The sequence below is a fragment of the Medicago sativa genome, chromosome 1 (genome assembly GCF_051527215.1).
Source record: "Medicago sativa cultivar Bolivia chromosome 1, Bolivia_mono, whole genome shotgun sequence".
Lineage (NCBI taxonomy): Eukaryota > Viridiplantae > Streptophyta > Magnoliopsida > Fabales > Fabaceae > Medicago > Medicago sativa.
In genome coordinates, this window is record NC_140749.1 from 51299117 (window position 1) to 51371205 (window position 72089).

Sequence of the window (72089 nt, forward strand, 5' to 3'; positions counted from 1 at the left end):
ACTATAAGTTCGTGAAAAAGACTTGTTACCAAACACGACATATTTTGATCCAACAAGCTTATAAGCTAATTCAAGAAGCTATAAGCTAGCTTTTCGTTGTTATCAAACACAACCCAAATAACATTTTTTTTAAGAAATCAAAATGAGATACCATCTTAGATAATAACATTCTGTCAAAAAAAATCTTAGATACTAACATTTGTGTTTATATATTAGTTAAAAAATATGGGTAAATTCAAAGTAAGTAATATGAATAGTCCACATTGCAAAAATGTTATATGTATTTTAGAACATAGGGACTAACCGTTAAGAAGCGAACAACATTTAAATGTTGTTTGGGGGTATTGAAGGTATTTAGACGCTTGAGACCAATTTCAGATGATTAAAAAGCAATTTTCATGGGATGATATTGGTAGTGATTCGAATTAATACAATAGTATGTTGATATAATGAAAATCTGTTACAAAAAAAAATGAATTAATGAATAAACACTATTGTTAAGGAAAATGCATAATACATGCAAAGTCTTAAGTTCAAACCCCGGCAAAAAAAAAATAATAATAACAAACCACGACAAAATAAATATAACTATATTTATGTATTTGAATTACCAATGCAATTGGATCAACAATACTGATAAGTGTCATTTCATAGGTCTATTAATAAAAGTTTACAAATGAAATATTTTGATTGTAAGTTTTGCAAATTCAAAAAAATATGACCAACTATACTTACAAATTTGAAAACAATTTATTTTATAAAATATATTAAATTAAGAGGTGGTCTCAATCTGCATAAGGAATGCACGGACAAACACTTGTTAGGTTATAAAACCAGCACACTAGTTAGGTAACATGATTCGAACACTTATTCATTGTGCCACTTTCAGTACATTGTGGCATCATATCAGGTCTTGGATCGGAATGTCAGGTGTTGACCCTTTTAATATTGATGACCATTTATTTCAGTTTATTCACTCTACAGGTCACTCGAAGGCTCGTCAATCCTTTCTTCAACTTATATGGTTACTTTGTGTCTGGTTGGTTTGGAACGAACGTAACAACAGACTTCATAATAATATCCAAACCAACATTGAACAGCTAGTAGAAAAAGTTTAATTTCACTCCTTTTGGTGGCTTAAAGCTAATAAGGCCACTTTTATGTACGGTTCTCAAAGATTGTGGTCGGACCCTTTATTATGTTTGAGTATCGATTGACCTTTGCTTTGTCTCTTCATTGTATGACTAACTGTTTCCAGGGGTGACACTTTAGTACATCTTGTACTTAGGTGGTTCACTATTGATGTTAATATATTCTATTTTTATGTCTTAAAAAAAAAACATGATTCGAACACTAAAGTGGATTTGACCACCGGTAATGAAAATCAAAACATAAATTGTTGTGATTAGATTTCAACCATTAGAAAGAAAGAAGTTTTGTTTTACTTCATTGAGTATTTGTTGTAACAACAACAACTCTTTTTGGTGAAAAATGCGACGATTCCTTTCTTTCTAAAGGACCCAAACACCGGTCATCCAAATCAAGTAAATTGAAGGCTGAATTTTTTTCTATAACCGCCTCCTAAGCTTCCAAATTTAATTAGATGACCATATATATATGGATCCTGTATGCGGAATGAATATTTAACCATTGGTAAATGACAGGCTAAATGATACCATAAAACCCACAACCCACAAACGATGATCAATACTTTCCTCATTCTCACAACCACTCGAACAAAGAATAACATTAGATGGTATAATACCATGCATAAGTGAATCATCTTTCATTGGTATGTGGTTTCATAACAGCCGCCAAACAAATAAAGAAACCTTCAAAAGAGTCGCTTTGTTCCAAGCAATGCCATATATGTCCGAACCTTCAACCTGCTCCACAAAAGACAACATATGATAAACTCTGCTTACTTTGTAAACTTTAGCCAAATCTAAATTCCAATCTCAATTATCCTCCACTCCTTCTTGCAAAAAAATGTTAGACAACAAAACACTACACTCCTCCTCCATTTGTTCCTCCTCCCATGCTAATAACCTCATCCGCCATAAATTTTAAAAACAAATTTACCTATTTAGATTTTAAAGTCATTGAGAAAAATTATTTCCAATTTTTTATCTCCAGAGGTTATCTTGCTCGTCAAAAGTTTAGGTAGGAAGACCATGTTTCTTTCATATGATCTTGTATGATTGCTACCTTGCCATTTTTCAAACCAAACTCTATAAGCATAACACAGCCACAGGTAACACGAAAAATCAAACCTTCAGGTTTCACTCTCATCAGGTTTGTTCACGTCTCATTTCTCATTCTCATATTTTTGTGTCACCCTTTTCACCCTAAAAGCGGGCCCGAAAACGAACAAAAAATGAGGTATTTTAAAATACCTCTCTGCCGAAATTTCCCTGGAAAAGTCAAAGACTATTTAGGGTCAAACGACGTACAAATGTTGGGTCTTAGGTCAAAAATTGGGGTATGACAATCGTTATTTTAATTTTTAGGCTTAAAAATGAAAAATCAAGAAAAACATTCAAATAGTCCAAAAAAGCAAATTTCAAAAAAGAACTTTTTTTTTTTCTAAAAAAACCCTTGATTCTTTTCAAGAGATTTCCCCATTTTAATTTTGTTTTTAAAAGAAAAATCTTAATCCATTTAATCATATTTAAAACTTTTTTCACCACCAAAAAAAAATTATTTAAAACTTTTTTAAAAAGAATTTTGCATCTTTTTGATACGTTAACAGCTTAAAATTTAAAACAACCAATAGAGTCGGGACCAATCTGACAATGTTTGACAAAGACATAAACCAATTTGAGTTATTAGAGTTAGAGATCAATTTAAGAATATGGTAGAAATTAACCAATTTGGTGGTTTACTCATTTAGTCTATCAATTTGAGAATTTGGTAGACATTAACCAATTTGGTGGTTTAGACCATCTCCATTGGGAGAGTTTTAACTATTTAAGATCCGGTACCTATTAGGTACCCCCAATGTGGAGAATATTTTTCAGGGTCTTATAAGACTCGAGGTCTTACTTAAGACTCTCACTTCTAAGCGGGACTCGCACTATTTTAATATTAAAAAATTGAAATATAATGATATAAAGATATTGATAGTTGATTAGTGGGTCCCATTTAAAAACTTTGTGTGAGAACTGGATTGAAGTAATTGAGTGCTTATTAGATACTACTATAAAAAAATTATAAATGAGTTATGTGTACACGTGGGACCCATGGGTGTTCCATTGTGGATGCTCTTGCTCATTTATGGGGATGTATTGGATTAGGATTCTATGGGATTTTAAAAGACTTTTTAATTATGAAAAAGTCTTGTGGTATTCAATCAAGACTTTTTGCAACTTAAAAAAAGTCTTGTGGTATTCAATCAAGACTCTTTGTCATTTTAAAAAAGTCTTGAGGTATTCAATCAAGACTTTTCATCACTTAAAAAAAGTCTCATGGTATTCAAAATCATTCAAATTTCGAAGGATTGTTTAATAAATTGGATTTTGATGGATTTTGTGGGATTTTGTAGTGTAATTTTAACAAGAAAAAGTCTTTCATAAAAAGATGAGATTTCTTGGGATTGTTTTTCATTTAAAAGTTACTATCTCTTTCTTCTCCCTTCTCTGTCTCTCCCCTCCCCCCTCTCTCCTTTCTCTCTTCGTCTCTCTCTCTCTCTCTCTCTCTCTCCCTCCCCTCTCTTCTCTCTCTCACCTTTCTTAGAAAAACTCAAACGACTTCTCTAATTTCAAACACAAAATGAGGGCTGACACAATATTTTTTTTTTTGAAAGATTTGTAAGGGATGTCATAATTTTAAATATGTACAATTGAATTTTGTGGGAATAACATTTTTAACAAATAAAAAATGTGTATGGAGAATAATGTGTTAAGAGTGTTTTTTAGTCCCTTAAAATCTTATAAAATCCATAAAATCCTTAAAATTTTAAAATCAATAGTAAAATTTTTTTTTATTGGTTTTATTTTTCTTTATTCAAACGCTAGAATTTATTTGTTCATTATTTTTATCATTCACACTTGTAAGTTTGTTCTTTTTTCCCTAAAATTCATTGAATCCTTTAAAATTTTAAAATCCCATAAAATCCTTTGAAATCCTTAAAAGTCAGTGTGATAAATCCATTAAAATCTTGAGTGTATAAAGTCTTTTACATAAAAAGTCTTTTAAAATCTCACAGAATCAATACAATCTCACACAGTCTTTTAAAATCTTAAAGACTTTTTTTTATTAAAATAGTCTTTTAAAATCCTAATCCAAATATTTCACCACTAGACTCACTATCACCACCAGCCATCATGCCTCCAAATCAATTCGATCAATAAGCCTACGATGACTCTGTCGCCAGCGAACCTCTCCGACGATCTCATCGCCGAGGTACTTTCATTTCTCCCCGTTAGATCTCTTCTTCAATTCAGGTGTGTGAGTAAATCTTGGAAAACCCTAATTTCCGATCCAACTTTTGTGAAATTGCACCTCCAGAAATCACAATCACAAAAACTAAACTCTTCGCTCTTAACAATAATCACGAAGCGCACAATCTATAATCCGGTAAATGACGATGAACTTGAGGAAGAATTCAGCCTCGTTAGACACCTATCGATCGTTTATTCGAAAACCCTTTCTTCACCGTTTTTTACGATTCCCATTATCATCATTTGAACAACCAAGGAAGTACTGGAATAGTTGGTTCCTGTAATGGATTGCTTCGTTTGGATGTCGATTCTGAAAGTTGTCAAGATTTAGAGAACTGGCTCCGTGTTTGGAACCCAGCCACCAAGACTGCATCCAAAAAATTTGGGTATACTCGCGATCCCAATAAAAATTTTCACTTTGCCTTTGGATGTGATAATTCAACCGAAACTTATAAAGTGGTGGCGTATTGTAATCGAGAGACAACATCGGAGGTCAGAGTTCTCAACTTGGGTGGTGATGATGTTTGGAGGAATATTGAATGTTTTCCTGTTGTTCTTGGCCACAAACATGTGTATTTGAGTGGCACTATGAACTGGTTGGCTACTATTCACAACAGTGATACTGTGGAACACTCTGCTATTGTTTCACTTGATCTGGAGACGGAGGCGTACAATCAATACACTGTTCCTTGTGGTGTTGATGAAGTGCTGCCTAACTCGCCAACTATTGGTGTGCTTGGAGGCTGCCTTTGTTTTTCTTATTTGCACAGGGGAGATGATTTTGTTATATGGAAAATGAAGGAATTTGGGGTTGATGATTCTTGGACTCAATTACTTAAAGTTAGTTACCATGATCTTCTAATAGATTATGATGACTTTAGTGACACTACCTATTTTCAGTTGGTGCCATTATTTCTTTCGGAGGATGGTGATTCACTGGTACTTCATAGCAATCTAGAATCCCAAACAATTCTCTATAACAGGAGAGATAATAGAGCAAATCGAACAGAAATTATTGCAAGTAGAACTACTGCTGATAATAGAACTAGTGCTAATGCATATTGGGGCTATGAGTTGGATTATGTTGAAAGCTTAGTTCCAATTTTTTGAAAGTGAGTTTTTCTTCCATTGTTTACGTGTTTGAATTTATGTTCATTTGTATATGTTGTTTTATTTGTACATGTTTTATAATAATGTGAATTTTCTTTTTATGATTGCTTAGGTTAATCTAATTGTATAATGAGCATGTGGCTTATATTGAGAAAAATCTATATAACTATATCAGCTTGTTGGGATAGCCGTTTCCTTGTAATGTTTGCACTGTATAAAATCATTGTGGACAGAATTTGGATTATCTCTTTTTTCCCCAAGAATATGATATTTTTATTTTTAAGGATAGGAAAGCATATATTTTGTTGTGGTAGTTACGCACCATCACGATTGGAGATTTTAAGGTTTTTAGATATCCACCTCCTGTTAAGAAAGAGAGAAATGGACTAAGGAGAGGGTTTATGGTAGTGAACTGTAATTTGATTAGTTGATACCATTACCAACAACATCGGATGTTTTTTTTACAGTAGATGTAATTTGACTAATTGGACACAACTACACTATGATATACATACCATCTCAACATTTAAGTTTTGGTATAAATGTTTTTTATTCAGGGTCTTCAGGATTTTACCTTTTATTTACACATAGGATTTTAGAGCAACGTGAAAGATGTTTTAGGATTTCGCTGCATAATTTCTTATATGCATTTATGCTTCTCGCCATAAAGGCAGGGAGCCTAGAAATTGAGGATTCAGTTTAATATGAAAAGAAAATCCTAATATCTTGCTAGTTTTTTTTTTATAAGTTAAACTTTAAAGCCATGGAATTATTCAACATAGCATGTGGACACTGGTTGAAGTCTAGTTCTTTTGCATGCTATAAAGATAAATAAAGCGTGTTTAGTTATGTTCTTCAAAAGTTATGTTTTCATTGTTATTTGCCATCATTCTTGGTTCTTCTTTTGATACATCATTCTAGGTTTTCTTTTGTTGATTTCTTCTGCAATCATGTTGCCTTAGCATTTCTGTTATCGGTTCTGCCGATTGGAAGTAGCTTTCATACATCATTGTCCTTTGTTTTTTAGCATCAACAGTTTTGTATCGGATGTGCTGCTAGTGGCAGGATCAATTGTATTGGTATTGCTCTTAGTTGGTTGTCGTGGTATATATAGATAATAGATTGGCTTGCTTTTAGACTTCTGTATTTGTTTGCTTTATCATAGCCTTTACACTCTTTGCGACCCTCTTAAGAAATTTACCTTTTTTTTGACTCAACCAAATATTTGAGAACTTAAATTCTTATGCAAGATTTGTTGAGATGGAGCTTTTATAGTTTCCTGTTAAAGTAGAAGGAATTGCTCTGGCCTTGTTTATTTAACAATAATGGTTTTGAAAAATAAAATAAAAGAATCTTGTAATAATGGCTTAGAAGTTAACTTCTGCATTTCCATTTTGTCAACAACTCTGTCATCTAACTTCTTCCTAAGCATCAATAAACTAACGCTTACTTTTTTTATTATTGAAAAACCAATAACTTTGTTTGATTGAGAAGCTCATATAGGTTAGAAGTTAATTAAACTAGACCATGATAAATGAGGTTTTGATTTCTTACCTACCTTGAAAGTTGAAAGTGGTGCTACTCTACGTTCATAGGAAACAGTTTTTCTTCATAACCAGCAGTCTAGCACTAGCACAGCAAATTAACGTGGACAAACTCTTTTTTCCCCAGGTTTATGAAGAAAAAATTTGAGGAATCATATTTCCAGAATACTGCTTCGGATAGCGTAGACATAGTCTTTAAGATCTATAGGACTACTGCTCTTGATCATAAGGTTGTGAAGAAGGCATTCAAGCTTTGTTGACGAGACTGAGACGGAGGAATCTCTCTGAGGCTGGCTTCTTATAACCAATGAGTAGACCATATATGTTATATAAGAGGGATAAAATATTTTTACAATGGAAGAGGCGAGATCAGATTTTGGGTACTAGAAGTAAGGTATACTAAACATTAAATCGATTTGTTGATTTTATTTCTTGTATAAATCTTGTTGGAGTGAGTCGATGGAGAAAGGTCTTTCTATATAGTGATCTCCACATTCATCTTTAAAGGGAAGATTTGTTGCTATGAAGTTTCAAGATTTGATATCATGATTTGTGATTATGTTTTTATAGATTGAAAATCAGCGATGATGTGAAGTATTTCATATTTATTTGTGATTATTAGTAGTAAATTAGTAATGCTACTTTGCGCATGAGTGAGCTCTTATGTGGTAAATTTACATTTCTCGTGAATTAGAGATAATCTTCTTCGAGAAGCATGTTCACCACCACATTGTGGACATTGGATTAATTCGTAAACATTTAAAAGCCAAACATTCAAAGCAGGACATGATTGAATAGTATTTTTTTTTATTTTTTTTATAACTATTCTCTATATATTTGATTGTATTAATTTCAATGTATTTAGAATTGGGAAAACAACAAATATGTTGATAACTTTTTAATGTAATAGTCTAATAGAAGTAGATGCTAAAGAGCAACAATATCAGTAATGGAGGGTGTTTGGTGACAATGGTAGAGTCAAGAGTGTAAGAGTGCATGTTTGGATCCATAGTTAGTTGAAATAATCAAGGTGAGCTATAATGGTTTCACAAATACTACACTTTAAGCTTCAACTTCAGTAAAATCACAATAAACATGCATATAATGTAATAGAAGAAGTAGATGGCTTCGAGAAGGAATAGTGATGGTGGAGGGTGCCAGACTATTATGTATAAAGCAACAATAACAATGATATATGATATTTTTGAAGTAATGATATTTTGACATCTATTTGATGACAATTTTGTTGACAACCTTGTTTTTCTCACTTCTTATTGGTCAAAAACAATGGAGAGAGAAAAAGGAAGAGAGAGAATAACAACATCATGTGAGTATGAGAGAGAAAGTTGTCCAAAAGTTGTCAAAAAGTGGTTGTCAAAATATCATTTCTCATATTTTTGTGTCAGAATGACACAAAAATGTGATAGAGTACTGATGCTTTATAACAACACTGCTCATGATGTCAACGAGCTGTTCAATTTATTTCTAGGTGAAAAAATATGAGTGGCAACTTGAACCAACCTTCTAGTGCAGCAAGAGTTATGACATCTAATTTTTCCCCAACATCTCTATGTAGGTCCTTGAAAAGGAGAAAGTGGGCTCTGTCTATGGTGGGAGACTTGAATAGGTCTCCTACCATAGGAAACATGGTGTTTTTTTTTTATTCCTTTTAAAATGAATATGAACCATTGGATAAGAGTTTGATCAAAATGCTTACTATACACTTCCAACACTCAATTGCTTTTTTATTTTATTTTAAAGGCTTAAATGCAATAATAAACATTAATTCCATTAATCCTTAATCATCATCAATTTCTTCTTCATTCTTTCCTGTTACACAGTTCCAGGTTTAAACAGCCACCACCATCAATTAATTTGTGTCATTATTTTCATAGATTCATATGATCATATCTACCATATTCAAAGGAGGTTCACTTCACCCTTTGAACCCTCCCTTGTCAAACACCTTTCTGATCTCTCTTTTCAAATCCAACTCAATCTCTTCTACGGTTTCACTTCCCCTAAAAAAAATTCACCCTTTACCGTCAAACTCATGTCGATTCAAAATCTATAACACCCTTTTTTAGATTTGGTTTTGATTTAAAGAGTAAACGAAATCCGGATTTGGGATTTGTGTTTTTGCTGGATTTGAGTGCTTTTTCAGATTTGATTCCTACCCATAAGAAGAAGAACAAAGAGAAGAAGAAAAAAAATAAGATGAAGGAGAAGGATGAGGCTTATGGGAAGGAAAACAATTTTTTCTGGTGTTGATGATGAACATGAGTATCGAATATGATGCTGATGACATCAATTTTTTTTAAGGAATAGATAAATAAAATAAATAATCAAAATAATGAGTAATTTAAGGATTTTCTGGTGTTAGGGAAGATGATTATGGATTAATGGAATTAATGTTTATTATTGCATTTAAGCCTTTAAATTAAAAGAAAGCAATTGAGCGTTGGAGGTGTATAATAAGCATTTTGATCAAACTCTTATCCAATGGTTCATATTCATTTTAAAAGAAAAAAAAAAAAAACACTATGTTACCTACGGTAGGAGACCTATTCAAGTCTCCCACCATAGATGGAGCCGAGAAAGTGGTAGACCAAACCCAATCTGATACTCATTCCTCTATTTCACTCTATGCCAAACCCACCATTTCCTTCACTTCTTGCGTGAAATAGCCAAACCATATCTAAAACAAATTTGCCGATTCAAAAAAAAAATATCTAAAACAAATTGAATCCGTAGGGGGAAAATGATGAAAGCAATTGAATTGACATGCATAGATGGGAGGGAACGAGAATCAATAATGACTTTGGAGGCTCTAGAGGGAAAATTTAGGATATGAAATCAATTTGGCTTTCTTTGATAGATGATGATTCAGAAATCAATTTTCGATTGGGGAAATTTTGGGTGGAGTGAGTTTGGGTCTCAAAGGAATTGGGTCTCTGAGCACTTCTTTTGAAATTATCAGTTGGAGAATTTTGTTTGAAAAGAAATGATAAAAATTGATTGTAATTATGAACATGTTGAAAAACAATTGTGAAGATGCTTGAATAACTTGATGTGAATCAATTTTGGGTTTTTCTCATGAGTTTTTTTTTTTTTTTTATGAAGGTAGCATGAAAATGAAAGGTAAAGTTTTATTTGATGAGTTTTGTTGTTTAAGTTTTTTTTTCTCTGGGTTTGTATGAAGGTGAATGAAGGTTTTATGAAGATTTGTTGAAGAAGATGAAGGTGAGGAGGAAGAAGATGAATATAAATTCCAACCAATGCGAAAATGACACGTGTGTTTGAGTTAACGTTTTTTTTAATAAAATTAACGGAAGGGACCAATTTATGTAACGGAGACATATTTAAAGGACTCAAACGGACTTTTTATTAATTATGGGACCAAAATGATACCAAAAAATTAGTTAGCAATTAAGCCACACCTTTTTGTAGAAGAAAGTTACAGATTGTAGAAGAAAATTATAGATCATACTGTATCACAAATTACTAATGTAAATCCTCTAATTCAAGATAGGTAGTTATGAGTTTTATGTGATGTGTAGGTCAAATTGAGGATCAAATCGATGAAAGTTGGGGTTTTATGAACCAAAATGTTTTTTATTAATTTTTTATTTTTGTGACAAATTGATCCTTAAACCTTTCAAAAATATTAATGTAAGTTAATTTATGCGGATTTAGATTTAAAAGGAATAATATTAATGTAAGTTAATTTATGCTGATTTAGATTTAAAAGGAATAAAATTAATGTAAGTTAATCTATGTCCTATTTGAGTTACTTTAGTCTTTATTCTTAGGTTATACTAGTATCAGTTTTTTTTAAATAAATTTATTCAAAAGTTATATATTTAACTCTTAACATGTGCAAATTTGCACATGATTGAAAAATTTTTAAAAAAATCTTATTTAATTAAAAAAACAAGACTTCATATTAGAAATAAAAATTTTAGATCCGTCACATCGGTTTACTTGTAAATAATTTATTTTTTATAACTATTCTTATCATATATATTTAGAGTAGATTACACATATTCTCAGTGTCCTTTTCAAGTAGGTAGTCTCCATAAATTAAAGAAAATTGTTGTTGACACATTAGCTTTGGCTAGGACACACATGTAAAAGACGTTTTTACCCCTTCAGTAGTTAACTGCCGAATTATGAAACTGGCTGCAGTTAACTACCGAGGAAAACTTCGGCAGTTAACTGCTGAGGAAATCTGAAAACTTCGGCAGTTAACTGCTGAGGAAACCTCAAACCTGTTTTTTTTTGTTGACAAAAACCATTAATTCTTTTTATTCTTTAGACCTAAATTTTCCTTAATTAAATTTAATTCTTTAATCCTTTTAAGGAATTAAACATAATTCTTTTTATGATTTCATTCATGTGATTTTGTTGCCATGAATGAAGAAATACGAGAGATAAATAATATCTGCAATCAGTAGTTAATGGACCTAAAATGATGATTCAATAAAAAAAATGCAACAACAAAAACGTTACAAATGATAGAATAATTATATTTGTAATTATTAGTAATTAATTATAATATTTCAGATTTTTTTTGTTGTTGACAAATTATAATATTTCAAATATTATTCATCTCTCTTTCAAATAATTATATTTGTAATTATTCTATCAATAATACCTTTTTTTTTGTACAAATAAAACCACTTTTCTATTCTTAAAAAAAAAACCCTCTTTTTAATTAAGAAACGTGATTGAATATGTAGTAATTATAGGATCTCATATTTTTTTATTTATGGCAACAAAATTATATGAAAGAAATCAACAACTTTATAAAAAGAATCGTGTATTTAATGGCAACAAAATCCATATTTCTTCATTATGGCAACAAAATCACATTAATGAAATCATAAAAAGAATTATGTTTAATTCCATAAAATAATTAAAGAAATAAATTTAATTAAGGAAAATTTAGGTTTAAAGAATTAATGGTTTTTGTCAAAAAAAAAAAAAAAACAAGTTTGAGCCAAAGCTAATGTGTCAACATCAATTTTCTAAATTAAATTGTACAACTATGGTAATTGGTACCTATATTTCATCTATGATTTCAATTTTATAGTTTATATATATTTTTTTTGGTAAAAAAAGAGGTCAGAGCCCATTTTTATTGTTTATATTTAAAATTGAACAATTTTGATCCACAACTTAATCTTAAAAGTTTAATTGTATCTCAACGTATTAAAAAGTTCAATTTGGGGTTTGGTATCATCCACGCAACTTGTAGCAGTATGATCAAACTTGTAGCAACTTGTAGTGCATATTTTCATACAATATCTGATTTTATTTTTAAAAAGGAAATTGTTACGGATATCACTGAATTGTTTATTGCATTGATGCAACAATTTTAAGAACCATAAATTTGAGTTGGATCTAACATTAGTATCGGTTGTAAATGATGACCACACAAAAAGCAACGTTTATAATCTTCGACATCATCATCAAAGAAATACGGAAACGAAATTATTAAAGATAAGATAAGAAATTCATAAAGACATCTCAAATTAATACTTGGTGGAATCTACAGAATTGTAATTGAGACATTACTTTCAAGATTAACTGAATTGAAAACGGATTAAATTTTTAGAAGCCTCAGTACCACAGCCAAGATATTTACATCAAAGAATAAACTATTCAGACGGTAATTCCAGTTCAAGTTTCGTCATCATCGGCTTCACTATAACAATAACAAAAAAAAAATTAAATAAAAACTGGAAAAAATTATAAAAATTCATAGAAAAATTTATAGAAATGTAATCGCACAAATCGGCTCTGCAAAATCATAGAATATAAGATCAGCAGATTCCTATCAAAACTTTTTTCTCGACTATCATCACCCAAGTCTGATGAATTTTGCGTAGCTAATTGTCAGTTCATGACTGGAAACTGGAAACTTTCATCATGAGTGTGCAGATATACTATACTCAAGATCTGGTTTTCATCATGGTCTGGACCCAAATGTGGAGATTGTACCCAAGTGAGTAGATATTTTATTAATCTGGCTAGTAAGTCGTTTTCTGCTGCCTTTGTTCATCTAGATTTTGTAATTGATTCTTGTCTTGTCTTATGTTTGTTAGGGGTTCCCTCAGCTGGGGCAGTAAATCACCATCTTCGGCATTAAATGCATGGGGTTCTTCTGTATCTCCAAGTGCCAGTGGTGGGACTAGTTCACCAAGTCAACTAAGTGCCCGTCCATCATCTGGTGGAAGTGGAACCCGGCCTTCAACTTCTGGTAGTGATAGAGCCTCTGAGCTAACTAGTAAAGCATGGGGGTCAAATTAACTCTCGGCCTTCATCATCATCTAGTGTACCAACATCAAGTCAGACTTCTCAGGCACCACTGCGTCCTCGCAGTGCTGAAACAAGACCTGGTAATTCAGAATTATCTCGATTTGCTGAACACGTGACTGAAAATTCAGTGGCTCGGAATGTTGCTAGAGCTACAGAAAAACTGGTAGGCTTCTGTTCTTTTTTGCAGTTGAGGCTTATGATACTATCATTGGTCACTTTATACAATGCTTTTGTTGTGATATATGGTATTAATAGATTTTTTTGATTGATTTAACCAATGTTTTAGATGTTGCATGGACAATGACAACAATTGACGTGGAAGTTTATTCTTCTGTAGCCAATAATTTTCTATTTTATAGAATCTACCTTACTATGGTTTAGGAACAATACATAGCTTGTCACTGGGCATAGTTTCTAGGGTAAGATTAATGGAAGTATTAGAATATCAAGGTTTGATTGATGGAGATGGAATTAATGGTGGGTTTGTGATGGATTTGAATGCATCAAGGGACGCGAAAGCTTTCTTCTGTCGCGAAAGCGTCCCTGGTTCTGTACTACCATTTTCTGAATTTTGTTTAGTGCACCAGATGTCTGTTCTGATCATTTTAATATGTTCCCTTGATTTATTAAGAATTGTTTATGAGGTAGAAATTATATATGGAAGTAGAATGATGTGAACTCTTGAATAAAATGCATTCTAATATGCTAGATTGATTCCTTTTTGTCGTTGACGTTGTTGTATCATCTGATGTCGAAGTTGGGGAGTGTGTCATAATTGTTTAGGCACATATGTTGTTGTTGTAGTCGTTGTTGAAGTTGTATGTTGATATACACAAGTTGAGTCCATTTGCATACTCACATCTGTTGGGGGCTTATGCCCTGGAATGTTCATCATTCACCCCTGGAATGTTCATCATTCACCCGTTGGGGGGCTCATGCCCTGGAATGTTTATCATTCACTTGTTGGGGGCTTATGCCCTGGGATGCTTTAACCATCCAATTTGTTGGGGGCTTATGCCCTGGAATGCTTAGCATTCAACGCGCGTAGATTGGTACCACCTGCATGATGCATTAGTTGTTGTTGTCGTAGCATTGTTGAGTTGTTGTTGTCGTTGTAGCATTGTCGAGTTGTTGTCGTTGTCGCATTGTCGAGTTGTCGGTGTCGTTGTGGATAACGTTGTTTTGTTGCTGTACCTTGTTGCTGAAAATAATTATGTTGTTGCTTATGTATTCATTTATATACATTATTAATGATGTCTGTTGTGATATGCTTTGTTGTTTTCATTAATTTGATGAATTATATATTATTATTATTGGATAAGTTTCTCACCCCTTCTGCTTGAAAACGTTGCCCTTCGTATGGGTAACTTGCAGGTAATGATGGCTTGTAGGTTTGGTCGGCTCAAGTGTCTAGGGCTCTGATACATATTAGGATGGGGATTCGTCGCGACTGTTTTTGTTTTCTTCATTTCTTTTATGTATCATATTTTTGGTAAAAGACTTAATAATGGAGTTTATCGTTGTCGAAAATAATGTTGACTATGTTGAGGCCTTTGTGCCAAGATTTTCATTGACGTTGGATTTGGTTGAAATTGTATTTTCTAAAGAATTATTCCGCTGCATGTTTTGGAGATATTTTAAATATTGGTTTAAATAAATAGCTATTTTCTATTTATGAAATTTTGAAAAGAAGTGTGACACTCCGTTGTGTGATTACTCTGATTTTATTTATTAATATTACGTCGTTGGGAGAACGGGGTGTTACAGTCAACACAAGCTAAAGAGGGAGAAGAGAGAAAAATTATTTGACAACTCAAGAGAACTTTTTGTGTGAGTAGAAGTGTTTGCCAAAGCCTCTATTTATAGTGCAAAAAGGAGTGACGATTTTTTTTTTAAAAGGAAAACCAGTTTAATGGAAATTGATGGTGATTTATGGTGATTTGAATTGGCTTCTAAAGTGGGAGAGTTGACATGTGAAAATGACATGATTGATGGCACAGTTGAGATGAAAATTATTTTGGACCTTGGACATTTTCTTTTTGGACTTATTCTAAGTAATAAATAAAAAAGAAAATAAAATAACCTAAATAAAAAAAACAAAATAAAATAAAAATAAAAGTAAAATAAAAGATGGAAATAAAAAAATAAAAAAGAATAAAAATAAAACATAAAAAATACTAATAATAAAAATAAAATAGGGCCTTGATGGCCCAATAAGCTTTATGTTCTAGCTCGACTGGAAGATGACATGCCTTCCCATAGACTAATTGATAGGGTGAGAACCCAAGATGAGTCTTAAAGGCTGTCCTATATGCCCACAATGCGTCATCTAATTTCTTAGACCAATCTTTCCTATTTGACGCAACTGTCTTCTCTAGTATCTGTTTCAGCTGTCGGTTTGAAACCTCTACTTGACCACTACCCTGATCCAGCGCGTGAATGACCATGCTATAAATGTGCACCCTCAGATCCAGGCCGTCTGATCTTAAATCAGACGACCATCATCACATCACTCCGTGATCAGATTAGGGCCGTTGATCAAATCAACGGCCCATATTCAATCTCTGTGGCCCAAACACTTGGTCCTTCTGTCTTTTCTTACTTTCTGCACCCCCACTTTTTAACTGTTTGCACCCCCTGTCTTTTTTATTATTTGTTTTACTTTCATAATTTATTTTTTATTGTTATTTATGTTTATTGTTATTTATTTAAAGCATTTAATTTTTTTCAATTATTATTTGGATTTAGATTGTATTTTAGGAAGTTGTAATGTAAAAAAAAAATCAAAGAAAATATGCATGTCTTTACTTTATTTATTAATGCTTTTATATATTAAAAATGAAAAAATATTAGGTTTAGTTTCCGTTATTATCCAAGGGAAAAGGACTCGTTTTGACCTAGCGTCACTACGGATTTCTCACACGTTTTAATCGTCGTTGTCGCGTTATTATTCGGAGGTCAAGCTATTTAGTTAGCATAGACTCGCTAATTTTATTTCACGACTGAACTTTTAATTTTTCAAAAGAAAGGGAAAAAGTTCTAAATTACCACATTTTTAAAGGATTTAGGGTTCGGGGGTTAGTTATATTTAGGGAAGGTGTTAGCACCCTAAATATCCATAGTATTCAATGGGACCTCTTGATTTTATTCATTTTTGCGCTATAACTTACTTGCTTAGAGAATGGAATTAAAGTGGTGATTAAAAGAAAAAAGAAAATTATTTTTTACATTTTTTATTTGATTTGGAAGGACTAGGTCATTTGCCTACGTATCCGTGGGGGATCAAAACCTCGTAGTTTCGGGGTAAAAACACCGTTTGATTTGTTTTATGTTTTTTATTAGTTTTGAAAAAAAGTTTTAAAGTAAAAAGCCAAAGTGGCAAAAAGATTTCGTTTGTATTTTTTTATATTAAAAGAAAAATGACTCAAAGCATAATTAAATTGATTGAAATTTGATTACGAAAATAAAATAAAAATGGGAGTCACTTGATTGAAAATCAAGATTTATTATGAAAATGATTTTTTGTGATTTTTGGTTATTTGCATGTTTTTTGTTCTTTTTATGATAAAAATAAACGCGAGGAGGTTTTCGTAAACACGTTGGATCAATACAAAAACCCTTTTCTAACCTAATATTTTTTGCATTTTTCAATATATAAAAGCGGAATAAATAAAGGACACATGCATGATTTTCTCATTTATAATTACATAGGTCCTAAGTACATTCTAAATCCACAAATAAATAAATGACAAAATTAAAATGCTCATGATGATAATAAATATAAATAAAATGCAATGTAAAAATGCTAAAAGGAAATAAAATGCAAGAAAATAAAAGACATGGACAACCGAAGGGACAAAAGTACCGAAGGGACTTTTCCGAAGGTCTACAAAAAGGGGCAGGACACTTTCGCGAGCGAAGCACGCTTTCGCGTCCAAAATGTCGTAACTCAGGATGAGGACGCTTTCTGCACGCTAATGGGACGCTTTAGCGTCCTCAGCAAATGGGTAGGACGCTTTCGCGTCCTGCTTCAGGTTTCAGAAAAATTGCGATTTCAACATAGTTTCACCCCAAAAATCCTAGCTTTGATCCCTTAATCACCCAAATTGGTTTACAAACATGTTTGCAGGTTTAATAGACAACATAGGGGATAAAACAACATACAATCATGCAGTTCAACAACAAGTTTCATCATAATTCATCATCTAACATAACTTCTCAAACGAACAAAAAATGAACAAAAAATGTGAATGTTTTCTAGATTAGCCTGATAGAAAATCGGTGGCCTGACAAATCGGGGGACGATTTTTGCAGAACTAGAACTGGAAATTCAGATCAGAAATTGGTGGCCGATTTTGACAATTCGGTGGTCGATTTTTGGCTTCTTAGCAGTTAATAAATCAGTTTAACAATGCATTTTTCGCTTAAGAATCACTCTTAAATCCCAATTTTCATCAACCCAAATTTCAAAATTGATAGAAAACTCTACATATGATTATACTATGAACTGAACACCAACTGGACATGAATTTGATAGACTCTTATTCAACTAACAACCTATAACGACTTCAAACCCCAATTCTCAAATTCTCACAAACTCAACCTACAACATGTTAAATCTAATTATCAGAATTACAGACTTAATAATACTGAATGTTAGTCACACCCTTACCTTAGAATTACCGATTGGCAGCCTCCTCTCTTGGTTCTTCTCTCCTCTTGTTCTCTTCTCTCTAAACCTTGTTTTCTCCAAATCCTTGTCTTTGCATCTGTTCCTCTTTCAACCTAATATCTCCTCTATTTATAATACTAACTTATCTTCTTAAATCTAATTAGGCCCAATAACTCTCTCCTTTCTATTTCAACCCCCAAATCTACTTATTCTAATAAATACAATTCTCAACTAAATATAGTCTAATAAATAATAAAACCACCCAATAAAATACCAGCATAATTAAATAAATCATATAATTCGCATCACTCATATAATTAAATACCCACACTGAAACGCGCTAGATCAGGGATGTCAGTTAGAATAGAAAGAAGAATAAGTTGTTGGGCCTAAATAGATTTGGGAAGAATATTTTAGTATTATAAATAGAGAAGCTTAGGTTAGAAAGAGTTTACCAAAAACCGCTTTTTGGAAAAGAGGAGAACAAGAAAGAAGAGAAGAGAAGAGAAAAGTCAAGAGAAGAGGAGAAGACCTTAGGAAAGAAGAACGCTGCTGCTGATTCAGGAATTAATCTAAGGTGAGGATGAGACTATCTTACATTAATATTAAGTTGTTAAATCATTAGATTATATCTAACAAGTTGGGGAGAGTTTGTGAGAATTTGAGAATTAGGGTTTTGAGAGAGATTTGATGATTTGATGATGAAAACTTGTTGAATTGATGTAGAAATTGTGTACAGACCTTAGATAATCCATAGGATGATTATTGGAAGTAGTTTTGAGGTTAACAACATGAGATTAGGTGAAACTTGAAGAAAATCTGCATTCTGCCAATTTTGATATTAAAACTGGTATTGATCGGTGCGGAATTGGTCTTAGGTGTAAACACGAAAGTTGTAGGTATGGATGTTAGCTTTCTAATGCCGTTGGTCTCACATCAAAACGATTTATAGAACTTGAGTTATGGTGAAATTACTGCACGTAGGTCACAGTGAATTTTTATGGACTTTCAGCACAACTTTTTCGAATTTAAAATGAAAACTGGTATTGATTGGTACATAATTGGTCTTAGGCGTAAACATGAAAGTTTTAGATAATTTTGTTAGCTTTCTAGTGGATTTGGTTTGACGTGAAAATGATGTTTGGTCTTTGAGTTATGATGAAAATACTACAGGGAGGTCTTAGCGAAATTGTACGGTGACAACATTCTCTGTTTCATGTTTTTGTGTTTTGTTCATATGTTTCTGTTTTGAATTGATTCTTGTTGTAAACATGAAAGTTGTTGATATTTATGATATTTTTCCAGTAGATTTGGTTTGACATGAAAATATGTTGTGGATAATTTATTATGTTTTTACAAAGATACATAGTGAATTATTGTTGATGTTTAAATACGATGTTATATGAAGTTGTTTATGATTGATGAATATGATGTTTTAAGATGCTGTTTATTATCATTTGATATTGTTATATTATGATATGACATGAATTATTTATGTGATCCATATGTTGTCAAGATGCTAAGATGTTAAGATGTTAAGACGTTAAGATGATAAGAGTTGTTAAGTCGTCGAGTCGTTATGAAGGCATCAAGTTGTTAAGATGTTATGTTGTCAAGATGTCAAGATGTTAGGATGTCATAGATGTTCATGAAGTTGTCTAAGTTGTACGAAAGTTATGTCGTTGCATTAGAGTTGTGTCATTGCATAGTCAGAGATAGGGGCTTAATGCCCGATAGGTCCTTTATGACCTTAGAGATGGGGGCTCAATGCCCGACAGGTCCTTTATGACCTTAGAGATGGGGGCTTAATGCCCGACAGGTCCTTTATGACCTTATAGAAGAGGGCCTAATGCCCTGGTGGTACCACATGCATAATGAAGATGTCTAAGATGATTTGAGAAGTAGAAGTTGCATAGTCGAGTCGAAGTTGTTAAGATGTTGAGATGTCAAGTTGTTAAGATGTCAAGTTGATAAGTTATTAATGAAGTGCTATGATGAATGAAGACGAATGATTTATGATAAGATGTTACGTGAGTTATAATTATGTTGATATATGAAGTTGATTACAAATTTGATTATGAAGTTGTTTTCGGTAATGCTATGTTTTGATAATAATACTTATGTGAAATTACATGATGATGCTTATGATTATATTTGATATTAGGTGTTGATGCTTATAAATAATGTTTGATGAAATGTGGTGACGTTTGTGATTAATATTGTTGTTATGTGATGATTGTTGAAGACTATTATTTGATGTTATATGATGATGTTAAGATTAGTAATTGATAATATATGAAGATGTTTATAATTAGTATTAAGATAGTTTTACGACCAATATAAGAAGATTAATGACACTAGTTAAGGAAGTTTAAGTTGTTAGATATGATTAATGAATTATAAGATGTTTAAGTTGTTGAATGTACTTTATATGATTTATATGCTTAATATTATTGTTTGAGAAATCTCACCCCTCTGCTTGGAAATGTTGCTCTTCGTATGGGTAACTTGCAGGTAACCAGGATTAGTTGCGGTCGTGTGTGGACTCCTCACAAATGTGTCTTAGGTGCTCTGATACGTAACGGGATGAGATTATGTCTTCTATTTCTATTCCTTACGTATTACTTATGGATTTTTATGAATAAATGTTGAACAAGACTTGAGATTTTTAGGATGGGGCCTGCGTGCCAAAGACTTTTTATGTTGAATGAACTAATTCCGCTGCGAAGTTTTGAATTACTTATGTTAAATGATTTTGAAGAATAAATTGCTATTTATTCAGTTTATGAATTTTTAAGAAGTGTAGCATTCCGTTAAAGTTGAATTACTCTGATTTTTAATTATGAAATTTTTACATTGGGAAAACGGGGTGTTACAAGATTTCACAAACAACAATATTAAGCATATAATTCATCAATTACATTTAACAACATATACATCATCAATTCATCATAGCAATAAATATTCGTAAGTACTTCAATGATATCTCATGGATAACAACACATCAACTTACCGACTCAACAACTTAATAACTTAACAACTTAACAACTTAACTCGACTATGCAACTTCAACTTCTTAATCATCTCGACAATGCAAATGCATGTGGTACCAATCCAGGGCATCAAGCCCTCAACATATTTTAGCGTAAAAAGGCTCCCAGGGCATCAAGCCCTCAAAATAATTGAGCAAAAGCTCCAGGGCATCAAGCCCCCAACGTGTTGAGCAATGGCTCCAGGGCATCAAGCCCTCAACTTAAATGAGTATGCATGGACTCAACATCTTACAACTTGAAACATCATGAACATCACATATGACTCCAATAATTTGGACAACATCTTACAACTTTACGACTTAGACCGACATTTACAACCTTATGATATTAATAGTTAACAACAGCAGAACAGCAACATAAGATAGCATATAAAAAGTCCTTATATATCATATCAGCATTAAAGAGTGAACCACATCAACATAAACATCGTAAGTAATACATATAGTGCATATATAACAATATCACATTACTAATAATATTAATCATCTTAATTTAGGCTCTCTGGACAGCTTATAATATCATAAATAACTTTCATTCCTCCCCCAAGGACCAACTCAAGGCTACTCGTGCGAAAGGATCACAAGGAAACAATTCTAGGCAACTAACAACACTTACTCGCGAGGCGAGTTCAATTGCTCGTGAGGGCGAGCAAAACATGCTCTCTGGACCTCTCAAAAATGCTTGCTCGCGGTGGCGAGCGACTTTGCTCGCGGTGGCGAGCAACCTGGACTTGCTCGCTGTGGCGAGCGATGTGCTCGCAAGGCGAGCGATGAATGTCAGCTCGGACAGAATGCAGATTTTTCCAAAAATTCACCTAGTCTAATGGTTCTAACCTCAAAACTGTTTCTAATTATCACCCTATGGATTATCTAAGGTCTGTACACAATTTGTACATCTATCTAACAACTTTTCATCATCTAACCATCAATTCTCACTCCAAACCCTAATTCTCAAATTCTCACAAACTAATCCTACAACATGTTAGATGCAAATTCAGAATTACAGACTTAAGGTTACTGAATGTTAGTCTCACCCTTACCTTAATAGATAGAAATCGACAGCCTCTTGATCTTTTCCTCTTCTCTTGACTTTTCTCCCTTTTTCTCCAAAACTGATTGTACGTTCTAAAATTTCTAAACCTAACTTCTCCTATTTATATCACCTCATCTATTTTATCTTATTTCGTCTTTCTACCACTAAACTCTCTAAATTCACAAAACAGCCCCTCATCTCATTATTTATTTTATTTTCAAATCTTATTTTATTAAACAATAAAATAAGCCACTTAATATATCCACAACACATCATATAATCTCTAAAATCACATAAATATTATTAATATATTCTAAACTCAACAAATTAATCAAATAAACAAAACGGGCGTTACAGATTAACCTCTGCAGATCAGCCCGCAAACACACCTCTAAAAATGCGTATTAAAGAGAAATGACTAAATTTTAAACATAAAAAAGTGCATGAATTTTGCTCTTCATCCAGCACTTTTTGCTCGCTCCCAGCAGCCGTTCCAAATTTACCCTTGCGCAAGTTAACTAACGCAAGTGTAAAACTATGCGTTAGTTAAGTAACGCTGCGTCAATTAAAATGCGCAAGTGTAAAACTTTGCGTGAGTTAACTCACGCATACACACGCATAGTGTAAAACACTGCGTGAGTTAACTCACGCATAGTGTTAACACTAGCGCAAGTTAACTCACGCACTACTGATATATCAGTACAGCATTAAATGTTGTACTGATATGCATTGAATGCAATATGTGTCATCAAAGACCCGTAACCTTAAGATGCTCGTAATTGAACCTACTTACGCCAGTTTAACAATATTATTGGATAATACGACACAATCGATCAAAATTACACTAAAACATCGTTTTTTTCACAATCACATATTCACACATAACAATCCAAACGGTCCAGATTACACAAATTCGCCGGTGATGACCCGTAATCATTTAAACACACTTAATGACACGTAAACGATCCAAATTACACAAATTTGTCCATAAATTTATAAAATTACATAATCTCTCATAAACGGTCAAACATTACACTATTACACTTAAATAATGATTACACTTCAACGGATCGGACAAAAAGATACAAAGTATTATTCTCAACCATTACCCTAAACATGAAATCAACGTCGCTATCATCTTTGAGAAGTTGTGGATAATACACGGTCTTCCAGAAGTCCTCTTCCTTATCCTCCCCCAAGTCTAGGCCTGGAACATTTACTATCACATCACATGTTCTATGATTTGAACCAATTTGGATAAAGAAGGTGTCAAGCTTTGCCTTCAACTCGTCCAACTTGTCGGTGGGGTTTACAGTGAACCAAGCCCTCTTTTTCACATCCACATAACGAACTTCAAGTTTAACCGGATCTTGTGCATCTTCAGACATGTTTCACTTCACAAAAATATAATGAAAAACAAATATGAGTGAAATGATATAAAATAAGTAGTTGAATAATTATTGACAAAGTAAGTAATGCGAGTAATAATTGGTGTGACATAACCGGCAACCAAAAAAATATTTCATTTCACTTAAGTCACGCAGCCAATACCACTTGCGCAAGTTAACATGGGCACCTAGCCCTATTGCCTACGAAAACCAGACGAACCTAGCACAAAAACCAGCAAAATGAGATGAGTTTTGATGATACAATACCTGATATTTGGTGCTTGATGAGCGTAGAAACTTGCTTCCTGATGATTTGCAATGACTTGGGATGAGGATTTAGACCCAAAAAATGGCACTTTTTGGGTTTTTGAAGGTGGAGGGAAAGAAAATGGTGCTTGGAGTTTGGACTGATGAGTTTTGTACGAAACAGGAAAACTGCGTTACTTAACATGCGCGGCGTGAGTTAACTTGCGCAGTGTGCGTTAACGTGCGCGGCGTTAGTTAAGGTGCGCAAGGGTAAATATGAAAGGGTTGCAGAGCGCGAGCAAAATGTGTAGGGTGAAGAGCAAATTTCAAACTGCATAGCAAGCATCAAGTATCCAATTGTCATTTTGCAAAGAACCAACTTATAATGAGTGTTTAAACTGGAAGCACATATCAAATCAGAAGAATTTTACTTGTGTTTAACCACAAAATCAAATTTATTTGGACACACAAAAATGTAAAAATTAAAAGAGGAATAACTTAGTCACATCATTTAATCCTTCTGTTTTAAGTTTTAATTTGTGAATATGTGCCCAAATAAAATTGATTTAGGGTTGTGCCCAAGTTAGAATTGCTCATCAAATTAATCGAAATCTACAAAGTAAAAAAGCTTGAACATGATTGTGATGATCATATGATATGAACCCAGTGCAACAGAAAATAAGATCATTAGAGTCAAATAAACAGAAAATTTTGTTAATTATAGGCCTTTTTCCCTCTAAAATATTTAGTCAAAGTAATCACGGCTACTTATTTGGGCCAAAAAAAACATGAAAATAGAAACCATTACCAAATAAATTAAACCTACAACTAGGATTTCAAAGCAAAATCTCAAAAATATGGTCAGTATAAGCTTGCTCAACATTAGGGATGTGGTAGAAATTGAATGCCTAAATCTGCTTCCAATTTATTGGACCTCAGTACTTTGCAGTATATCATTTTGAACCCAAGACATTTTTTATTAGATGCACTGAAGATATTATTTCAAAATGGTTTTAGTAATTCCAAAACTAAACAAATTTCCTGGTATCTTGCATGCAAATTTTACAGTCACACATACAACTCATTGATACAGGAAGTGACTTATTATTTGAAACCTACATCATCATAGCAGGCATGTAAAATTCAGTCTCATGGTTTATGTCCCTTCTTAACAATAGTTATAGAATTGTCAAGTCATATTATGGAATAATATAGCTAGACTGAGTCCAATTAAAATCTTCTCAATAGGCTTTATGTCTTTTCTACTTCTAGATCAATAAATTACATGTCCAAGGTAAGATGCATATATGAACATATATAAATTTAACCATGATAATGCAGAAATATTGTAGAATAAACAAGGCAATCTAGACCAATAAAATATGCTACCAATTTGTATTAAATCAAAACAATAACTTATCAAGTGATTATAGCAGATTGTTAATGTTATATTACAGACAATGGAAACAAAACTAAAACACTCAACAACACACTCAAAGCAGAACAATATTCAAATAAAAAGAGAGTGAAGCATCAAAATAAATACGAAAAAGTTTCTATCTACTATACTTGACAACCAATAAGTTATGAGCAACTGACACGATATAAATAACTTGATAGCATCGTTTATAAAACTTATGGCCGAATGCTTTCAGATAAGACTGCAAAAACAAATTAATTATTTGTTTCTCCAAAAGGAAAAGGAAGAAGGTTTTCCTTATACATTACAATCTTCTGGCAAGCCGACTCTGCCTCAACTCCAATGTCTTCACTAGTTTGGGTACTTAAATCAATTAGGGCTAGCTCCATGTTTTTTTTTATGTACAATATACCACTCTTTATTCCAATCCCAATAGCACAAATAATGCGAGTTGAAGGTCTAACAACAAAGAGTTTAGCCCATGATTCCTTGACACAGAGTTCATTCAAAATCCATACATGAAAAGAAGCGGTGTTAGCGACAGTATAGACTAAAGCAACACACTGATTTAACACCCCCAAGTGTCTGTTCAACAATTCTTCCATTATGTTTGATGAGTAAGGAGGTAAATCTGTTACAAAGAACATCTTATTGCTAAAGTCAAATGACACCATATATTTTTTGTCCAACCAATGAGACCATTCATTCAAGTTCACTCGAGAACTATCTTTCCAAGGAACGGGCATATGATCAACACCATCAAGTTTCCTCCAAGAGTTACTTCTAAGGCTGTATATCTCCCAAAAAGGGTCATACTTCTCTATTACATTACTCTCCCAAAATGAGGCAAGATAGTCCATCTCCCATAAAGGGCTATCCTTTTCAGGCACACAAACCCAATTACCTTCAAAGTCTAGAGGATACTTAGACCTCCGAATCACTTTATAGTCATCTCTAACAAGGTCGTAACCAAATCCTTGAGGATGAAAATTAAGCTCAATGTTGTCGTAGGGCTGAACACTAGGAGGAATGACCTTATATTCCCCTGTAGAAGGATTCCACAATACAGTTGTTATCTCATCGTTAATGTCTTGGTAGAGACAAAGAGTGCCATTAACACTAGTCGAACCCAAAATTTCAATAGGATAGACATCATCTTGAAAAGGAGGAGGCCAATCTAATATAACCCTATCCTTGAGCCTCTCACCGGAAAAAATACACAACGAGTAATGAAAGGGATACCCATGTGTCCTTCGCTTTAGGAGGATACGTGTTTCATTGTCGTCGTCCTCATCATGTTTGGATAAGAAATTATTGTGGAACGTGTTCACGAAAAAAGGGTTTTCGAATAAAAGAGACCACGATTTTTGAACGCAAGTAAATCGTGCGAGGGATTTAAGAGGCAATTTGGAGAGAATAAAGACTGCAATGTGGTCGTGTATGTGAGCACTTCTAACCTGTTTATTTGTTGTTGCAGCAGCCATTATTGGAGGAGAAACCGGACAACAAAGCACGAAGTGAGCACAATGGAAATCAAAAGACAGATTACTATGTTTGTATTGTCATACATGTTTGGATCCAAATCCTCTCCTTCCAAACTACTTATTGTATAGAAAAGCAATTAAAGTGGTGAGTTGAAAAATAGAAATGATAACAACGATCTTCATTAATAACACTAGTATGTGGACCCGTGCCAAGCACGGGCTAGATTTTTCGACTTTTTTTTATTAGATAATTATAGTTTAAATGGAAAATTCATTATTTTATATTCAATATATCAATAATACATATCGTTGTCGTATTTTTAATTAAATATTATATATTAATATTAACGTGTATGTTTTTATTTGGATATTTGTAACATTAAACAACAATGAGTTAACGAATGTAATGCTGAAATATTAACTTTAACGATGAAATATTTTACACAGATGACCAAAGTTAAGAAAATATTTTGAATATGTATATCGATAATAAACAGATTAGTCCAAAACAAAACAAAATAAATTATGGAGATTTTTTTTTTGTTCTGTCTATATATGGTGTCATTTGCTTGTTTTTCTATCTCATTTGTCTCTATTCATCTTGTGCAGGGAATTGATTATTATAACTTATTTAATAATTTGGTATCCAAGTTTTGAACTCAGCCTATATATATAATAATAAATTGTCTACCAACTGAGATAAATTCACAGGAACTTAATAAACTTTCCGTTAAAAAAATATACATAAAAGCAGCATACTATTTTTTTTTATGTCAATTTATTATTATATCACCAACACTACTAAAAGTTAGGTTAGGTTTATGGAGTAAAACTAACAACATCACGACCCAATATAACATAAAAATAAAAAAATAAAAAAAGCAAATATGGACATCTTTGTCAAGCACCGACTAAAATTTCGTAGTACCTAATGTGAAGAATATTGTTATGTATCAAGTGTCAGTTAAAGGCTTCCCTAAAAAAAGTGTTAGTTAATGGCTTAAAGTCGAACGTTGGATAAAAGAGTGAAGGTTGAACAACAAATAAGTGACAACACTTATATACTTAAACCTTAAAATTTTAGATGAATATGTGGTATCATTCTCATTGTGTGCTTTCTATTTATCCAATAAGTCGATCCACACCTGTGTTGCCTGCTCCAGAAGGCCCAATGATGGTATCATATCCCGGTTCAACATTATGGGGGAGCGGGAGTGTCAAGTGTGGGTTAAAATTTTTCATTTTATGCAAGAGTAAATGTTGAACAACATATAAGTGAGATGTCATATATACCTAATGTCTTAAAACTTTGGATGAACATGTGATGTCAACCAAATTTATGTGGTTCATCTTAGTCTAATGTGATGGTACAACCCGATGTATACACCCAAGAACGTCCCAACATTGTGATGATTTATTTTGTTAATTTTTGGATGTCATTTGATCTTAAATTTTAGTTTTTGAATATCATTCGTTTTCATGCAATTTTTTTATCAACCTCTATTGTTACAAATTCTTTCACTTTTGGTCTTTGGCCGGATCTGACAATGGAATAATGTAGATGTGTTCTCTTGAGTTCACAAAATATGTGCTTATTAGACATTGTAAATTAATGTGACTTTTATTTAGCCTAATATTTTGGTAGCATAATTACCCACTAATCTAAAACCCTTCAATAAACCCATAAAATTACCATCAATTCGCTATATTTTCTATACTTTTACGGTTTAAATACACACTACTTAGTTTTTCTCTTGTCATTTCTCTCATTTTCAAATTCTTTTTTCATCTTTTTTCTTTTTTTAATTTCCTTTATCTTTTTTCATGAAAGAAATGGAACAAAGACACCCATCTATGAAACCGCTACTAACCCATATTTTTTTCCATGTTGTGCATCTGACCTTATTTTGCTATCTCAACAGATTACAAACACTAAGAGTCTCATATATAAGGGGGAAAGGTTAATGTATCATGTGTGAGTTAAATTTTACATTAGATGCAAGACTATATATTGAGAAACATAAATGAGATGACCAATATACATGATATCTTAATGTTCTGGGTAAAGATGTGGTGTCAATCTCACTTGTGCGATTTCGCTTAATCAAATATGATGATCCAACCCATTCCATGATCTCTCTAAACTCTGAACTGTTTTTTTTTTTTTGGATGTCATTTGCTAAATTTTTTATATTTAATAATTTTTTTGGATGTCATCCATTTTTATACAATTTTTTATCTAACCTATATTATCACAAATACCTTCACTTTTGATCTTTGGTGGGACCTCACAGAGGAAAAATACGGATGTGTTATGCTTAGTTAACAAAGTATATGTTTATTAGATATTTTAAAATAATGAGATATTTGTTTAATTGAATATATTTTTTGGTGAATTACTCATAAATCTCCAATTCCTTCAACTAACCTATAAATGTATTGGTAACTCACTTTACTCTCAACACTTCCACAGACAAAACACACTACTTTTTTTCCCTTATCATTTCTCTCACGTTAAATTTTCTTTTTCATATTCTTTATTTTTATATTTTTCTCTCTTTTCATGAAAGATAGGAATATAAACATCCATATATAAAACCACTATCAAAACATTTTTTTACCATGTTGTGTCTCTGACAGACCTTATTTGACTATGTCATCAAATCATACACATAAAGAATCTCATAATTAAGGAAGATATGATAATGTTTCAATTAAGACTTAAAGTTCCACATTGGATACAACTTGCAAGAGTAGATTTTGAAAAACATATAAGTAATGACCAACATACCTAATGCCTTAAGGTTTTGGGTGATAGTGTGGTGTCAATCTCACTTGTGTGGTTGCTTAGACTAATATGATGATCCAACCCATTGTAGGCTCCCTCGTAGCTCCAAAAGTAAATAAGTCCTTAAATAAGACATTTTAAGAAATAAATATACCTTAAAAATTTTGAATTTTTTCTTATAAATAAGACCAAAATAATTTTTTAAATTTTTCTTATAATAAGGACACGATGAAGTATACTATAGAAAGATACTCGGAGTCCATCTTCTCTTAAGCCTTCTCCTGCTGACATCTTCGTAAAGAGTAGTGTTACAAAATTATTCTATAATTGTTTTTGACTTCGTGACACCTTAAAGTGTTTGTGAGATTGAAAAGTTACTTGTAAATCCTCTTCCCTTAGCTTTCTTTATGATCTCATTCAAAAGGTGGAAAAAGAAGGGAATCATCAGAAGATTAAAATAAAAAGAAATAAAAAGTTGTAGAGAATGACGAAAAAAATCATGTGAAAATTTTATAAGAGTGAATTGATTGAAATAACACAAATAAGGTATCGTACAAATAACCATTCAAAAAACCAATTAACATAAGTTTTTTGCTAGAACTAAAATTGATGAATAGGAAAAACAATAATTTAATGAAGAATTTTGAATTGTACAAATGAATATCTAAATCGTGAGAAAAATGTTGAAAGTGAAAACAATATTTATAACAAAAGTACAATCAAATCCATAAATTTGGGTAGACAAAAATTTGATGTAATTACATTAATTAGAGGAAAATATATATAATAACCAATTATCAATTGTTTTTTTAAAATTACAAAAAAAAACATAAATGAATTTGGTCTTGATAATTAGGCAAAGTTACACACTTTGTCCTTTAACTTAATATTATAAAACACTTTTATTCATTATTTTTCTAAAATTTAATCATTTATGTTATAAAATGTCAACATCATTATCATATTTTTATTAAAAACACAAATAACCATAATAAAAACCCAAAAAAAAATATGAATAAACTTATAACTTGATAACATTTTTGCATAATTTCATCAAAACTGCATATTCTTCATTTTCTCTCTAATCAATCAACTAAACACTCCAACAACATAAACATATCTTGAGCTTGGTTAGACTTTACTTACTTCTCAGCTGAACTCCGAATTAAAATGGCCCATGAGTATATTCTCATTATTATTATTATTTAGATTCTCAGATGCACAAATAGTGCGTTTGTTCTATACGTAATGTTATGAAAATAATATTTTTATGGCTTGAATGTGTAAATCATCCATGTAAGTTCGCATATTTTTTGTTTTCGTCCCTGTATCTTTTTTTGTTCTGAAACTAACCCTGTAAGTTATAAATGTTTTGGTTTTTGTCCCTTCCGTCATCCTCTGTTACAAAAATGTCTATGTGGCAAACGAAGGATGACATGGCAAAGTGTGATGTGGCAGATGACACCGACGTGTCGTTCCATATGCTGAGTCACAAAGTTCGAGGGACCAAAATCAAAAAACAAAATCCATAGTGGGACCAAACCCAAAAATTAATATAAAACTTCATCTTCTTCCTTCCTTTCCTCTTCTTCATCATCTTCAGCACATCTTCATCAAATTTCATAGAAAACCCAAAAAAACCTAGAAATTCATCAACCAACATTAACATCACCATCGACATCACTACACAAAAAAAATCATCAAAAATTCTATGAAAAGTCATTTAACTTATTTAAAAGTAAAACCCATTTAACATATTTAAAAGTAAAATCAGATTATTTTTTTAGCACTTATGTGATAGTTGCAAAGTATCCATGTGATTATCTATGAATTTGTAACTTCTTAGCGGAAATATTTCAATGACTAACATGATCCAGATAATATGTGATTCATGCTAGAACTCATCTACCACGTCACTTGATGTAAACTTTGTGCTGATTTTTCTAATCTATGTAACTTTAATTCATGTAATCAATGTATGGTTGTTGCATGGAAATATGTTCTTATGCCTAATGAGAAAGAGCCCGAGAAGGCTAGTGAATAGTTGTTTGAAGCTATGCAGTTTCTTGAGAATGAGTTGAAGGATAAGTTCTTTCCAGGAGGACAAACAGGCTTTGTGGATATTGATGCTCTCTTCATCCCTTTATTCCAAGAAGTAACAGAGAAACAGTTGTTCCCTGATCTCAAATTTCCCAAGCTACACAAATGGAGTCAAGAGTTTTAAAACCATCCAGTCGTCAAAGAAGTTATGCCTTCAAAGGGAAACAATCTAGCTATTTCAAAGATCGTGCTGCAAACCTTACTGCTCTATCAAAATAGAATGATATAATAGAGTGAGATTCTAAACTTGTAATGAAATATGTATTAGTGCTTGACTTGGTTGAATTTTGATTGTTTGAATTTCAGTTGAAATGGAATATTCTCTATAATTTCTCATATGTCATAAATATTCTGACAAATTGTTGTCAATTATGATTTCTCAAGGATGACGTTAATGAATTTTTGGTATTCTATGAAGTTTGATGAAAATGTATTGAAGATGATGAAGAAAAGGAAAGGAAGGACATAGATGAAGTTTTCTATAAATTTTTGGGTTTGGTCCCTCTGCGAAATTTGTTTTTTAATTTTGGTCGTCCCTCTAACTTTGTGACTCAACATACGAAACAACATGTCAGCGTAGTCTGCCACGTCGTCCTCCGTTTGCCACATAGACGTTTTTGTAACAAATGATGACGACAGAGACCAAAACCAAAACATTTATAATTTACAGGGTAATTTTAAAACAAAAAAAAGATACAGGGACGAAAACTAAAAACACGCGAACTTACATGGACAATTTATATATTCAAGCCTATTTTTATTTATTTTGAATACTACTGTTTATCGAATTCTAAAATATTAAGGGTGAAACTTACAATAAATATCATGGTGTTAAAAAATTAGGATTAACCATGAAAAATAAACTACAGATACCATGAATAATGAAATTTGTTCTTGAAACTCAGGAGACATATAACTTGATTCCAATACCAATATTAGATAAGATGTAGATTTATCATAATGTGGTGTATAAATATTTTATTTGAACCCCTTAAAAAATATTTAATTTGAAATGAGTAAAATTTAAAATGAATATTGCCTTCTATCATTGTTTGAGTAGTCCTTCAATCATTTTTAACTTGGTCAATTTGAGGAGATCTTCTCGGATAACTTTAAAAATACCTTGAAGCAAACATATCGTACATCCTACACTTCTTTTGTTTTTTTGGTTACCGTACATCCTACACTTCACATAAACATTAGAATTATAAATAGCAAAAAAGACATAAAATAAGATTTCAATTTGATAATGATGTATGTGCAAAGAAGCAATGGAAAATGAACATCTTAAAAATAGGTTTGTTACATGCAGAAACTCCATTGATTGAGTACACAAAATCAGGATTAATTATAAACTAAAACCGATTATTAATTACACATAAAACCGATTATTAATTACACATATCACTCCCACAAATTGCAATGATTATTCTTTATCGTTATTTTTATTTGAGAGGTGCATGTAAGTAAATTTCAGCTATAAGTATGCAATTATAAAGGTGATTGGGGAATAATTTATTTCTATTTGATGGAAACATTTTGTTTTCCTTTAAAATGGACCGCATTAATGGTCGGTCATTGAATGAAAATAATTTTCAATGCAATATTTTGGTATTTTAATTTGAAAAAAGTTCATAAAGTATATATTGAATGACACATACATGTACTATTTGCTGTTTCTACCTCCCTGATATATGCCATGCAATAACTTGAACGATTTTTTACTTCTTACAATTGAATAAAATTCATACTACCTCCGATTGCCAAATTTTTTTGTCCCTTTTTATAAGACTCCTTTGCTATTTCCAACTACATTCATTATTTCTTTACATACATGTCCCTATTTATTATATATATTTTTCTTCAATTGGCAATAAATAGCATATGAAAAGCATAAACAAATTCTCTCTCTTAATGATAAAATTGTAAAAACAATAACAATTACGAACAACTCTAATATAAATATCCACTATTTTAATTCCTGTGATTTTAGCAAAAGGGTCTTCTATATAGGGACGGAGGTAGTAGTTATTTTCATTAAAAGTATTTTATACTTTTGTGAAGACATTAAATAGTCTTAACAATGAATTCAAAAATTTAATTCTCTAAATTATTTATTCTTATAATAATTATCAGTTTTTTCTTGTAATTGTAAAATTTGAATTTTAAATTTTTATGAAAAATATGTTAAAAACCATTATTCCCTTGACTCATACATCATGAAGTAACCGAAAAACCCATTTGAGTTGGTTTAGTGGTGTTAGTTTAAGACATGTGTGTGATTCTCAATGTCTCAAGTTCGATTCTATCTGATATCAATTTCGATAGATTAATTTGACTTCTTAAAAAAAAAATCAATTAACCGAAGAAAAAACGTGTGTGCATTATTATTCACCAATTTGTTGATTTGATATCCGAAAGAAAGTCATACAAATTTAAAGACACGGTTTTTTATATTAACTATCATAACTAAATCATTTTAATGAACCGTCTTACTGAACATTGTTATTGGTCTTTTTTCGTGTATAATTTTATTTTTTTATCAGGCAACCTTAACTAAATCATTTTAGAGATTGTGTTTAAAAGGTAGATACTTGTTCTTGTTATCAAAATAATGAATAATGTTCAAGTTCTTGTTATCAAAATAAAATAATTTTGTTCAAGCTATTTTGATCAAAATAAATAATTTTGTCAATCTCTTGTGATCAAAATAATGAATTTTGTTCAAGATCTTGCCCATACATGATTATAAATAAAATGAGTTGCAAATCGCAATTTAACATTGTTTTCCATCAAACTATGTAGTTTATTTGGATTTGGATATTAGAATACATTTTTTTGACACGTTAACATCGTTTCTTTCATAGGTATTCTCTAATTCAATAGCAGTAAGCATACCCATCAGATCTATGCATACATAAATAGATAAAAGAATGGTGGAAAAAAAATTTGAAAGTTCAATATTGAATAAAATAAAAATTTAAAATGTGGATGCTTGAATAAAATAATAAAAACATGATCAAACGGGGAACCATCTTATATAAATCTTCGTTAATCTTTATTTCGTATGAAACAACCAAACATCAGAAACAAAAAAAAATGAAATTGATTCAACACAATAAAACAAATATTTAAAAAATAAGAGAGAAAGAGAACGATTTAAAGAAAAGGGAAATGAATATGAAAAGATGTGTGCTAATGTTGAGAAAAGAACGTTGAAAACACTGTAATAGGAGGCATATGAAAATGATATGAAAGAAGGATTAACAATATATAGAGAAAAAAATCTAAACAAATGGACAACATTTGATTGGTTGATGTTTTACCAATTCAAATTTGATTGGCTAACAATTTAAATGTGACGCATTAGAGTAAATAGAAAAATTTGACTGGCTAATGATAGAAATCATATTTATTTTTTTGGTTATGCATTTTTTAATAGCAAATCAATTAATTTATACAGAAAAATCAAATGTGTGATTAAATACAATTAATTGCTAATGTTTTTTTTGAAGGATTTTAATTGCTAATGTTATACATTAATAGAAACAATAATCAATAATAAATAATATTTATATGATGAAGTGTACACATGTATATTTTTAACAATATAACATAGCATTAAATGAGACTTAGATCATCAAAGTGACATGTGTACTCTTAAAAAAAATTAAGGCAAATGTTTATAATAGAGATTTCCATAATAGGAAAAAAATGAAGGAAATACGAAAAAAATTGATACTGTATGCATAACATACTCCTATAAAATTCTGTTAAGGAAATAACAATAATCCTCTTTTTTCAAATAGAGATAACTTTTGATTGAAATCATGTGCATTAAATACTCTTATAAAATAGAGATAACATTTTAGGATAATTCATCAAATTATGATTGTTGTTTCTATTATAAACTTTTTCATATTTATTGTGTACATAAAAGAAAACATTGGTGCATTAAACAACAATTTCAAATTCTGACTTTTTGCACAACATTTTCGGTTACCATACTTGCATTCCAATTTTGTTTGTTTTTTTCCTATTATAAACTCCTTCATACCTTGTGTGTACATGAGAAAAATCATTAAATAAACCTTTTCACTAATAGGATGCCAAGTGTACTCTTAAAAAAAATAGTGCAAATATATATAATAGAGATGACGAAAATATTTATTTTCTATAAACATGACGAAAATATTGTTATTTTCTATAGAGAGAATAGAAACTTTAACCTGTGCTCTAGAAGGATGGGATGTGAAAGTGTTCCTGAATGGCGCCATTGATTTTGTTATTAGGAAAATCATGGGTGTGTGTTTGCATGCTTGAAATGTGGATTTTTTTTTTATTTTTAAATTGTTACTTCTACTAAGGGGAGCTTTTTGAAATTAGATTCTACCAAGTTCATTTGCTATGGCCAAGTGAAAGCAATTATTTAAAATTAAAAACATATAAAAATATAAAACTCATTTAGTGTCAATTTGAAAGAATAACGACATGTTTGTTATAGTTTTTTTATATAGATTTTTATTGTGTAACATCATTTTGTTATAAATTTTTTAGAGAGAATTTTTTAAATACAAATTCATTTGAATCGTTTATAATAAAATGTCATTCTAAATAATTTATCATTTTGTTATAATTTTTTCTGGATAATGAAATTTTCAAAAATCTCTAAATTAAAAATTTATTTCAAATAGCTTTTCATAAAAATCATTTTTGAAAAAAAAATGTTATTTTTATTATGTAAAATCTCCAACAATGAATATTTAAGTTAGTGAATGTGTAAATCACTTTTTTTTTTTTAACATATAACAAATGAGTTTGAAACAACTTGTACTATTTTTAAGTAATTTTTTCAAAAAAATCATTTTTAAAAATACAAAGAAAATCCATTTATTTTAATATAAAACAAACAACCTTAAAGAGGTCCTTGTGAACTTAGCTCAGTTGATAATAGACATTCTATAATATACACAGGGCTACTTGACTCTCTTACTTACCTCAATTGGTAAGACACCCTTACTTATTTATCTTAAAGATGAATTTCTATTATGAATAATTAACTTTAGTGAATGTCCATCCCTAGTCTTCCACCTTCCTATAACTCCCATAAGTGAATGGATGGTTAGTGGTTCTTAATTACTTTGATCATTCACTTGCTTATATTGTATCCTATAAATAGGACCTACATTTCATTTAAAGGACACACTTGTGAAGTAATACAATACACTCTTATGTTCTCTCTTTGTTTCTATCTCTCTATTCTTATATACTTTATAATATCTTGCAATGCTAAGGGTCAATTTCATAACACGTTATCAGCACGAAGCTATAACAATTTGAGGTGATATCGATTCTTACTTGTTCTTGATATTATTTGTTGTGTTGTTTACATGTTCTTGATGTTATTTGTTGCATTGTTTACATGTTTAGGACGTAATTTATTGATTCTAAACTTTACTTTCATGTAATGAATTTCAATCTTTAACTGAAAATATATGACCTTTGTGTTTCATCATCATGTTGTTGTCCTGTTCTTCTGATCCAAAGTTCCTTCTTTCCTGCGCAAAATTTGTATGCCTTGGTCACTTCATATGTTAAGGGTGAAGGTGAGAAAAACACAAGAAGGGGGGTTGAATTGTGTTAGCTTTTTCTTCGTTTTCTCTTACTGAAGTCACTGATCAGAAGCAGATAAATTTCAGCTTCTGAAGTGATGTTCAGATTCTAAATGCAGCGGATAAACACACAGAGAGAAGAAAGACACAAAGCAATTATACAGGTTCCTTCCACAAACCGGAAGTAATCATGTCCCCCTTGCACTTCCAAGGAGAGTTCACTAAAAATGTAATATCTGATTACAACTGCTCACTGCTAAAACTAGCAAGAGAATTCAAACTTACTCAAGCACAACTGCAAGAGATTTTCTATGCTCAAGAACAAAATCAAGAGACTTCCTATGCTCAAGCACAACTGTAAGAGACTTCTATTCAAACAGAATTACAAAGAAATTTGTTTGAGGTTGAACACTTGATATACAATCAGTGATGTTCACAATACAAATCAGATACAGACTCTTAAGACTCTAGAGTTTCTAAGATATGAAAGTGGTTAAGAAATTCTAAATGAACTTTTGATGTAGAACAATTTCAGCAGAGTTTTGGCTCTTGTAAATTGTTGTGAGTCTCTTGAAAATCTTCAAGTCTTCACTCCTTTATATAGAGGTGTGAAAGAGACGATGTTGATTGTCAACGCATCAAAAAGAGTCGTTTGAAGCTTTGATTAATCACCAATGAACTTTTACCTGATATGGTTATTGTCCTATGAAGGATCAATTTCAAATCCATTCCAAGTCTGGAGGAACATCGTTGCAGGCACAGCTGTTGTTCTTGTCTTATTGCAGAGACAAAACAGAGTAGTGGAGATAGTGGTTGTACAATTTGTACAATTGTCCTTTTTCAACTCTCTATAATGTAAAAGCATCCAATGCCTCCAAATTCAATTTGAATTAGCCGTTGCCTCATTTTTCCAGTCTTCTGCAATGTTGGGCGAGATTAAATCACTTGAACAACCTTTGAAGCTTCAATTCTCTCAGCTCCTGATGATCTTCAGCTCCTGATGAGAACTGCTTCTAGTGATGTTGCTTCTGATGAGGTGCTTCTGATGACCTTGCTTCTGATGCGTCATCACTTCAAGAGCATTTGTCTTCAGAACCTCTTTTCTTCAGATGCATAAAGCTTCCTTCTTGTTGATTTCAATTGCTCTCTTTTTGTTCTTCCAGAACCTAATAAAGATACTAAAATTTTGTCTATGGTCTTGTACACTTGAACAAATATTAGCATATCCAATTGACAATTTTTAATACCTTGTTATCAGCAAAACTCTAAAGGGTAATGTTAAACACATTTTGTTCCAACAAAGGGTGCTTACTAACTTGTTGTTTTACAGTTTTTATAAATACCTATTAAATATAATTATTAGACATGTTGCTGAAACATCAGCTAGTATCTTCATTTGTTTCTTATATGCTTTAGATTTTATCTATCAATTTTTGTTTAAACTTGGCATTTTCTAAGATTGAGTATGATACAGAGTATGATATAGTCATAAACAAGAACAGAAGATTAATCACAATTGTTATGATGAAAAGTATTGAAGAATCTTTTAAAGAAGTAACTCTAATGGTTCATTACATCTCTATGTTTTTAATTTCCCATTTTGTTTAGAATTTGTTTGAGTGAATTATCTATAACTTTTCAATTTCTTAGTGTATAGACTATGATAATTAGGCAAGGGATAATTTTAATTTCGCACCTATGAGGCTTAAAAATATAGAACATGTTTCATGTCAATTAATATTTTTATTTTATTTTGCACATAAATTTTGTTGAAAAAGTTATTTAACTTATAATTATCATATATATTTTCCTTTATTTTTGTTAAATTCCAGAAGAATTCAACAACGAATCATGCATGAAGGATAGTTCAAACAATGGAGATATTTTATGATATAGTTCTCGAAGAACTAATTTTTCCTTTTAATATTAAAGCATCCCTAAAGGATTGCTCAAAGAACGAATGCATATTTTTCTTTGTTATTCTCGATAGAAGTTTGTGGTGAGTTATTGAAGAACTAGATCTTTGTTAACATTTTATTGAATTTTATTCAATTAACAAATTAGCATGTTTGATATTTTTGATAAATTTTTGAATATTTCAACGTCGAGTATCCCTGAAGGATTGCGCAAAAGAATTGTTGTTGATCATTATGAAGATTTTGTGTAATGTAATTCCTGAAGAACTAAATATATATGAAGATCAATAGAATTGTTTCCGAAGGATTGCAAACAATCAAAAATTTTTTTTGTCATTGTTTACATCAAGCATCCCCGAAGGATGACATAAAAAATCACAATCTTCCTTGGAGTTGATAGATTTATGGTTGAAAATAAGATCTATTGTATCTTTGTATTATTTAAAAAAAAAAGATTGAAGAGTTACACGTTGAGAATGTAATGTAGTTCTCGAAGAACTAATTTGTTATTTTAAGGATCCCCGAAGGATCGCTCAAATAATGAAGGAATTTCTTGATCATTGTTTATGAAGATTTGGAATATAGCTCCTGAAGAACTAAAATATAATATTAAATCATCCTTGAAGGATTGCAAAATTGTGATTTTACTTGCTTATTGTTCATAGAGGTTTGTGGAGTTCTTAACCATAATTCAAATATATAATCTATTTGATCTTAGTATAAGTTCTATCAAAAGAATTAAAAAAAAATTGTTTATGCCTCTTGAATGTTCTACTGAAGTAGCAACATTTAGAAAACAATATCAAGAAAATTTTGATGCATTTGTGATTAAATGTAAGAGTACAATCGTTGATTGAAATGATGAAGTCTCACATGATAAATTGAACTTTATTTTTAGATTGTCTGATTCATATTATTTGTTTCGTATAATTTGTGCTCCGTCTATTGTTTTGGGTAGAATGCTCAACATAATTTATTTTCTAATGAAATATTAGGTATTGTGCTTATGAATTTTTTTTTGGTAGTGGCCGGGATTCGAAACCCGGACCTTGCATATATTATGCATTGTCCTTATCAACTGAGCTAAGCACACGGGGACGCTTATGAATTTGATATTATTGCTACTTTTGAAACGATTAAGATTTACGAACTATATTATTTTTGAAATGGGAATCTTGTTAGTTGACAGAATAACTGTAAATTAGATTTGTATTTTTAATTCCTTCTAAAAAGTATGCATAAACTATTTCAACGTAGGTTTCGAGCAGGTATTGCTCCTAGAACTTGGATTCACTAAGGAGAACAATAATTTTATGTATATTTTGTTGGATATTGTTTGTAATTCCTGATTGTATTGATACTATTCTTATGAATGAAATGCCTTGAGTAGTTTGCTTGTGTCAAAAAAAAAAAGTAGGCCGACCTAATAGACTTTTTAATGACTTGTGGCCTGGATGCGAAAATTGTTGTTGACACATTTCATAAATTTGTATCACACTAGTAAAATACGCTTTTGCCCCCTTGGCAGTTAACTGCCGAGAAATTCAAAACCGGGTGCAGTTAACTGCCGAGGAAAACAATTCTGCAGACAGTGGGTTCTGCATAATTCTAAAGCATTTCCAAGCCATTTTTTGGCCAGTTTTTACCTATAATTAAGCCAGAGCATTTCCAAAGGCAATATAAATCATACAACATTGAAACTCGGTCATAAACAAGAAAAATACAATATCTTTTACAATTGTCCATAATTAAATCAAACCGACATTTGGTTCAAATTACACAAAAGTTTGAAATTCATCAAAACGTGTGTCCATAATTAAACAACACATTACAACTCATTACACATCATTAAATTAAATCCCTACTTACATTCATCATAATTGCATATGGAACGAACATACATATATAATATATTATTTTCCACCATATTCCGAAACATAAATCCGACGTCGCTATCGTCTTTAATAAGCCAAGGCATATAGCTTGTCGTTTTCTATGTGTATTCATCTCTATCTTCTCCTACGTCTATGCATGACATTTGACCAAACAAGTGACGTGTATATTGATTTTCACCAAGATGCTCAAAATAAGTGTTATCTACCGAGGATTCACATCACATATTCCTCGGCAGTTAATTTTCGAGGATTTCCTCGGCAGTTTAAACTGCTAAGGGGGCAAAATCGTATTTTACTAGTGTGACACATCCTTATGAAATGTGTCAAGAGCAATTTTCGACCTTTTAAGCTAAATATGCTTTTACTATAGTTGACGATTTCACTCTTATATCCTTATTTATTAATTTTGTTAAGTCTGCAACAATTTAACCTAATATTTTCCCGCTCATTTGCTGTATTAGGTTAGCAGTAATTTAACCTAACAAATTCCATCTAAAAAAATGCATCGCACCAATTTCATTCCTATCCTCTTGCATTTTTTTTGACAATATTTTGTACACTTATTTAATACTAAAAAAAATGAATCGCACCAATTTCATGTTTTTTTTTACAATATTTTGTACACTTTTTTTTTTTGCAAGAAATATTTTGTACACTTATTTAATACTAAAAAAATGCATCGCACCAATTTCATGTCTTTTTTTTTACAATATTTTGTACACTTTTTTTTTTTGAAGAAAATATTTTGTACACTTATCTAATACTAAATAAATGCATTGCACCAATTTCATTCCTATCATGTTGCCTTTTTGTTGACAATATTTTCTACACTTATTTAATACGTTTACAAACAGAATATTCTAATTTCCATGCAAACCCAGCTACCCTAATTTTATTACTCCCTCCGGTCCTATTTATAAGAAAAAGTTGACTTTTTAGATTCATTGAGTAATTAATGTACTTGGTATAGAATATAGACCAAATACATCATTTCTACAATGAATCAAAAAAGTCAAATGTTTCTTATAAATAGGACCGGAGGGAGTATTCAGTCACTACACACCGGGGAAAGGATTGTCTTCATTGTAAATGCCTCCAGTTTTCTCCTGTGATTAATACGTTTTCAAATACGTTCTCTAACTTCTCTGCAAATACGTACTTGCCCATTCTCGAAATTCGAAAAAACAATTCAATGAGCCAAATTTGTAAAAACAAACAATTCAATCGATTCTTGCTCAATTCAATCACGAGTTTATGCTTAATTTTTTGCTTCAATTTTATACTTTGATTCTTGCTCAATTCCTTCTTAATTTTATACTTTGATTTTCGACTTCACTTTTCCTTCTCTCATTTTATGTATTTATTTTTTGATATTGTGTAAGATTGATTCTAATTAGTTGATTATAAACCTAAATTTCAGATTTACTTGCTTGGAAGCACTGTTTCTGTCATTGGAATAACACTCACACGTGGAATTAAGAGAACTTATTTATAATTCAATATTGTTTATTGGATAGTACTGTTTCTGAATTGGTGAAATGGCAGAAAGAATTGGAGACAAGGTTTATTTGGAGAAGTTAGATATTTCAAGTTGGACATGTTGTGGAAGAGGTTAAGGTTATGTCGTGGCAATGGGGGTTAAGTCGATTGCGAACGTCGACTTGCTTGTTCTATTAGTGGCAATGGAACCTTATAGAGTGCTTGTTGTGGTTGGGCTTTGGTGGCTTGTTGTGCTTTCGAGGCTCAAGCTGTGGTATCGGCGCGTGCGGGACTGTTTTGGTGTTGTTGTTACTTCGGTGCGTGCGGGACTGTTTTGGTTCAGCTGCTGGTTTTGGAGTTAGAGTTGTAATGTGAGTTGTAATATTAGAGTTGTAAGATTTGATCTTTAAGATCTTGTACTTTAAAATTGTGATCAATGAAAACAAATTATTTGTATACATTGTTTAGCATATTGCTGCTATTAAACTCAAATGGTATTAAACTTGTAATGTGTGAAAGATCCGGAAGCAATTGTTAGGTGTAAAAATTGAAACAAGATGAAATTAAACTTGTAATGTAACACTGCTATAACAATGCAGAAACCAACACCTACACTGACATAACAGTGCAGAAATTAGCTGCTACAATTGTTAGGCTGCGCAAACATTGTAGAAAATTTATACTTGCTGATGTGAAACTAACATTGCTATAACAACACATAAAATTGCTGCTACAACACATAAAATTGCTGCTACATGTATTTTTGATTGTAGAGCTCTTATGATACAGCTGTGCACTGCTAGAATATTGCAGAAAAACTGATCGTATTCAAATTATAAAATGAACCTGTCAAATTGTAAAAATATTGCAGCCACCAAAGCTACTACAATTTTCACCAATTTCTCACAAAATCATACACCAAAATAAAAGGCAAATACACTAGTGGAGCATACAAACAGATCCAGACACACAATAGTTTGTTAAATTAGCCACTGGTATGAAACCACTATAACAAAATCTCAGGTTTTGCGATCAACTCTCCCGATCCTGTTGCGGTTGAGGAAGCCATTATGATTTGAAACTTGGCGGAAGTCTCCACTTAACGATTGGAGACTTTACAGGGCATCCAGTTCTTGTTTCAAGCCGATGATTAGTTGTTAAGCGGTCTCTTTTATCTGGTTTACGAAAACCTTCTTTACTACACACAAATCTTCCAGACAAAACCATTCCATCTTTTGCTTTTGTTCAAGTATTCTGTTTGAACATTAAATCCAATTTTTCCACCATAATCATTCCAAAAATCCCTTGCCTCTTCCCAAGTATTAAATTGTTTTCCTAGTTGAGGTTTCACTCAAATTCATTATCCATGGAGATGGCTTGTGGTGCAACAACAGAATCAATTGACAACCTGATTGAAATAAAAAGAACTACTTAAAATATATACTATAATAATAAGAAAAGAGTATAAAGCTACTGCAACTTAAATAATATGAAATGACAGTCACCTAAGTCTACTATCACCATTTTCATTCCACAATCCACATAAACCAATTTCAAATGGATTGTTAACTGTTACCTTGAGTGGACAAAGACAATGAATTTGAGAAAATGGCAGAGACGATGAATGAGTGTTGCAACAGGGAGAGACAACGTCAAATACTAGTGAGGAGACAACGACAATGGTGACGGTGATGGCAACCAAGGAGCACGACGGTGGTAATCAATGGAGCACGGTGACGACGTTGTCAACCAAAGAGCACACAACAACACCAAAAATAGTAGCACGTGACGGTGTCAACAGATAGCACACAACGACGGCGACAATATTGATGATGTTCAATGTTCACTAGGTCTGTGTTGTTATGGAAGAAGAGGAAGCGGCTTCTATTATTTACAGGAAGTCATAACGTGAAAAGAGAGGGACTGTAGCTAGACAAGTGATAATGCCACATTCGAGGGAGGAGTTGCAAGAGAGAGAGAGGAGGAGGAGGCAATGTTGTATTGGGATTTTTCTTCTATATTTTGTCGGATGTACACTGTTTGCCAATAAGACGAACAGAAACATCAAGTTGATATTTCTTGAGTGTATGGTGAATCTGACTCAGGTGAATACGTGGTCATGGGGAGGGATAACATTGGCTCACTTGTATCATAATTTGAATGACACACTCGATCTATTACTAAGACTATGTCTGGCAGTGCGACCCTATTGATGGTAATTAATTTAATTTCTGATTTTATTAGATTATAACATAGTTTGTTCGTCATTTTAATTTATGATTTTATTAGATTATAATTTTGTTTTTTCGTATTTTAAATTTAAGATTTTATTAGATTATAATTTTGTTTGTTCGTATATTAAATTTATGATTTTATCAGATTGTAATTTCGTTTGTTCGTATATTAAATTTATGAGGTTTGTTTTTGTGCAGGGATGGATTTTAGAGCATTTGTCAAATCCTTACCCAAGGAAGAGGGGTAAGAATTTGGCCCCACATATGCCATGCACCAGGAGATGGCTTCCTACCAGGGGGATTCTGATGTGCAACATTACCGCTTACTGCTTGATCGTTTGAAGGTTGATGACATCAGGTGGTGTACATAAGAGGACCAGAGGAAGGCCTTCCATTTGAGGAGATATATACTTATTTCGGCTGGGTGCTCTGCGAAAAGTGGAGGGTGTATCGACACTTGCCTGAGTGGGTGAAGAGACACTTCGGGTTTGTGCATGACATCCCCAAACAACCGTCAACAGTGCATCATATTCTTGTAGATCAGGTCCCACATGCTTTCACCGACTTCCGTGTGTATTGCATTCCTCTAGATTAGCGGGTTAAAAATATGAGAGATTTTAATTTAATGCGTAAAGTTTTAATTTATGTTTTGTTAAAAAATTCTATTTTTTTTGAAGAGATTTTTTACAATATTATACATATTTATGCACAATTTTCATTAAAAAAACAAAAATTAACTTAAAAATAGGAACTAAAAGTAATCATGGGAAAATTTTATTGAGACCAAGTGTTGAAGGAAAATTTGAAAGGGATTAAAACATAAATTTAGTATATTTATAAGGAAAAAAACATACTTAACCATAATATTTAAAATAGTCTTTAGCAATTATTCATGAGTTTTTTGGTTGAATTTCACGTCACGAGTTTAACATTTTTTTTTTTTACAAAATGTTTTTTGGTTGACAAAGACATTGCAAAATGCGAGAGTCTATGTTCTAACGTGAATTCCTTAATTATTTAGCTTACGGGTTAATATCTAGCCAATGAAATGGTTTTATAAAATAATTTGTTATTTTGACAAGTTATAAAATAAAGAATTGATTGTTGAGAAGTCCTATCTCAACTGGTAAAATACCGTTTTGTTAGGTCAGACCTCATGACTGAGGTTCGAACCCCAATGCTTCACTTGTGTGTGAAAGTTTATAATGACTTTGTCACATTTCGTCTATCTCAAAAAAAAAAAAAAATTGATTGAAAATTATCATTTCACCTCCAATATTACCATTTAACTGAGCAGAGAAGAAATAAATCCAGAAGTTGTTGAATTGAGTTGAAGATGAAACTTATAATGTCTTAAACTGTTTTAAAATCAAAACCTTCGTTCCTTAAAACTGTTTCAAAACATCCTGTGATCTTCATTCGCAATGCAAACTCCCGACGATATTCGCAACCTTCCAATCGACATCACTTTTTCTCGTCTCGGAGGTTACATTCATTTTTCCATTTCCATTTCCGTTTTCAATTTCAATTTCAATTTCAGTTTCTTCAATTTTGGTTTCTGATTTCGAATTTTGTTATCTTTGAAGAATGGTTGGTCGATCGGAAAAGAGTACCTTCTGATTGGCGAAAACGTTTTGCTGCAATTAAGGCTCAAATTGCAAAGGAATTTTCTTCCCTTCCTAAGGATTCTGATCCCCTTTTTCAAACCCTAGACCCTGAAGGTTTGTTTTTTTTATGTACTGTGTAGTTCATTTGATCCTGTTATAAAAAAATGTCTATTTGGATTAGTGTGTGTTTGGTTGGTGATAAAAATTCATTTTGAATTAATTAATTTTAGAGCTTGATTGTTATAGATTATAAAAAAAAAAAGTGATTTTGATACACAATAATTAATTTGGTGTATGTTTGGTTTTGGGGTGATAAAAATTGATTTTAAGTGAATTGATTGTGCAAAATTGATTCGGACTAAGCGTGTGTTGAAGGTAAAGTGATTCGTGACTGGATACATTCATGTAAAAGTGAGTTAAAATTGAAATTTGTGGGTAAAAATCAATTCTAGAATAAAAAACTACAAATCCTAGCTTCAAATAGAATACATTTTGGAGGCAAAATCAATTCTACTCGAAAGTAACCAAACATGTTTGAGTGAGTTCTACACGTCTAGAATCAATTTTGGCTCATCTTAAAATGGAACCAAACATACACATCGAGATTAAACTTTAGAGATTTTTTTAAAAACGCAGAAGCTGCGAAAGACAGTTTCTCATTTGAAGAAGATATTAGATTCTTTTTTGACAATCTGTGACAAGCAGATGAAAACTTCTGTAAGTGATTATTTTGTTTTAAAAAAAAAAAATTATATTTTCATATAAAAAGCTATAACAAACGAGCTCTTTTGATTAAAAGTGAGTTGAATGGAAAGTGGGATATGCTTGGATACATATCATTGAAGTGAGTTGAAAAATAAAGTTGAGTGTTAAAAATCCTAGCTTCAAGTTAGAAATGATTTTGGAGCCAAAATCAATTCTGCTAAAAAGCATTCATACAAGTTAAAAATTAATTCTACACATCTAGATTTGATTTTGGCATCTCCAAAAGTGAAACCAAACATACACTTAATTAAATAGTTATCGAACGCAAACGCATCATATAAGCAAATGTGTAAATTATTTATGAAAATTACAAAGAGAATGCTGTGAAATTGTCTTCGTTGAGTGTTGAGTTGTTTTCATAAGTTATTCTTAAAGTTTGTTGATTGTAAGAAATTTTGGTGGGTTAACTTGCGTGCATAAGATGGGATTAAATGTGGCATTGCTTTATCTTTTTTTAGGGATTGGTTATTTAGAGGCTAAACAGATATATGATATTCTCTTGAAGTCTACTACGGAAAGTAGGAACATATTTGGTCGTCTTTCAGGTTCTGCGGTGAGATACTCATACTTTTTCTTAGTGATTCTGGCATTATGTATCATTGTCGTCGTCATTGTCAATATTATTTGGCTAGGGTGCTTGGGAAGCAATTGTGAAATCTTTTGAGAAGGATCATGTTTTCCTTGGCGAGGCTGCACTTATTATCACTCAAAACGTGAACTATGAAATGTAAGTAATGTGATCTTTTTGGTTTTGGTTACTTTTTGTGAATAAAAAGACGTGTGAGAGAGTATTGTTCTGTTTCTTTTCATTTTTATTTTAGTTTCTCACTGTGCTGTTTGTTTATATTATGAAGTCCTTATCAGAGGAAACAGGTGCAGAAGATTCAACAGCAGCTTGCAGAACTCGATCGCAAGGAGGCTGATATAAAAAGAAGTGCTGCACTCTCGGCAGCCAAATACGTTGAAGCTTGTCAGGAGCTTGGCCTACAGGTTGGGATTTAGACGGTGTGTTTATTTTCTGTTAAATGGAGATTGTGTTTGATTATATTGTTCTGCAGGGACATAATGTCAGATTAGAACTTTTGGAGACAGCAAAATCACTTCCAAGCACGTTTAGCAGGATCTTGGAAGTTGTAAACAGTGACAACATTTCACTGGCGATCGAATATTATTGCAATTTTGTCAGAGATGCTCACACTGAAAAGGATGTAAGGCAGAACTGTAAATATTGTTAATTTTATTGATTTTGTTTATATCTGATGCATTGTTCCTGCAACTCTTTTGAATTATTTGTATAGAAGGATGTGCTTAGAGTTGACTTGTTTGAATAAATTAATTAGGATTGGTATAATGATTGCAGAGATCTTCGGAAGCTGTACTGCAAAACTTGAGGAACATGCGTGAAAATCCTCCATCTTTAAATGTTGCTGTTGACTCTGAGGTTATTAATATTGGCAGTGTTCATTCAAGTAACAAGGAAACAAATCCAGAAGAAAGCAATGTGGAAGTTGCTGCTCCTGACATTGACTGGGATATTTCAGTGGAAAGTTCACAAATTGATTGGGACATTGGAACTTTAGAAGAAACCGAGGATACCGGTAATGGCTTGGGTCCATATGAAATCATTAATGCCTCTGAGGCCATTCAGACTTCTTCATCAACTGAGGATGTCGGATGTGATCCAACAATATCAAACGAAGAATTAGGCTCACATGCAGATATATGCTGGGACATTAGTGTTGAGTCTGCTCATGTTGATGTGATTGACGATGCGAATGCATCAAATGCCGTACTGGACAACCAGTCTTCTCTTCCAGATGCCTTATCTCAGTTGACAGAGAACAAGGAAGGAAGGAGCCAGCTTTTAGACACGGAGTACAGAAATAAGATTCTCGATGATCTATACGAGGTATTTAACAGTTTTGCTTACCTCCTATTCTGCCAAGTTCTTGGTTTCACTCATATAATTTCCTATACCCTTGGACAGGCAGAAAGAAACATAAATCTTGCAAGTTTTGTTAAAGTTCATTTAATTCTTTTGCTGATAAGAGTTTCCCACCCTCGATAAACATATGAGTGATATCCTATTCTTCTATGTCCATACTAAATCTTAATTTTTGTATGAAATTTTTATGGCGTCAGATTAAATCATTCTTAAATCAACGGTTAGCTGAATTGAAGAACGAGGAAACTTTGTCGCTACAAAATCAAGTACAGGCGGTTTCTCCCTTCGTACTACAGCAGTATGCCGCTGATACTATAGAGACAATGCAAAGTGATATTTCTTTGGCAATTTCATTGCTGACAAATAGGAAGACAAGAGATCTGATTATGATTCTCAACTCCAAAAGGTATTACTTGATATTTTGTAACTAACATTTTGTGCTTATAAGAAGCACATTAGCCGAAAAGAATCCAGCTATGTCAGATTTTATATATATTCTTTGCGTTAAGGTAGTATGTTTTTTGTCCAAATTTCAGATTTCTAGACAGACTAGTAAACTCTTTGGAGGAAAAGAAACATCATGAAGTCAAGTTGAAAGACGGGTTGAAGGACTTGGCTACTAAGCGCATGGAACTACAGAATTCGTTATCTTCATTGTGGCCAAAACAAGTGAGTTATACTTTTGTGTGCTCGTTCAATGTTAGGGGACAATATTCAACTAATGTCATGTATTATAGTCTGATTTAAGATCTCAAAGTTGTTGGATAAATCCTTGTCTCTCTTCCTTCCATTCTTTGTTTTTTTTTTTCTTCTTCAGAAGAAGTGACATTTTAACCCTACACCTCTCTAAAACTATTACTAGATACCGCACTTTATCGTGGAAAAAGAAAATTGATTTCTGCCTTCCAGTTTTATAAACCATACCAAACCGTCCAGTTTGACTAGTTGAACCGTGAACCAGTCAGGAATTCATTTAAGACCAATATCCCAGCCAATCTCAAAATTAGTTTGAACCAGTAAGGAACTGGTCTGCCTAGTTTAAAACCGGTGGTTAGAAGTGGTTTGAACCACTAAATTCATTATTTTTAAATTGAAGTATATATCATTTAGACAAATAAAGGTTCAATGACAAGCTACAAAGATTTATAGGTTTTTATTAGTCATATTTTACGCACTTAAATTTTTATTTTGAATATAATTTATTTTAATTTCTTGATATTTTAATTTACTACTTAATATATTATGTAATATTAAAAAGCATGTGTTTTTAGTTTATATATTTAATTATAATCAGTAGACTACAATTCAACCGTTCAACCATATTGAACCTCAAGCTTCAGTACCTTCACCGGCTCAATTACCAATTTGGTGTTTAAAACATTGATTTTGCTGTTGATTCACATGAAGTTATCTGTTTGTTCTGTGAGTGAGATTAATTTTCTTAATAAATAGAACAAATGAGTGTATATAACATGCTTGAGAGCTGGAAGGTCACAGAGATATAACAATAACAGGGTAGGGTGGATATCACTTTCACCCCAGAGTAGTTCTCACTCACAGCATCATTGATTTACTCAAATTTCTTTGTTGAAAAAATTATGATATTGTGTTTTAGTAGAGAACCTAACCATGTGATTTATTTTCAATTTTTTGTTTCTTGTATGCTTCGTTTATGATATAGAAATCAATATATCGCTTCAGTCTGCTACTTCTTGACTTATATTAACAAGCAATGCAAACTATAACCCCCTTTATCTCTATTTCTCTTATTCTTAATTCTCTACTACCAAACAGAGAAAAAGCATTGTTCCATTCCATATGAATCGGTTGACAACTAATCTTTTAATGCTATTGCCCCTTTGGGCTCTTTCACTGGCTTCTATTCTTATACAAGAGACAAACTAAGTTTTGAGTGAATTGCAGGATGCGGCTGTGACAAAAACAAAGGAACTGAAAAAACTGTGTGAGAGTACACTTTCATCCATGTTTGATGGAAGGCCAGTTAATATAATTGGGGAGATCAATACTCTGTTGACCAGTGGTCTTGGAGCATGATGAATATCTGATTGAAGAGAAACTTCCTCTGATAGTGATGAAGCCTTTTGGTGGATAGTGACTACATCTAAAATACTGAATAAATTTATAGGGTAGACACTTTACTTTCCTTTTTGTTCTTATTTTCACATTACCTGTTCTTTTGAATTAGACAGAACTTGTACTTTTTTCCTTTGGCTCAAGACTATACAATGCAAATTTGTACCGACATGTTATAAATGAAGCTATTTGTGGTACTTGGTAATTTGAAACTGTTTCCTTCATTGATCTTGCAAGAAGATATTGGATCCATTATTCTTGCTCTGATATTATTATTATTAGTATTTTTTTTAATTTCTAAGTCATCCTCATGACAAGGTTATGCAACACATTTACTTCGATTCCAACTCGATTCTGGGTTTTACAAGAATCGGTAGGTTAATATTTTGAAAAATATGAATAACGTAACAGCGATGCTAAATAGTACGACATGTTTGGTTCTGGATAAACTATGTTAGGTTCCACATATTTGCGAGTTATATCCCTTCTTTCATCACCGTTTGTAACCTATTGTTACCCAATCACAAAATACTTTCTCATGATGAAGTTGTAAAATGACAGTGGAAATTCCACCTTAGCCAAAATTACACAGACTTTGTACGATATGAACCTTTTCAGAGGTCAAATTCAATCTAATTCATGCAGTAACTTTTTTACAAACGAATATTTTGTACTTCATGAAAGGATAAAGAAAAGAATTGAGATCAACTAAAATTCCTATTGCGTTAATGTCAACCAGTTTGCAGAGTACATAACATCTGTATGACTGTGTGAGTAGTAAATCAAACAGATACATAGCTCAATGATGGTGAAGGCATAAAGCGGGAGGTGGTTGTACGAAAAGATCTCTCAAATGGGTCAAGTTCAATTCCATCTGCTACACCACCAGCACTCTTTGAAACATTGAGCCTTTGCATAAAAGATACAAGAGAGTCCACAATTTCAGACATTGGAGGTCTGAATTCCTTTACAGGCTGTGTCAAAGGTACAATTCATTGCAAACCAAAGTAAAGGGGTGAGTAGATTCATTTGAAAGTACCATAATAGCAAGCAAAAGATAATCATGATTAGATTCATTTTTCAATCAGTATAATTTGATATTTAAGAGCTAATATGATAATACCTGAGTGCATAGAGAAATGATATCAGCATAACGAGAAAGAGCTTTAGATGAGAATGTTCTTCTAATTGCCGGATCCACCATCTGCTCCAAACTCTCGTTATCATGAAGCCTTGATGAAGCCCATTTTGCTAGATACTGCTCTTCCTTTCTCATAAAACTGCGTTGCAAGAGGAACAGTCCATAATTCAAAAATCCTGGTAGAGGAAACAAATGAAATTGCAGCATGATGGATTAAAGTCATACCTTTCAAAAGGTTTTCTTCCTGACAACAGCTCCAAAAGCAGCACCCCGAAGGCAAAGACGTCACTCTTTGTGCAGCAAGCTCCCAGTTGGCCATGCTCAGGTGAATCGTACCCAGAATCTCTAATAGCAATCTCAGAAGCCTATTTATAACAGACCATAAGTCAATGAACCTATCTCTATTGTATAACCAGATTATTATTATAACCGTTATGATTCATTTTGCAACCATTAATTTATAATTTGTCATTAGTCTGGGTACTTATGTTCTTTTCACTGAAGATATCTCAGAAGCAGTCTTAAATAAAGGTCTGCAACTGTGATCTGGGCCTCAACATAACACTTTTTGATTATTCAGAAACTGCAATGTGACTGCAATTGAAGATGCATGGATCACATTTGATCGTGATGTCTAAGACCACAAAGTAACCGTTACCACAACCGCTATTTAAAATCATGCTCAGAAACAGATTTGAGTTAGACTTAGTGCAATTTATGTAACAAGAGCAATCAATCAATGTTAGGTATAATTGAAGCTTATTCTTGCAAACTTACCCGAATCTTGGCTGTAGTGTTGGTCAGTGGTTTTAAAATAGCCAAGCCACAGTCAGAAACACGAGGCATCAGGTTTTCATCCAGTAGAATATTGGCAGCCTTCAAGTTGCCATGAGTGACAGGAGGGGAGAACGTGGAGTGCAGATAGCTGTAAATATTTGAGTATGTCACGTTTAAGAGTTGAGAGAGGATACAAATTTAAGTAACAAATCGGAACTTACTCTATAGCTTGTGCAACACCTAGAGCAATTCGTAGACGAAGGCCCCAAGATAAAGGTTTGAATGCTGCACTGTGTAGAGCATCATCTAGAGTTAAATTTCTGACATAGTCATAGACAAGAAGATGTTGCCCATGCTCCAAACAGTAACCTTTAAGTGCAACAATGTTGGGATGCTTCAGACGGGAAGCGGTACAGACCACGTCTAAGAACTTTTCCTCTTCACTGAAAGACAAACCTGCCATTTGGATAGTCTTCACAGCCAAAACCTTTAAAAGAAGAAGAAATAAGTTGTATACGGAAAGCAATAGTTTTGAAATCTGAATTTGCTTTACTGTTTAAAAAGTACTACCTTGTTATCTGGTAACTCAGCTCTGTAAACAGGGCCAAGAGAGCCTACTCCCAGAAGGTTGTCTTCACTGAAATTGTTAGTAACCAAGTGAACCTCAGCTACTGTGTAAACCTTCGTCCTTCCAGTGTATTTGAGTCTTTCAGAAAAACTTCTTCTTGTTGTTTCCACCATTCTTTTATGGTTCTGGGAAGGCAGTCGCTTTGGATCTAAAAGAGATGCGGCATTGAAAGGTGGGATTTGCAGGCTATCATTTTGTGCCGTAGAAAAACTTCTTGTTATTTCTATCACCATGAAAAATGAAGAGGGGAAGAAAGATGAATGACTAAAGATGGAAATGAATCAACATAACAAGTAAATGTAATGGTCTACTGACATATAAAACATTAAGAAATCAAATGAAATTGACATGTATATGATACTTTTGAAAAGGGTTTGTGAGATAATCAGATAACTGTGAAAATTAGCAAGTATTTCAATAAGTGCATGTTTAGATGTATGTTTATTTTTTACCACTTTCCATATAGCTATTCAATTTTACAACTATCAAGGACCCTAAATTTTTCAGCCCATTCTCATAAAAGAAATGTCTGACTGAATATCTGGTAATTTTAATGTTAAATCTGTATATGAAGTGACCAAAGAATTTTGACTTCATTTTTATTTTACTAGATGATTCAATCATTGGTTTTTTGTTTTGACTAAAACTGTCTCACCATTGGCTGCACTGATTGGATGTGAAGGAAGTGGACTATGGCAGTTGCTTACGAAGACAAAGCTCTTTTGTCTCTCTCTGTGAATTTTATTCAAATGGATCGCAAGGAAGAGAGCCAATCCTGTTACCAATAATGTTCCCCCACCAACCATAAAAGCTATTCCTCCAGGACCAATTCGTTTCATCTTCTGTTTTCTTGCATTAGGAGGAGCAAAATTCTCGATGGCATTTGCCTGGGTTGTGGGTGGGCGACTGATATTGTGTTCAAGTGGTACATTGTCCAAAGGAAATCCCCAAGGAGGAGATCCGTCCGCTGCATGGAACATATTGCTTCCAATCCTAATGAAGAGTGAATAGTATTTTTTTTAATTTGTTCATTATTTGATATCCAACAAAAAAATTGCAGGCGATCAAGACTACTAACCATAGGTTTGGAATGGACTGAAAATGTTGTGGGAGAATGCCACTAAACAGATTTTCTTGGATGTTCCTTACAAAAAAAAAAAAAAAAACCAAATTAGCAAATAATGGTAGTGTAAACGTGAGAAATGCGTAGAGATAACATACAAATCAATGAGTGGAAGCTCAGCTAGGTATGTGACTGATCCAGTAAATCTGTTATGCTGCAGGAACCTGCAAATAAGTACCACATTACAGATAAAATCAACATGACCCTTAATGTAGTAAAATCTTTTCTCAGTATAAGACGAAATGAAAATCAAATAAAGGAAACAGGATGAGGGGCGTATGAAAGAAGAAACTTACAATCTATCAAGGTTTATCAAGGAACCAAATGAACTTGGCAGATCTCCAGTGAAATTATTATAAGAAAGGTCCCTGATGAAAAGAATCCTATGTGAGTTGAAAGACTAAGATCTGTAAACAATAATTAAACATCTAAACTTTGATGCGTCACTTTTTCATGACTCCATCTAATTTCATTATGTAGTCTAATCAGAGTGCTTCTCACAAGCTGACTGAACATTTCTTTTATCCAAAACAGCATCCTTTTTTGGCTTCTCAATTCTAAACTATCCCATCCATTTTCGTCAAAAAGTGACGATTATGCGGGCTATTCTATCTGGCTTTTGGTATGTTTTATTTATATCTAGCATAATATATTAAGGTACTACTTTTTCCATTGTGACTTATTAAAAAGGTTTAGACTGGCTTCATCTTTTGCACTAAACGATCCAGAAAATTCGACTAATATTGCACAGAAGAACACTTCTATGGAAATGGTTTGGGTTAAATACCTAAAATTTCCTACTCAATGAAATTAAAAAATAAAAGACTCAAGTGAAGAATACATACATTTCTTTGAGATTATCTAAGCCTGTGAACACATTGCCAATTGGTCCATATAAGAAATTGTGGCTTAAATTCCTGCAAGACAAAATTGATGATTTCAGAACCATTTTTAAAATTCAATCATCATATCATACTCAAAAGAGACAAGAAAATGTGAAGCAACATGTCATCAATGATTGGTAAAAGATATCCCCATCAGAAGTGTAACTCCTCTATCAAGCCTAGACTAAAATCAATATATGAATGTAACTCACAGATGCCTTAGTTTTTTCATGTTTGATAATGAATGAGGGATACTTTCGCTGAAATAGTTGCAAGCCATGTTTCTGCCAAAAAGAAGGACCATCAGAAAAAATCACATCTATAAATACAGGTATAAATCAAAATCATCAGAACAGTAGGCTTACATATGCGTGGCATTGGGGGGTAATCCATATGGAATTTCACCCATTATGCTGTTGGAACTGACATCACTGATAAAACCAGAATAATGGAAGTAAGTAAATCAAATTATGACTATGTAGTAAACAAACCATCCTGTGAATAACTTCAAACATAAAATTACATACAATATCTTCAAATTTTGTAGATTATACAGCGCGGCTCCAAGAGATCCGGTGAGGTTCAATCCTTGAATTTTGCTGCAGGAGTACAGAGAGAGCAAGTATAACATTCAGTAGTTGCATTATGATATGAAAGAATAGGAGATATTATCATTAGAGCGGGTGCACTTAAGCTGTCAAAACTGCAACGCGGCCAAAATTGAGGCCCCATCGACCACATTTGACAGCGATTTTGCGCAATATCAAAGATCACGACGCAATAACAACTGTTACCGCAACCACTATTTAAAATCCTGATTATGAATAGAATAAGTCAAATTATTACAGTTGTATAACTGAGGACCCAAAACAAGCTACTCCTGTCCAAGACTCCGCACAAGGATCAGCACCATTCCATCCTTGCAGCCCTTGTGGGTTGTTTAAGGTCCTGTACATATCCTGGAGAGCTGTGACTGTTTATCAAAAAAATACAACAAATATATCAATTTAGCATTACAATCACCAAAAAAAGAAAAATTACTTTGTATTGAAGTAATGTTCAACTGTATACTGATAAAAATCATCAATTTAGCATTGAAAAACTACTGTTCTACTTCACAACACCCTAGTTATATAGAAATTCTGACAAAATCAACTGAGTGTAGTTCTTATCACCATGGTTTCAAATAAAGATCGACCGCAATTCAAGCCGCGACATAATGATTTTCGACGTTGCTGAAACAACAATGCGGCTGCACGACTTTTACCGGTCGCATTTGAGCGCGATTATCGTCATTATCAAGGACTACGACTTCAGCACAATGTGACAACCGTGACCGTGATTTTAAACCCTAATCATAACAGAATATACATATACGAGTAGAATCAATTCAAATGAACAGGTTTTCTTGCCTACACAATATCATGTAGAATCTTAATATCATAACATAATTTTCTTCAACATTATCTTGAAAGCGAATTCGATTCAAAGATAACGCAAACCATCATTCTAAATTGCGGTTCACAAATGTAATTAAATTAAACTAATCTGATTCAAAGATAACGAAAAACAGTTCTAATTAACGCAAAGGTATATACATAATCGATTTTTCAAACATTGAATTTTCAAGAAAAGATGAAAGAGTTACCATCAAGTGGATCAGTGAATGCGAAGCTCTGAGAAATGAAAGTTGCGAAGAACACGGCGAAGAAGACGAGATCACGAACCATTTTCTCCTTTGATTCAAACTCTGGTTTTACGAAACTGAATCGAATAGAATCGATGAAGAAGGAGAAGAGAAAAACGAATTCAAGAGATTACAAAGAGAAATGTAATCTTTGTGAAGCTCTCTCTGTGTGAGAAATTTGTGTTCTTTGTTTCTTGAACTGTTTGAGTGTAAAATGAAGCTTAATTCGTTATGGTTAGTTTCTTTTGGCGCGCGCGCTATGTCTAACGGTTTGTTAAGGGCGGCAATCACATGCACTCGTTTCTATACAGGAACACCTGCTCCCGAATACCCTTTTTCTTTTGTAAACAATAAATAAATAAATAGTACATGTAATTGATTTATTTTGCGAAATGTTAACTATAGTGCCCAGGACACTGGTTAAGGACATTAAATAATAATTTTTGTGAAAATTTGTGTAATTAGTGTATTGAAAATTAAAAACTTTGACATTTTTAAAGAATAAATACTTAATCTAGCATATTTAAAGAGTGATTCGGGAACACTTCTTAAAAAAACTCATTTATTTTTTCAATTTGAGCTTTAACGGTTCCAACCTTCACAAAAAGTTAATAAATAAATAAATAAATATTTATTTATTTATTCAAAAAAAATAAATAGTTTGTTCAAAAAAAAATATAAAATAAAAAAATAGTTTCTTTTGGGGTTCTTTTAATTTAACAATAAGGGTATTTTAGGAATTTAATATTTTAGACCATTTTTTTGAAAACATTATTTTGAAAAGGGTATTTTAGGAATTCCATAATTTAAACCATTTAAAAAAATGATTTTACTAAAAAATTGTGACGTGTTTTTAAAATAAAAAATAATAACGTGGCAGTGTCATGTCACTTATTCAATTATAACTAAGTTTTTTTATTTAAGAGTTATAACTATGTTAACTTCCACACCACCAAAAAAAAAAACTATGTTAACTTCCTCTAAATAAACTATATTAATTCGGTAGAGGGTATTAATTTTTTTTTGAATGAAATAAATTAAATTTGGTTAATACTGCATCTCTCCTTATATAAGGAGTAAGGACTACAACTTGAAAAAATTGTCTAAGGCCTTGTTTCAAAATTTTAATCGCAGTGTGCACATAATCGCATATGATTTCTATTGGATTGTGTTGATCATGAATTAAATTTAGTTGAATGTTCGACTAACGTTTATTAACAATAACATCTTTTTCTTCTGTTTATTTCATTGAAAAGAACAAACTTTGTCCCTTGATTATTATAAGTTCTTCGGCTATTTTAAAGAGACATGTAAGCTAAACAAAGCTACATAAATCAAGAAAAACATAATGCAAAGATAAAGGCTTGAAACTCAAAGTAAAATGTAGAATAATAAACTGATTATTTTAGTCCTCTATATATTTATATATGTGTTGCATTTCAAATGTTTGATTGTCTCCTTCAAAAAAAAAAAAATGTTTGATTGTCATTGTTGTACCTTCCTTTTGTTACACAACACATTAATAGAGAAAGATGCAAAGGAATAGGAATTCTACAAGTCAAAGATAATGACACTCTAACACAGGACATTATTCATTGAATGTTGTTCGGACCATAAAATCTATTCATTTATGAAATGTTATATAATTGAAGTGAGAATACTTTAATTCATTTCAATCGTTCATCAAAGGGAATAATTCATAATGATCTTCACTAGTATGAACAACATTTTCTTGGAGAAGATAGAATAAATATAAGCTTTGCTCTCTCTATATATTATCAATAGCACACAAGCGTATTAAGAGACAACAATATCAATAGAAGCATAATAAGGCATATACTTAAAGAATGGTGCATGAAATAAACAATAAGAATCAATGAAATAAGAAGATGGAGAATGACAAACATGAAACAAGTGACACACTCTTAAGTCTTAAGTCAATTGAGTGATAAATTCGATGTAGATTTGCCATAAGAACAAGTAAAAATAAGATAGAATATATATTGTACATAATAAGCTAAAAATAAGATAGAATATATATTGTACATGATGAGCTCTTATTTCTATTCAATGTGAATTTTTAATTTTTGATAGTATGTTAGATTTAGTTGTTTATACATACATTGTCCAAATCTTGCAGTTACCCAGTGTTCATATAATTATGAACTTGTGCATGACTTTATTATTAGGGCAAACAATTTTGTACGAAAAGGAAAAATTATTATTAATGAAATTAGATAAGAAAGAGTAAAAACGAATAATAATGTATGCGATTCAAACATATAAAACCTTTTTTTTTACGTACAAAATGCAGTAAAAACCAATGATTAATCCAAGTGGTAAGGAATTTGAGCCTCTTAGAAAAGTGGTCAGGGGTTTCATCCCTGACTCTTGCAAATGGGAAATAACGACATTTTTTTTTTGAAGAAACCTTAAATTTTGCAATAATATCATATGGTGAAATTTCTCAACCTTTAATGCAAGTCAAGCTTTCTTCTGGAATGAGTATATACGGTGAAATTATTATGACAAATCACATTGTCATTTGGTAAACTTTCTCTCTGGCCAGTTCTTCCTAATAGGTATGTACAATCTATTGACTTTGGCAAAGTATCGTAATTTTGCAGTCATGCCTTATGGTCGCCAATTCATGTAGTTCCTTCTATACAAATTAAAAGACAACAATATCAATAGACGATGCATAAGGCATAGGCTTGAAAGATGCACGTAAAGGGTATGAACCTATGACACGCCTAGTTCTAGAGGTGTCATAGAAGTGTCGGACACCAACGCATGTCGGACACGGCAGCACGCCTAGTTTTAGAGGTGTTCGTAATTCATAGGTGGTGCATAAAATAGAGATACTAGAGATCTTCTACTGTTCTGATAATTATTTGCCGTGAATAAATATAATAGAGTATGTGCAGTGTGACCATCTAAATGTGGTGAAAATTTATCAGTGCATTGAGACTTGAGTTTAGTCATCTCAATTTGGTTAATCAGTCATTTGATTTTTTTTGGCTTAATTGCACTTTTGGCCCCCTATCTTTCCAAAACTTGCGGTTACAGCCCCCTAACTAATTTAAATACAAAACAGTCCCCTAAGTATTGAATCTTTGGCAGTTTTGGCCCCAACGCTGACGTGGCACCCTAAATGAGGTGCCACATGTCATTTTTTTACTACATTAAGCGCACCACTAAAATCCTGAAGCTGAAGTGTTTTCTTAAGGATAATTCATTTTTGTTGATGAAAATGAAGCCAAGTTTTCTGATAATGAACTATATATATATCAGTTGCTTTCATGCACATCTGGCTCTTGTTTACTCCTTATGACCTGAAATCTTTTGTAATATTTGGATTCTATTTTCATTAGCAAAATTAGATTCCACCATTGTTAAAAAATAAAAAAAAAACAATATGATAAAATCTTCTGCATTCAATTCATTTTTAATAACAATTTACAAAACCAGTTATTACATAATTAAATAGGCTAGGTAAAGTTAACCCTAAAATTTATTATGCATATTTTCCTCATGAAATCACTCTTTGACTCAATCCTATATTTTTCAACTAGGCCTCATCTCCAGAACTTCAACTTTCAACTCCATATTTTCATACTAATTTGAAATCATAAATCACACTTAGTGCAATTAACCTATTTTTTTTTTCACATAAAAATGAAATTAGAAGATTAAGACAGACCCAATAGGTGAAAATTAATAAACATCACACAATAAAAATCTAAACTTTAATTTATAGTATATTGTAAGCAAAATGTTCAATAATCCATCAAGAAATTATAACTAGACATATAATCAATAAGACAATTTACATAGCAACTTCAAGTTTATCCATCAGAAAAAGTTAAATATCACTCTCTTCAACATAAACATAAAAAAATATAAATAACACCGATCCTTCACTTAAAAATAAAATTAAACACTAAATGGTGGTTTCATCTACAACATCATTTTCCAGTAGCACATTCAAATCAAAATCCCGAAAAATGTGTGACTCGAATTCAAGAGTTGATTCCCCATCCGTTTCATCACCTGCGTCAGTGTTGTTCTCTACATTTTCATCATTTATTAAGAATAAAGATAGTTAGTTAGAGCTAGTAATAAGGAGTATTAGTTACTAGTTAGTGGATGCCTATAAATAGGCCTTGATGTACTCTTTTATTGTAACTTTTCACTCATTGTAACATTTTCATATTCATCAATACAAAGTTAGTTAAGCTTTTCTCTCCTTTCATCCATGGATGCCATGTTTACTAACATGGTATCAGAGCATCAAATCTGGTATCCACCTTGAAGGATATTTTCCGCTGCATTTTCTCGAGAAAATAAAATTTTCTCACGTTCACTTTCTTTCTCGTATTTCACTTCTCTTCGTTTTCTTTTCCTTTCTTTCTTGACTCTGTTACAATCTCAAATTGAAATTCAATTTTTCTTTCCTATGATCTTTGTCCAGTACTTCGAATCAGTTTGTGTTCTTGATTTGTTCGATCAATTTCTCTTTTGATCTGCATCTCAATTTCATATTCACATGCAATTCGAAAGTCTTGTTCGAATTCTTCATTCCAGTTTCTGAATCCTTTCGTGATTGAGTTTGTCATGTTGCTATTCTTGATTCGAATCTTGCCCTTTTTGTTTCAATTTTTGTTCGATTTCACTCTTGTCATTTTCCCCAAATCTTAGGGTTTCGAGAGTCAAATTCGATTCCTCTTGTTTTTGCGTTTAATCCTTGATTCATATCGATCTATTTTGTTTTCAATCTGTTCTCGTCATGTCGTCATCGTTCGATCTATAACAGTTTTTTTTCCTTCTCGTATTCATTTTTGATTTGTGATTTGAGTTCATCAGCGACGGTGAAATTTCTTGTTCATCGCATCTGATTCGGTTCATATGGCACGATTTCTAACATGATTGTAGACATGAAGCTTCAGTTGACTCAGGTTTTGGAAAAGAAGTTTTGCATAAGCCTTTTTTCGTGCATAAGCAAGTTTACAGAAGCGCGTGAATCTCGTTTCAGAAGCTGTATTGTTAGTTCAGAAGCTGTATTGTTAGTTCAGAAGCTGTTTTGTTGGTTCAGAAGCTGTTTTGTTAGTTCAGAAGCTGTATTCTTCTCAGAAGCTGTATTGTTCAGAAGCATTTTCTGTTGTTCAGAAGCAGAAGCATATGCTGTTCAGAAGCTGTTCAGAAGCTGTTTTTTTTTTTTTGTGTTCCTCCCATTTACAATTGCAATTTTCATTGTATTTCACACTCAAATTGGTAAACTTTTCCACTTTGAGTTTGAAGGGGGACATATAGTGTGAAGATAACTCTGTATGTGCCAAGTTGTGGTTCAGTGAAGGTTTCTACAGAAGCGTGTTTTGGTTTGGTGCAACACGTAGGTTAATTTTTTTTTTCTGGTACAAAGGATGGACTTTGTGAAGATTGGAACTTTGAAGATCATTAAGAACTTTGGTTCTGCGTGTGGAGATATGTTGGTTTCTGTCAATTTGAAACATCAATGGCAAGCAATAAAGTCTTGGTTTCTCCACAAGATTGAAGACAAATTTGTGTTTGGGTTTCTTTGTTACCAATTAGAGCTGGTTACAAGTGCAATTTGATTGAAGACAAGTTTAGCTCTCATGCTTTGGTTGGATTCTTTACTGGATGTTTGTGATTCATTACCTCTTTCTATTTGGTCCTGGATCGTTATGATTCATTACCTCTTTCTATTTGGTCCTGGATTGTTATAGCTGCTTTTGGCCTCAGCCTTTGCTTATGGTACTATGAGAGTGCCTATTCTATTCTGTTTTGATGGGATGCAGGGCTGCATCTCAGTTTTGTTATTAGCCTATGCTGGCTTTGATTCTTGTTTGTGCTTCTGTTCATGATGGTTAAGCTATGTTGATAAGCTTCTGTCATGAATGGTTAAGCGTTGTGCTTCTGTCCAAGGATGGTTAAGCGTCGTTTTCTTCTTCTTGTAGCTTCTGTTAATGGTTGTTAAGCGTGACACTTCTTCCATTGATGGTTAAGCGTTGATATTTTTTTTTCTTGATGATTGCTTCTGCCTTTGATAGGTGGTTAAGCTTGTTGTTGTGCTTCTGTCAAGTGGTTAAACTTTGAGTATAGTTTCTGCTTGGTAGTTAAGCTTTTGCCTTATGGCTTGATGATCATAGCTTCTGCCCTATGGTGGTTAAGCATGTTGCCCTTTGTTGGCTTTGTTGATGGTAGCTTCTGTTAAGTGGTTAAGCCTAGAGTTATGGCTTCTGCTCAATGGTTAAGCGTTTTGCCTTATGGCTTTGGTTAGTTACTGCTTGAGATCAAATATTGGTTGGATTTGGTTTGGTTTGGTGAAGCATTGCTTACATATCTACTTTGTTGGTTCTGCTAGTGATGTTGGTTTTTGTAGTTTGAGTGCTATGTTTTCCTTGCCTACACCTTTGGTACCTCCCGGTTCTGGATTGGTTATTCATACTTGCTGGAAGTTTGTTTTGCTTCTATACATTTGAAGTATTATTGAGGTTATACATCTGCTGGAGAGCTGTTTTGGTTAGTAGTTGGAGTGCAGATTTTGCAAGATGTTTCTGTTGGAGGAAACAAGTGGTTTGATTGGAAGTCTTCTCTTATGGTGTGCAGCTTTGTATCAGTCATCTTATGCACATCAACTACTATCTTTTTGGTTGTCAAATACTTCTGCATTTTAATTTCCTCTGTTTGGTGTTAACTTTGTAATCCAAACTCAAGCTAAGAGTTCTCTTACCTTGAGTTTGAGGGAGGCTATTAAGAATAAAGATAGTTAGTTAGAGCTAGTAATAAGGAGTATTAGTTACTAGTTAGTGGATGCCTATAAATAGGCCTTGATGTACTCTTTTATTGTAACTTTTCACTCATTGTAACATTTTCATATTCATCAATACAAAGTTAGTTAAGCTTTTCTCTCCTTTCATCCATGGATGCCATGTTTACTAACATCATTGGAGGCAGGTTGCTTGCTAGCTTGAGATGTTTGAATATTAAGGCCTTTAGGAATTTTTAACCTAACCACCAACCTGTTCTTTTCATTGTTTTTACCACCTTGTTCATTGATCTTCACATCATCATCATCAACATTGCTGCAAAGTTTCATCCTTTTACAGTCACGGTATTTCAGCAATGTTAACAGTTTCAACATCAAGAATATAATCCCAGCTCCGTTTCTTGGTCTCGTACCTTATTGGTGGCAAATACTTTGTCAGATCAATGGATGGAAACTGATCTAGGTCGTAATTGTTACTACCCTTCTTCGAACCATTTTGGCTGTGCCATTTCATGTGTCCATTCAAAGCTTTTTTCGATGAAAAAGCCTTGCTGCAAAGAACACATGAATGGTTGGTTCCGATCTTAATACCATCATCAGCATGTTTGTCTTTGTTGATTTTACCTTTAAGAAAGTTGTTGGTGCTATGGAATTGTTTGTGGCCACCGAGGGCATTACCAGTTGTGAATTCTCTAGCACACAAATCACATTTGTGAAGTCTTGCACCTTGTTGATGTTTCTCATTTTCATGATCAACAACATTGCTTTTTTGCTTATGATGAATAGAATTATGAGAAGAAGGTGAAGAAGAAGAAAAAGAATTCTTCATCATTATGATCGAGTATTAGTGCAAGGAAATTGAAAGGGTTTGTAAGCAAAAGAAACATAAATGAAAAGATATCGGGTATCACTTATTAATAGGGTTTTTTTATTGGAAAATGTTTGATGTAGGCGTGTATAAAACTTAAAAAAGATAAGAGAATATGACCTACTAAATGACGTAATAACTTTCCTTAAAAAAAAATTACGTAATAATTTAATTTGGCAATACGATAGAAAGAGAGATTTAGATGAAAGTATTGAATGAGAAATTTGTTCCATTTATTTTTCCGCCGTTTAATATTCATTTATAAGAGAGATATACATTGGTCAAAAAAAATAATAAGAGAGATATACAAATATAAAAGATATTTTTTAAAGAAAAAATAAAAGTTTTTTTTTTGAAGGAAAAGAAAAAATAAAAGATTACTAAATCCATTAACAGCGTCCTAATTAAAATAAGTCTCACTAATCTATATCATATGGGTCTACTCACTCAAAAATGGGTATACGGTTAGATAGATGAAGTGAATTCAAGCCGAGTGTTGCAGAATATGAGAAGCACCCCGTATTTTTTTTTTTTTTATTTTCTTTCATCAAACTTCAATTTCTCTCTTCATTTAATAATACTCCCTCCGTTTCAAAATGAGTGTCGCTTTAGCCAAAAAAATTTGTTTCAAAATGAGTGTCGCTTTCAGTTTTCAATGCAATAATAACTTTTTCTTTTCAATTGTACCCTCCAATTAATACTCTGCACACTACTTCCAAAATATTACTTTTAAAACTAACCAATAGTTAATATCAACTTTTCTTTTTCTTTTGGTTGGTCAAAAAAATCAACTTCTCCATCTTAATAATTTATGAGAAATTTCTCTCTTAATTTTATTTCCTGTTTGGTAAAAAAAAATTCCCTTATTCTCATTTATTCTATTAAAATAATATATATATTTTTGATGAATGGATAATCAACTATTACTTGATTTTCATAAATAAATAAATAGTATTTATTAATTGCAATTAATAATTAAAATTGTAATAATATTTATGACAGTTTATATTTTTGAGCAAAACATTTATGACTTTTGACTTAACAAATAGGGACGTTGGATGAGAATGGATCCTCTCAAAAAAAAAAAATATCTTTCATCTCTCTTATTTGTTATCAATTCTCACCATTGTAAAAATGTGGGACTACTTTGAATTTTATATTTGTGTCCACTTTGAAAACGTCATAGACTACTTTGTACATATTTGTAAAAGATTCAATTGGGAGACAACAATTGTGAAGATTAAAATGGGCGTCTCGGTCCATTTTCGACTTTATTTACAATATTTTATAGATTTATGTTATATTGTGAAGATTAAAATGGGCGTCTCGGTCTATTTTCGACTTTATTTACAATATTTTATCGATTTACGTTATTTGACATAGTTATTGTGAAGCTTGCTCATCACAATGTTCCTTACCATCCTAAGAAATTTGAAAGGAAATGTTTTGATGATTGTATTCTAAAATGTGTTATTTACACACAATATTTGGGACACTACTGAAACACCCTGTATCTCTCACTTACTTCTTTTTTTTATTTATATAATTTGTTAGAAAATATCTATTTTTAATATTTTCTCAAGTTAAACTTCACTATTTTATTGAGTTAAATCAACGTAGGTATCATCATTTTATGTGAGATTCATATTTAAAGTGTCAAACATATTTCATCTAACCAATAAGAGAGTACTCACCATATGTTAGGAAAAAAAGAGTACTTAGCACTATTCTTTTATTTTACACACCATATGTTTTTGTCGAAAAAGATGAGGTGTAGACTAACTTTGAAAAGTTGTGGATAATCTACTCATCAACTAAAAAACAAATTAAGTGTGGTAAATTATAAGTGGTACTGATGACAAATTAGTTACATTAAAGTACTATCAATCTTCCATCTTATTGCCAAAACAAAATAAGTACTACTAGAACTACTTATTAATTTTTGTTTTTGAAGTGACCAAATTTTTTATTTCTTGGCTCTGTTTAACTTTTTTCTTTTTTTTGTGCAGACCAATTTTTTATGGTGTAATCTACAATTTTTCTTTATTTTATTTTCACTTTTAAGATAACTAAGTTCTACTAGTACCCCAACTCAAATTTAAAATGTTGCTAATTCTAATGAGCGACACCAAGCTTAGTTTCAAACCAATATCATGCATGTACTTAAGATTCTATCTAACTCCAAATAAATTAAACTGATAAAACATTGTGGGTTCGAAACTTGTGACATGGATCGTCACAAAAAACAAAGATATTTGCATGGAAGCTCAAAGTGGGTTAGTAATGGATAACATAATACGAATGGTTGCTTGAAAAGGTTCGGAGTGTCAAACAATATGTCTTGTGTGTGTATGAGATACAACCAATAGCTTGTAGAGAACCAATAGCTTGTCAAATAAATAACATTCAAACATAGACACACTCAAATGTGCAAGAATTATAGTATAAAGTGTAAAATAAATATTTGGCAATGGAATTTCGATGGATGGTAATATATAGAGTGATTCTACAAATTAATTGATACATTTTTCATAGGAGCAATGCTTTGATCTCTCAAGTCAAGGAAGTGATAAATTCGATGTCGATTTGCAAAAAGAGCAGCTCTTTATGAAAATCAAAAGAATTCAACCAAAAACCTAAAACTAAAAGTGCATTTGACGGCTAGGGTATGATATTTAGTGATACATGATCTGGAAGTTGGTTAAAAAGTATGAATAATTACAGTACCTGATAAGCTCTTATTTCCATTCAATGTGAATTTTTAATATTTGATAGTATGTTAGATTTAGTGGTTTATACATACGGAAAATGCTATTTCTCTAGAAAAATAGCATCAAGAATTTTTCAAGACACAGTTGGCAAGTTTTAATTGTATGATTTATTTGTTCACTTCCTATTTTTCAGTCACACCTCCTTAAATTGTGGCAAATAGTGCATTGTGATTGACTGCTTTTTTTTTTTTTGACGGTAAAACAACTTCATTCAATAGATTAAAAAAGAAACAATACAAACAGGTTGAGACACTTGAATTGGGACATTCCCCATCCATTGTCGAAAATCAAAGATCAAAGAAAAGATAACACATACATAGTTGATCATACACATAGATTGTTTGAAAGCCAAAGTGACATAACCAAACCAAGAACAACAAACCAACATCAGTTCATTCAACCTCTTGCAAACCCAGAACCTGGCAATATAGGGAAGAGAATCCACAGTCTTTTTTCCAATCCAGTTACGGATAATTTCTTTGACTTGTGTTCGCACATTTCGACTATCATTGGTCTCAAAATTGTCCAATTTTTCCAGATGTTTGAGAGCTGGTGGATGAATAGAGAGGTTGTTGCAATGGGGGCCAGCCTCGGAAGCTTCCTTAGTCTCTATGGATTGCCAACAAACACTAGCTACTTTGTTCCAAAAGACATAAACCTCTTGGGTCTTTTTGTCAAACAAGAAGAATGCAACCTTAAAACAAAATAAACAAAGACATAAACTAGAAATAAAACCAGCTGCAGAAATCAGATCCGAAGCGCCCAAGGACAAATTCTTAGATCCAAACAACCAGCAAGTTAAGCTCTTTTGGGACATTTCTTCAAACACCATGAAGACATACTTAAAACAAAATAAAAATAACAATAGAGCACAAAACCAAACATTAAAGCAGTAGAACACAGAAACATCCTCAAACCTGAGATCTATATGATATCCTAACCATGGTGGTTTTGATGGAGGGCGGGTGGGATGCACCATGAGGGTGGGGAGCAGCCATGAAGGAGCAAGCTTAACTGTTTTCGGATTTGGAATGGGGGAGACAAACGTGACAACCATTGGATTGTTTTGTGGCAGTGGCTCGGGTGGTGGTCGCATCGGCGGGAAGAAAATCTTGGCGGCGCCTGGTGGTGGGGAAGAAAGATCTTTGGTGAGTGAGAAAGAAAATGGAAAAGGGTGAAGAGATAGTTTAGGGGAAAAGAGGATGCTCCTACTACAAGAGGAGGGAAATACCACCAAAGAGGTGGGGGAAACCCACCATGAAGGAGGGGGGCGGCCACACATTTTCTAGAGAGAAGGGAGAGCTTCTCTCGATTGACTGCTCTTTATTCTTGAAGAATTTTTGATGTTATTTTTCCTAGAGATATAACATTGCTCTATACATTCATTGTCCAAATGTTGCATTTGCAAAGTGTTCATCAAATTATGAACCTGTGCGTGAATTTATTACTAGGCCAAAGAAAGACAGTATATCAAAACCAGAGACAATATATGTGTGCAGCAAATTAATTTTAATGTACAAAACGAAGGAAATTAGGATCAACAATGAATTAATTTCAGTGGAAAAGGACTTAGATCCCTTAAGCAAGTGGTGAAAGGTTCGATCCCCGACTCTTGAGAATTGATAAAATTTAGTTGGGAGGGAGAGTTCACCTTGTGATCCCAACAGATTCCGCGTCAAAAATTAGTCACCACTAAATAGAGGTGGAAACTTCGTAACTTCAACATTGGAATCCAAAAAATATGAAGGGCAATAACCAAAGAGTTATACTTCATGAGTATAGAAAATTATATAAGATAATCCCTATAGATAACTTAGATTGAAGAAACCTTCAATTATGGGGCAATATCATATGGTGAAACCTCACAGCCTTCTGCAAGTCAAAGATTTCTTCAAGAATGAGTACAATTATGGTGAAAACAGAAACCTCTTCTTCTATGCAAAGTTTCACACCCCACTAGAGAATTATTCTTCTACTGAACAAAATAACCACAAGAGTAGTTACAATCAAATTGTCACAGACTCATACCCTTAGTAAATCTATCATCTGATGCTGGAAATTAAAAAATGCGACTTCGTTGATTTTCTTATGGTAAACTGATTTTCTAGTTGCGTCATTTCACTAATTATTGGTAAGATTTTCTATTGTACTTAGCTAGGATATTGTTGAATGAAGCAAGCCATCATTTCCATCACCACCATTATTTGTCATTGAAGTGTTTCTTAGCTTGGATATTCGTTTGTGTTGATGATATTTTAAGTCAAAATATATGAACTATATCAACTATCAAGCTGCTTCTTGTCACACAACTCATGCACATGATCTACATTAATGCTTAAGACCTGAAATATTTTCAAGTCAATTGTAATATTTGAAGCACAAATATATATCATCAATATCAAGTGTTTGAATTATATTTTTATTGACAAATTAGATTCTACTACTGAATGTTCCAAACAAAAAAATAGTTATAATAACAAGCTAAAATCCTCTACATTCAATTCAATTCATAAAAAGACTAGTTATTAGGGCATTAAATTGGATAGTAAACTTAACCCTCAAATTTATTATTCATGGACATAATCTTCTGTATTTTTCAACTGGACAACATGTATTTCCATGAACTTCAGCCATCAACATTCAACTCCATATTTTCACACTAATTTGAAATCTTATATCATACTTGGTGCAAGTTTCATACAAAAAAAATAATTAGAAGAGTCAGACAGATCCAAAAGGTGAAAATAGATTAACATCACACTAAGAAAAATCTAAAATTTATTTCATATCTTATAAGCAAAATGTTCAATAATCCACGATGAAATTATCACTACAAAACTGCTCAATAAGACAAATTACATGACAACTTAAACTTTATCCACCAAAATAGCAGAATTTCATTCTCATTCAACATAAATATAATAATTCAACATAAATATAATAAAATATAGATAATTAACATTGTTCCTTCACTTAAAAACAAAAAGAAACACTAATGGGCGGTTTCATCTGCATCATCATCCACTGGCAGCTCATTCAAATCGAAATCTCGAACAACATTTAACCCCAATTCATGAGTTGGTTCCTCATTTGCTTCATCATCTTCACCAGTGTTGTTTGGTTCCTCATCTGCTTCATCATCTTCACCAGTGTTGTTGTTCTCTTCATTATCATCATTGGAAGCAGATTGATTGGAAGCTTGTGATTTTTGAATGACAAGGCTATTCGGAATCTTTAACCTCACCACCAACTTGTTCTTTTCATTGTTTTTATCATTCTCTCTCACAATTGTTTCATCAACACAATGTTTTACCACAATACCTTGCTCTCTGATCTTCATCTTCCCATTTCCACCCACATTTCTGCAAAGTTTGATCCTTTTCGTGACACGGCGATTCCCATCAAGGTTGTTAGGTGATCGCTGTGACATATCCAGCATTGCTTTTGCAACATGAGATTCAACATTAATAACATAATTCCAGCTCCGTTTCTTGGTCACATAACTCATTGGTGGCAAATACTTTCTCAAATCAATTGGTGGAAATTGATCTAGGTCATAAATCTTACTACCCTTCTTCGAAGTCGAACCATATTGGCTGTGCGATTTCATGTGTCCGTTGAGAGCATTGACAGATGAAAAAGTCTTGCTGCAACGAACACATGAATGGTTGGTTTCGATCTTAATACCATCAGCTTGTTTTTCTTTGTTGATTTTTCCTAAAAGAAAGTTGTTGCCTCTATGGAATGCTTTGTGGCCGCCGAGAGCATTACCAGTTGAGAATTCTCTGTCACACAAATCACATTTGTGAAGTTTTGCACCATGATCAACAACACTCTTTTTTGGTTTGTGATGAGAGTGAGATGAAGAAGAAGCAGAAGAAAAAAAATGCTTCATCTTGATGAATGATGATCAAAGTATAAATGCAAAAGAATTGAAAGGGTTTGGAAGCAAAAGAAACACTGATTCAGCGCCGCAGAGTGTGGGTGTGGAGGTGAGTGAAGGGAAAATGAATTGAAAGGGTTTGTAATGTATCGCTTATTAATAGGAGTTTTGCATTGGTTTCTAGAAAAAACAAATTAGGGTTTTTTTTATTGGAAAATGTGTGACACGTGTATAAATCTTGAGAGTGAAAGAGATGAGATCATGTTCAATTTAATATTTAATATTGAATGAATGTGAATCTTAATTTTATTCATTTATTTATCTTCAATTTAATATTTATTTATATTTCTTTCAAAAAATATTTATGTATGATATAGATAGATACAC

The 72089-nt window shown here is 32.3% G+C and overlaps 4 protein-coding genes, 1 long non-coding RNA gene, 1 other non-coding gene and 1 pseudogene across 7 annotated transcripts; 2 read left to right on the forward strand and 5 right to left on the reverse strand.

Annotated features, from left to right (window-relative positions):
* Positions 1-4337: 4337 nt before the first annotated feature.
* On the forward strand, positions 4338-7737 carry LOC146955176 (F-box/kelch-repeat protein At3g23880-like; annotated as a pseudogene). Its single transcript, XR_015016461.1, has 2 exons — positions 4338-5554; positions 7224-7737. The product of XR_015016461.1 is annotated as an F-box/kelch-repeat protein At3g23880-like (transcript).
* Positions 7738-12713: 4976 nt separating this feature from the next.
* Positions 12714-12804, reverse strand: LOC146955177 (small nucleolar RNA snoR77Y). The gene has a single exon (XR_015025175.1). It is a non-coding gene; the product is annotated as a small nucleolar RNA snoR77Y (small nucleolar RNA).
* A 10428-nt stretch (positions 12805-23232) lies between these two features.
* On the reverse strand, positions 23233-23565 carry LOC146955178 (uncharacterized). The gene has a single exon (XM_085747928.1). The coding sequence runs from the start codon at positions 23563-23565 to the stop codon at positions 23233-23235; it is 333 nt and encodes a 110-aa protein (XP_085604054.1).
* Positions 23566-25485: 1920 nt separating this feature from the next.
* On the reverse strand, positions 25486-26715 carry LOC146955179 (F-box/kelch-repeat protein At3g06240-like). The gene is made up of 2 exons (XM_085747933.1): positions 26128-26715; positions 25486-26046 (listed from the first exon to the last, which is right to left on the reverse strand). The coding sequence occupies exons 1-2, from the start codon at positions 26713-26715 to the stop codon at positions 25486-25488; spliced, it is 1149 nt and encodes a 382-aa protein (XP_085604059.1).
* A 16597-nt stretch (positions 26716-43312) lies between these two features.
* LOC146955180 (uncharacterized) lies at positions 43313-44494 on the reverse strand. The gene is made up of 2 exons (XR_015016466.1): positions 44082-44494; positions 43313-43913 (listed from the first exon to the last, which is right to left on the reverse strand). It is a non-coding gene; the product is annotated as an uncharacterized LOC146955180 (long non-coding RNA).
* A 1551-nt stretch (positions 44495-46045) lies between these two features.
* On the forward strand, positions 46046-51355 carry LOC146955181 (CDK5RAP3 protein homolog). The gene is made up of 10 exons (XM_085720506.1): positions 46046-46224; positions 46326-46460; positions 47570-47664; positions 47744-47838; positions 47966-48101; positions 48170-48319; positions 48472-49020; positions 49254-49462; positions 49593-49725; positions 50980-51355. The coding sequence occupies exons 1-10, from the start codon at positions 46164-46166 to the stop codon at positions 51109-51111; spliced, it is 1695 nt and encodes a 564-aa protein (XP_085576632.1). The 5' UTR covers positions 46046-46163; the 3' UTR covers positions 51112-51355.
* Positions 51356-51850: 495 nt separating this feature from the next.
* Positions 51851-57563, reverse strand: SRF2 (STRUBBELIG-receptor family 2). Its single transcript, XM_085720519.1, has 16 exons — positions 57352-57563; positions 56550-56676; positions 56231-56302; positions 56069-56134; positions 55916-55987; positions 55665-55736; positions 55116-55187; positions 54918-54983; positions 54775-54840; positions 54352-54689; positions 53639-53919; positions 53290-53555; positions 53069-53216; positions 52517-52656; positions 52274-52430; positions 51851-52124 (listed from the first exon to the last, which is right to left on the reverse strand). Exons 1-16 carry the CDS (start codon positions 57431-57433, stop codon positions 51933-51935), a joined length of 2217 nt encoding a protein of 738 aa, XP_085576645.1. The 5' UTR covers positions 57434-57563; the 3' UTR covers positions 51851-51932.
* Positions 57564-72089: the final 14526 nt, after the last annotated feature.

Coding starts and splice junctions, on each gene's coding strand:
- LOC146955178 (XM_085747928.1), bottom strand. CDS start 23,565: ATGTCTGAAGATGCACAAGATCCGGTTAAACTTGAAGTTCGTTATGTG.
- LOC146955179 (XM_085747933.1), bottom strand. CDS start 26,715: ATGGCTGCTGCAACAACAAATAAACAGGTTAGAAGTGCTCACATACAC. Junction 26,047..26,127: donor TAGACTTTGAAGGTAATTGG/GTTTGTGTGCCT, acceptor GTAATAGAGAAG/TATGACCCTTTTTGGGAGAT.
- LOC146955181 (XM_085720506.1), top strand. CDS start 46,164: ATGCAAACTCCCGACGATATTCGCAACCTTCCAATCGACATCACTTTT. Junction 47,839..47,965: donor CAAAACGTGAACTATGAAAT/GTAAGTAATGTG, acceptor TATATTATGAAG/TCCTTATCAGAGGAAACAGG. Junction 49,726..50,979: donor CTTCATTGTGGCCAAAACAA/GTGAGTTATACT, acceptor AGTGAATTGCAG/GATGCGGCTGTGACAAAAAC.
- SRF2 (XM_085720519.1), bottom strand. CDS start 57,433: ATGGTTCGTGATCTCGTCTTCTTCGCCGTGTTCTTCGCAACTTTCATT. Junction 56,677..57,351: donor ATTCACTGATCCACTTGATG/GTAACTCTTTCA, acceptor TTTGATAAACAG/TCACAGCTCTCCAGGATATG. Junction 53,556..53,638: donor CTGAGTTACCAGATAACAAG/GTAGTACTTTTT, acceptor CTTCTTTTAAAG/GTTTTGGCTGTGAAGACTAT.